Source organism: Oxyura jamaicensis, chromosome 19, assembly GCF_011077185.1.
Source record: "Oxyura jamaicensis isolate SHBP4307 breed ruddy duck chromosome 19, BPBGC_Ojam_1.0, whole genome shotgun sequence".
Classification (NCBI taxonomy): Eukaryota; Metazoa; Chordata; class Aves; order Anseriformes; family Anatidae; genus Oxyura; species Oxyura jamaicensis.
In genome coordinates this window covers 4,657,466-4,725,427 of record NC_048911.1, presented here as the reverse complement: position 1 = coordinate 4,725,427, position 67,962 = coordinate 4,657,466, and the positions used below count along the sequence as shown (strand labels likewise).

The following is a 67,962-nucleotide window of genomic DNA, read 5'->3' as shown; positions in this document are numbered from 1 at the left end:
CCAGCGGGTGAATTCACTGAGTGAGCTGGGTCCGTATACTACATTGGTTTGTACTGACTTGAGGAACTTCTTCTTGATGGACTTCACTTGCTCAGCTGTATACTTCTCAGGAAGCTGGTCACGGAAGAATTTTTCCCAGTGAGCAGTAACCTAGGCAGAAAGACAGGGTTTGTTCAACAAAATACTACAGGAAACCTGAGCAGAACAGCAAAACAGCCCTTGTGAAAACACCTAAGTAGTTACCAAGGCTGCGGCTCCGCTAGCTACATGATGGTACTGCTTCAATTTGATCGGTGTTCAGACCACAACTTCAGCTAGCAGGAAACACAGTCCCTCTGATCCAAGCTTGTGTGGCTAAGAAGCTACTGTCAACGTGAACCAACACCTGATATCATGCCTCTAGCTCCACAGCAAAGAGTCTGAAGAAGTCTCACACTGTGCTCTGCTGACAGGGAGTACCTGGCAGGTAACCATCTATAACAGGCAGAGGACAATGGGGAGTTTTCCTGTAGTTCATGAGCATGACCGGTATACACGCCACCGCCGCTTATAGATGAAGATATTGAGATTTAACAAAATGCAGCCTATGTTTATACACAGCAGCAGTAACTGGGCGGCCCGGTACAATTCAGTAACATCAGGAAAAGCTATCTGGGGCACAGCTACCAGCACAAATGAACAGCATGGGGGAGCATTTGGTGTCTCATTACTAACCATTCCAACAGCCAAGCATGCCCAGTTGCCTGGAGGATGAGAGGCTGAGCAGCCCTCACCAAGACCTTTTGAAGTGTAAGGTATTACACAGACGGCGCTTAGCACAGTAAGCCTTCACAGACTTCAGCATTTGATCTCTCCACCACTGCTACACAGAAGGAATTAACAAGATCAGCTAACTAGAATACAGACAGTAAGAGCTGAACTGCACAAAAAAACACCACACCTTTTTCAATAAAACAACGTGTGTGCTCAAGATCACAACATGCTTTGCAGGGAGAATCTGTCAAGAGCTGTGCACTTTGGTGCATGTAAGTGACAGTACAGCTCCAAACACGGAGAGTGGAAAAAGAAAGGACAAATCCTTGTTCCTGGTGCATGCTGGAAAACTCAGGATTATCCTGAGCCTGTCTCTCAGCTCCCCAGTTCTGGGGCCAGGACAGTAACATCAGTTAGATGGAGAGGTATATGCAGCCGTTACATCAGCACCAGGTTTCTCCCTTTTTTCGAATAGCATCTGAGTGACCTAGAAAACCGATGGCTCATATACAGACCGTGTCAGTCCTGCTCCTGTGTAACACTCCTGACAAATCCTCTTTGCTACACAAGAATTCTTTGGTTGTCAGTTCCTGCTGGTTTTGCAGCCCTGGTACACCAACAGAGTCAGCACAGCAGTGCTATGGAAACCCAGAATGAGGCCTCACACTGATTGAAGCTGAAGGCAGAAGGTGCCAACACAGAACAAGCAGATCAAATGCAAGCAGTGATCAGAGAAAGCAGTAACGAGGCATTTACAACACAGCCCATACTGTGGCACAGTATTTAGGTACTTCTCAGGTGTTCACAGATGCAGAAAACACCACACCTTACCTTGCTGGTGAGCTTACGACTATTGACACGCCTCACGTGATTAGCCAGTTTGGTTATATCCTTGCCGTTCAGTAGCCGAAGATTTTGCAAAAGAAACATCACTTTATAATCATCGTTGAGCTAGAAGGAGAAGACATTAGAGTCACAAAAACCATACGCATACTACTTGCTTCAGTTTTATGTCCGCTGTTCTTTATTAAAATACAGCCAAGAAGTAGCAGAATGTATTTACTCGTCAAAGGACATTTCATAAAATCTTCTCAGCATTTCCGACACCAATACCAACTTTTACTTGTAAATTCTACTGTAAGTTGGGATCTTCAGCAACAGAGACAAAAAGACTGCCTCTCCTTCTGCAGTACTGGACATCCAACACAAGGTGGTGGTGGTGAAACCAGGCTCTGTCCTGAGTGCAAGGCAGGGAGTTCTGTTCACAGCCTTTAACTCTGAGCATCTAATACAGAGGAAGGCCCGGCCTGAAGTAAATACCAGCAGGATTTTTTTCGGGTTAGGGGAGTTTTAGGCCAGAGCAGCCCCCCAGTCCTGCTCACCATACAGCTGCACGTATACTTCTGCCAGCGTGCAACAGCAAACAAGCACCTGGGGACACCAGAGGTGGCTGATGCCAGTTTAAAGCACGTGGAAAATTGCAGTTTCAGATGCCTAAACTGAGAGCCTCAGCTCTCCGTACAGTCAGTAAAGCCTCTTGGGACAAATCAGGAACCTCAATTACAGTAATCACCAAGTTTAACTCTTCATCACAGGACCAAATCTGCTGGACAAGCAGCACCACCAGGTGCACTAAAACTAACGTATAAGGAGTACATTTCTATACAGTCACTATTAAATTTTACACCACTGAAGCTCTACATGAGCATGAACAAAAGACATCCTGTCTGAAAAGCAAATCAAGGTGGGACTCTGGCACGGAGAACCAGGAGATTCAAGATTTTTCACCTCGGAGTAGTTTTGGACAAGTCACTTCTGCAGATTGGGAAATCGTGGCAGAAATTGGTTAAGGGGAGCAGAAAGACTGACTGCTTTCTAAGATGTCCTCACTTGCTGCCTAAGAATAATATAAAAGAACTAGGCATAACTGCCATTTATTGCCCCCTCTATTTAATAGCTTGTACGAATGGGAAGTAACTCACTGTCAAGTACACATTGTTCTCATAAGTAAGCTCCTCAAGCAGAGGGAACTGTTTCAGAGCAGTTACGTCTTCCAGCTGGTTGTTGTTGCAGTTTAGGACACGCAGATCAGGCAGGGTTAGACTGTTGGGAAATTTGTCCAGTAAATTATCGGAGAGATCTAGTTTCTGCAGATGCCTCAGACGGGAAAACAAACGTGGGTCTAAGTCTCCAGTCTTCAGCTGCAGCTTGGACAGGCTGAAAGAAAAAGAGAACATGAACTACCTGCATGTCACTGGAAAAACAAGGCCATGCCTTGCGGCACCTCTCAGCCTAGCACAGCTCACCAGGTAAATCTGACCAAATCTGCTTTTTCTTGCCCAAAGCATTCTGGACTGCAGGCATGCCTATATGGAAACGATGCTGTGTCTGAGCTAACAGACATGATCAGAGTCTGCTAAAGTTTTTGTGGGACAATCAACCTGCAATTCAGATAAATTTCCTATGGGTCACAGGGCTGATTACCAGCAGTGAATTACCAAAAATGTTCTTGTACATAGAAAAATTACTAAGTCTCTAACAATTTTGGTATTTTATTCCTTTGCAGTGTAAATTTAACAAAACAAGCTGTGACAATATAAGACACTTTTTCACTAGGCCATCAGTCTACATTCTCCCTAAAATGCTCTAGATTCATTATTTCCCTCTCTTACAGAAGGCACAGTGTCACAACCGGTGTAAGCACGACAAGACTGCAGGGATCCCAAAAAGGCTGGTCCTGTTCTCCCCTCCCTTCATGTTGACACTTGCACTCTCACATCTATATGGCAAATCAGGTCGGTTTGCTGATCTGCCTTAAAACTTTTCTGCATTACAAGTAAGCTCAGGGCATGCATAGAGTAGGTTCCCGAATCATTTAGGTAGTTTTTAAGAACAAAGTTCATCAAAAACGTGATTTTTCCATTTCTTTTGCAGCAAGTTTCGCTCCAAATAATTCCACAGGCAAGTATGCAAATCTACCTAAGAATATTTGTGAAGGGGGAAAAATATCCCTTCTCTATGAGAAAAAGAAAACTGCATATTGTAAGGAGGATCGTTTAGATCTGGTTAGACCATTGAGCTGAACTCCAAAGGGAACTTCCAGCACTGGCCACGGTCTCTTGAGAATGCAAGCCTGAGTTCCTTTAACAAACAGAATATCCATCTATAATGATTAGTTTTAAAAAAAGGCCCTCTACTTATATACAAGATATTAATAAAACAGGTAAATACATTTGGAAAGCAAGATCACATCTCATTCACTTGCCATCTCAGAAGCCTAACTAGCCAGCCAACTGACTAGCAGTTTTATAGAAAGAATGTGGCATAGATAAAATCTGCATGGTGAAAAGAGGTGGTAGTTGCCGAAGTTCCACCTGTGCTCACTGATCCTGCACTGAGAATGCCATCTCTAATTCTGTACTTTGAACTGGCCTCTCTTATTTCAGCAAAAATGCTTGAAAAAGGATCGCCCATGCTGAGTTCATCTGGAATTTTCCTGTCTGCACTTACTTTAGTGTCTCGATCTTTCGTAGTCTTGTAGATCTTGGAACCGCTCTTTCCAAAAGAAGTTCTGTAGTAATTTTTGACATTTTTATCTTCACCCCTCTGCTGCAATCACTACACAGCTGTAGGATCTCTTCTTGTAGCCTTCCTGGTAAAACAAACAGGGATGAGGCCAAGTCCTTTGCAACTGCCCCCGAAAGGAAGAAAAAAAGTTATGAGGTTAGCCGCTGCTTCTGAAGTAGCCTTTTTTCACGGTTGAAAGGAAAATACCAGGAATAGTTATAAACCCGGGCACGTACTCCCAATACGCTGACCCAACCCATCTCCAAAACATTGCTGCTAACCTCCCTTGGCTATTAAAGCGAAAGGCTTGCTGTAAATGAAAACTGCAGCATGGCGGGACTCAGGATTAGGGACACGCACCCCGGGTGTACCTCTCCTGTGCACCCAGGCTCTGGTCCAAGAACTCCCACATGCTTTCAAACAAACAGCAACAGTCAGAATAAATACACCTGTCGTGGGTTTCTTCCTCTGAAGGAAATGACACAGAGCACTCGCTGGCTGGACCAGGTGGATAGACTCTTGGCTGACAACCTCTGGATGCTCTACAACTTTGGTAAACCAGATTCGTTACCAGAAATGTAAATACCCACCCCTCAGTAACGTTGTTTCTTCACTAAGGAAATAGAAACAGCAGCATTCTGTACCTTATTGGTGATTACCAGACATTTTTATTGCAGATACATTCTATCCTAGATGTGCACACACACAGATACAGATATTGGGAATAGTAACAGTGACAAGGCCAAAGCAACTTCATAAAATTACTGGTTCATGGTTTACCACTATTTCTGATACAGATTTCAAGAGAGGGAAATAAAAGAGAAAAGAGCTCCAAGGCAGGCTCTCTGCTGTCTTTTTGTGTTAGTCTCAATGCTGCCTAGACGCCAGTCTGGTAAATCACGAGGGACACGTAAGCAGTCCTTAGGGTTGACTTTAGTACTGTAATGTGCCTGCAATGCCTGGACCATCATGGGTGATGTTTTGTTAATATCGGTAAATAATGACAACCCTTTATATATGGAACATTACATGGTTTTATATGGGAAAAAAAAAGAAAATCGAGCCTGAAAAAAGCATTTGAACAGCAGCTGCTCAATGGCTTGATCCTTCAAGCAACAGAGCTGTCAGTGAAAGCCAAACCCTTCCCTGCTGACCCAACAAACCCCACTAAGCTCGAATATCTGTAAGAAAACCTCGGCACCAATGACTGCGGGTGTCCTGGTCACCTTGTGCTTGGCTTCGCTGCCATCTCACGCAGACCCGCTGCCCGTGTCACCACGGGGGAGCCGCAGGGCACACGGTGACACGGTGCCAGGCTGCAGAAGGCACACGCCGGTGGGTGCCGGACGAGGGAAGCACCTGCCGCTGCCAGGCCCTTCTCGTCCCCACTGCCACACCTCGCTGAGGCCACGGTCCTGTGGCAGCACTGATTCGGGCCGGGCAAATGATGAGGCAAATAAAACAGGTTTAGCTTTGGCTCTGCAGCCGTGCGGGTGCCGGGGGGACGAGGGACCCTCGCTCGGTGCCCCAGCCACGAGAGGTGACCCTGGCATTGCCACCACTGCCATGCTGCGGCCTCGCCACCGCCATGTCGCTCTCCTGGGCCATGGCCTGGCATAATGCCCGCTGCCGGGGGGGCACCGCCGCCGGCCACCGCCGGGGACAGGCACGGGGGACACCGGGGGTGCCCGCAGGGTGCCTCTGCCCGAGCGGCTCCATCCAGACGCGGCCTGAGGTGACCCCGATGGGCACCGCCCGGGGCCGGCCCGGCGGCTGGGAGGCCAGGTGAGGCCGGGGCCGGCCCCACCGCTGGCCGGGCCTCGCGGTGACCCCTCGCCGCCCCGCTCGCCCCGAGCCCGGCCGCCGTGAGGGCCGGCACCGGCGCCGGCCTCGGCCCGAGGCGCCCCCGCGGGGCGTGCGATGGGCAGCGGCACTACAACTCCCAGCAGCCCCCGCGGCGCCTCCCGGCCTTGGAGCGCTGCACGGTGCCGCGGGGCCTGCTGGGAAACCGAGTCCGCTCCCCCCACCCCCATTCTCCAGCTTCCACCAGCCGGCAGCGCGGCCTGCACCGAGCCCTCGTGCCCCGCCTCGGCCCCGGCTCCGACCCCCTGCTCCCCGCCGCCCCCCTCACCTGCAAACGGGCCGGGCCGCGGGCGGGGAGGAGCGGGCGGAGGAGGAGAGCAGGAGGGCGGCGAGGGGCCGTATCCTGACGCGCAGCCCGCGGGCGGGGACGGGGACGATGATGGAGGAGGAGGAGGAGGAAGCGGCGGGCAGCGGCGGCGGCGCGGGGCCGGGCTGCGGCTGCAAGGGGATCCGCTCCTGCCTGCTCTGCGAGGGGCCCGCGCAGGCCGCTCCGCCCCCGCAGGTACCGGGGAGGGGGCGGCGGGGCGGGGCCGGCGGCGGGGCGGAGCGGGAGGGGCGGTATTGGGGCCGGGGGCGGCCTGCCCCGCTCCCCTCGGGACGACCCCCGCAAGGCCCGAGCCCCGCGGGGCTGCCCCCAGGCAGGGCCCAGCCGCGCCCCCCCCCCCCGCTCCGGCCCCGGGCAGCCCCCCGGAGCGGGACGAGCCCCCCGGGACAGGCCCCGGTGGAGCCGTGCCCGAGAACAAAAGGCAGCGCGGGGGTGGGTTATTCGGCCGCCCGGACTTCGCAACTTCCCTCGGTCAAGGTTTAGAGGTGCGACGAGCCCTGTCCCTCCGCGCAGGGCTGAGAAAAAAGGGTCTGTAAGCTCCTTAAACGTCTGGCAGCGAGGATCATCCGTGCTTCCCCGTCTTTGCGGGATAAAGACATTACCAGGAAAGAAAAGCAGCTTGGAGCAGGGTAGTAATGCTGGAGCTGTTAGCACATCCAGCCCAGGGAGGAGTTGTTCCCCAAAAGCAGCTGTGAAATCCCTCGTGGCTGCAAGAGCCTTGCACAGACAGGTTCCACACGCAGCAGCGCGGTTCCAGGGTAAACACCTTATCTTGATAAGTTTTCCCCTCCACTCATTTTTTAATCTCCACTGTTATTTCCCCAGGGAGAAGATAATTTCACTTACTGTCCAGCAACAGGTTTAGCTAAAGGAAATGAGCACTCAGAATTTGCTGGCTGGGCATTTCCATTTCCAGGGGTGTTTTTGACAGAGGAGTTCATTAGTGAAGAGGAAGAATCGGAGATGGTTGAACTGATGGACCGAGATGAATGGAAGCCATCACAGTCTGGCCGAAAGAAACAGGTTTGACTTCAGAAGCATATTTCCTTTTCCGGAGGGATCTAAGAACAAATCTGTTTTCATTCAAAACCCCAAACCACTCTCATATTTCATTACAAGCTCTTATCCATAAGCTTTTTCTGAAATCAGTTGCAAGAATTGTGTGTGATTAAGATCAGCTTCTTGCAGAAGTATAGGACAGTTACAATTGGTACTTCATGTCGCCTGTTCAGACAAAGTTCATGCAGTCTTTAAGTGAGAGAAGTAAGTTGTTGTTTTTGTTTGGTTGTTTTTTTTTTGTTTGTTTGTTTTTGTTTTGCTTTAGAGGTGAGAAATCTAATTCCACAGATTAATACAGCTTCAGTGAGTCATTCTGCAAACTGGTGACCAGGTCAGCAGACTAGATGAGAACAGAACTCAAAAGTCTTGACTATGAGCCCTCTAGGGATCACAGCCTCTCCAAAAAGACTTGTCCCAGATCTTCCCTCAACATTGTTTCTTTTTCCTCTCTTCTTTTCCAACAGGACTATGGACCCAAAGTGAACTTCAAGAAGCAGAGGTTGAAAGCTGGTAGCTTTACCGGTTTGCCAAGTTTTAGTAAGAAGACTGTGACACAAATGAGGGCTTGCTCTGTACTAGGTGATTTCTTACCTGTTGAACAATGTAATCTGGACTACAGGCCAGAAAGAGGTTCTGCCATCGACCCACATTTTGATGACTGGTGGCTTTGGGGAGAGCGTCTGGTTAGCTTAAACTTGCTCTCAAAAACCGTGCTCTCCATGTCTTGTGATTCAGAGGACAGCATCCAATTATTTCCCACTTTCAGTAAAGAAAATGGGGAATTAAGTCCCCCTGGATCTCTTACAGAGACGTCAGCCTGCAAAAGTTCAAGCAAGCAGGGAACCGACTACATTTTATCCCCAAGGCTTGTTCCAAGTAAAGAGGTGACCGTTGCCATTCACTTACCCAGAAGGTCCCTGGTGGTACTGTACGGTGACGCACGTTACAAGTGGAAACATGCGATTTACCGCAAGCATATAGAGCGCCGGCGAATCTGTGTCACGTTCAGGGAGCTGTCTGCGGAGTTCAGCGCTGGAGGAAGGCATGAGGAACTGGGTAAAGAACTGCTAGAAATAGCGCTTTTGTTTCAAGGAAGACCGGTGTGATCAGCAAGGGGAGGCTAGAATTGCGTCTCGTTAGGAAATTTGGTTTGAAAAATAAAGTACGGTATTTTTACAGTTCGATTTATTTCTGAGGTGTGCCCAAGGAACCAGGTACGTACCAAGATAAGCTCAATCAAATGGCAGTTTAACAAACACAAACAAGGTGGTGCAGGGAAGGGGTGGGCCATTTATTTCTGTGAAGACTGTCCTGAGCAATGGTAGCTCTTAGACAAAATGCATGCATCACATCACTCGGCATTTACAGTTAGCTGTATCCCTACAGCACAGGCATCTTCTCACCCACTCCAGGTAGTTCCTTTAGAGATGAGCTCTCGGGGGGGGCAGGTAAGCAAGCATCTCTCCACAGACAGTACAACACACTGAGAACTAATTAAAGTAATTATCCTTTGCTGAAGATTCCTGCTCTAACAGTGAGGATAAATCATAAATCCTGTGTGTGACCTATATCTTCTGGGACCAGAGAGCTGCATTTGCAGAGGGCCAGTGCTGACTCTTCTGCAGAGACAGCTTGGACAGAGTTCAGACCAGAGGCTTGCACAGACTGTGTTATTTTCTGATCATTTGTCATCTCTGAACCCTGCTGTCAGCTCTCAGTAGCAGGAGTCAGATTTTGAGAATAAGCTGGGCAACAGACTGCAACACCAGCAGCTATCATTTTTTTCCTTGGCACCTCCAGCAGTCAGATTTGAATCATACCTTGTACCTAAAGATTCAAGTAGTCATTTGTAGCAGAAACTGATTTGAGGCCATCTGTCTGTTCAGAACAAACTTCTGTGCTCTTGAAAATGAAGCTGTGCTGTGGAAGAAGCGTGATCCTTTAGCAAACACTGTTGTGTCATCGAAACCATTCAGCACAGTCACACCTACAGCAATAAAATGACATTTTACAATGCTGTCTGGTTTTGTCCAGTAAGAGGGACAGGTTTGTTACACAGCATTTCAGCATTCCTGTACGGACATATCCTGTCTTAGAAGTACTTCCCTGGCACAACGCACAGGTTCTTAACGTACCAGTAATGCATTCTCACTGTAGACTCTGCCCTCTGCCGCAGGCATTGCGCAGAAGGCAGCTCTTCAGCCCAACAGAACTATTTTACTAGAATTCAGTTTGGTGAATCAGGACGTTTTTTAACAGTTACATCTCTGCTGCTTCACCGCTGCAATGAGACAGCCTCAGTTTAGCCCAGTATTTAAACAGCTGTGGACAGGGCTACAGAATAATTGCAGGAGGCATCAGTGAGCACCACTCCCTGGGGCTGCCCTAAACCACAAACCTCTGTCCAGACCTGCTCACCTGGGCTCTCCAGCAGCAGTTCCAGCATGCCCTCTCTGACAAAAGGCCGTCACTGCAAGGAGACAGTCGTGCAACAGGCAGCCAAGCTCCACCAGAAGAAATAAATCTCAAAATCACAGTTCCTACCCTTTTTGTGGCAGGCTGGTGTGATCGGTCCTCTGCTGCTTGCACCCATGGGCTCCACAACATGCTGTCCCCTGGCCAGAGCCACAGCGTCCCAGCCTCAGGTCATCACTGCCACCGTGTCAGAGGACATTCAGCCAAGCAGGAAGACACGGCTGGCAGCCTGCTGGACCTCGGCACAAAGCCACGAGGAAACCCAGGGCAGCCTTTTGTAGGAAGAACAAGCTTTGAGACCGCATCCTGCCACCACCCTACCGCCTTTCAGTGCCAAGCCTCCGCATCAATCTGCTCTTCTCGTGGCAAAATGCGGCAATCAACTATTTCCATTAACGTCTGGCTCTTATTTCCAACGCTCGCTTTCACATTTCTATTGTGCTCCCAGCCCATTAAAATACTTTGTCTACACGTACCTGCTGTTTCATTCTGCCAGCAATGAAAGCAGATGATAGCTTCTGATGAATCAGTGTGCCACAATGAAAAGATAAACAACATTAGTTCATTTTGTGCTCTGCATTTGTTAGCCGAGATTTTCTGCCTCGTTCAAACTACGCAGAAAGCTGCCGTTCTTGCTAGAAAATTCCAGCTCTGCCTACTTGGTATCTTAAGTTTAAAACCTACACATAATTATCTTCTGAGCCAAAAACCGAGGGCTTTGTCTAGATGGTTTCTGAAGCCCAGCACTTAAGGCAGTGTCTCCTCAGTCATTGCTATGTCTACCTTTCAACATTTTTCACCCGATAAATTGTCTCTTGGGCATCATCTCAGAGAGATCATAAAGCAATTACAATCTCACTGGCTCCGTATTACTTCCTAAAACTTTATGCACGTTCTCTCCTGAAAAACCCAGAACTACAGCGTTGTAGAACATTAACGATTGATTTGGGTTATCAAGTATCACAGAAGTCTGCAAAGAGTATGAAGAGGTTTTAATCTTAATTAATCATCCGTTAAAAATAATTTAGTCCACTGTGCTAGTGTCATTAACATAAGGCAAACTTTAACACTCTTCTTAACCAAGATTAGCACTTGTAAAGCACATACCAGGAACCAGGCCCTCATTAAAAACAAGTGCATCAGTTTGGTATCTCCTTGTGTGTTTTAAAAGGAGACAGGTAATATCTGTGCAAGCTTTAAAAAAAAGTACAGCACAGATTAACCCAAAGAGGATGCTGGAGGACTTCAGCTGTCTTTTGAATTACAAAATCAGTCTGAAACCAGCAAGTAGTGTAAAACTTAGCATGTTTATCCAGTTTCACTCACGAACGGTAACCGAGGTACATCGTTGTTCTATATTAAACATTGCTCATGCGGAGATAAAACAAGGATAGGCCAACAAAAAGGTTCGTTCTCTCCTAGCACTTAACTGAGTCAACATCGCGCTCATCGTGGTCGAGGCAAGCTCCAAATCACACGCACGGGTGCTCACGGGAACTTTTCTAAATTCAGCCAGCAAGTAATTACTGGAGTAATTTCTGGTCTCTTCTGCGCCGCTTTCAGACACCCTGTGAGAAGATAATCAGAAAATAAGCATGCTGACCCACTTGTGCTGGGATGCGGATTTGAGGTTGCAGCTCTGGGGGAGGTTATTGAGGAAGCTGCACGAGTTGGAAGATAACGAAGCTATGAAAGGAGGGAATCCTGAAGGCTTTTTGTTTATTTAGGGAAGGGAAAGAAGAGGAGGGACAAGGTGAAATCCCACGTAAAGCCTTGGTAAGGCAAGAGGAGAGCACGTAGCGTGGGCAGCCAGTCCTGCAGCTGATCCCCAGGCGGAGTCCACCCCCCAGCCACCACTGGCCCCACGGCAAGCTGCCCTCGGCATCCTGGCACCAAGAACACAGGGGACAGTCCTCTGCTGCACCCACGCCGCCAGCCCTCTACGAACACTTCCAGGTACCTGAGTGCTCACCGCAGCGTGCTCCACCCCAGGCCTCTTGCGCAGCGTTGCCTCCATCGTCACGCGGATCATGCCCAGGCGATCAGATCCAACATCAGCCTCATCCCCTGCGGTGACGAGGCCTCCTGCTACCCCCCGAAACAAGGGACAGGCCGGCAGCACCGTGACACACGGGGAGCTCAGGGAGCAGGAGCTGTCACCAACCCCAGCCAAAGGGTGAACCCGGCTCTGCCCCGGGCACCCCCGGCTCCCTCATGCCCAGTCCTTACTCCTGCTGAGAGGAGGGAGGAGGCACCTCCAGGGCCCACACCTGCCTTGCCCGAACAAAATCACCCTCCCAGGGCACGGAGCCGCTCCAAGGCTGGAAGACCCCAAAAGCCACAGATGCCCCAGGAACGACAGGGACACAAGGGTCAAGGTGCCCGAGGCCGGGCACTGGCAGCAGACACGAGATGGGACACGATGCTGACAAAAAGGCATCACTGCGCTCAACTGCTGGGAATCCTGCTGCCGGCCACAGGGCAGAAGCAGGAGCAAGGATTTTCTGGCACCAAAGGATGGAAACTCCAGTCTGGACAAGTACAGTGCCCCCACTCCTTCGTGGATTAAGTTTCTGTTGCTTGCTGACACCACAGGCGATCCTACCGCAACACAAGTCTGGACCCAACAGCAGTGACCGTGTACAAATGTTAGAGGAAGAGGCAAGAGAAGCAAGCGCTCTTGTTGGGAAGGAAGAAGGAGAGGAGCTGCAGCACGAAGGGATGGGTTACCTGGAGAGATCCCAGACACCAAGGAGCAAAAATACTCCCATGGACGGGGAGAACTCGGTGCCTGGAGAGATACAAAAAGCAAAGCTGGGAGCAGAGCTGGCCAAGCACACAATTACGCTGATTTAAGTGTGTTCACCCACGGGAACCCATCTCAGACGCCCTGCTGGAGTAAGGCGATCCCTCTCCAGTCGCTGCTCGCTGCCTTGAGACTACTTTGAACCCAATCCCACCAAAGCCTCAACTAATTGTTCTACAACGTCCAAGCACAGTCTCTGCTGCATTTCTCCGTTTGCTGAAGTTTATTTGCAAAGAAATGGACGACTTGGCTGTTTCCAGACGAGCCGCGTTGCTGTCACAGCACCACGTACATGCTGTGAAATTTGAAGACTTTTTACTACAAAAAAATGGCACGATACTTTCCTCCACAACTAATTTCAAGCCCCGTGGGCTCCACAGTGCACAGAGCCCTATTCTTACTGACATTAAAGGAAAGCACAGAGTTCAGATAAGAAATTCATCCTATCTGGCCCGGCTCCGGCCTCACAATAGGAATTCTGTTGGAAGAAGAGCCTACGCGTGTAATACTTGGCAGAAAACAACTCCGATTTTGTTACGTAAACCTTTAATTTTTTATTTTGGTAAGAAGGGGAGGAAGAGAGGGCAGGCTCCTGGGGAGATGGTATGAATTTCATGACCACCCACTTCCTGGAGGACACGCCTCATTTTTTTGCATATGTGCATAAGCACAGGCCAGGCATTTCACACACAAACTATTTTCTTTGCTGCGCATCAGCCAATATGGTACACGCCAACCGCGGCAAGAACAACAGATGAAAGGCACAGACACAGTGCTAAGCAACTCGTTCAGCAATGCTCAAACTTGCATGTAAACAAGAGAAATTGGAGTTGGGTTCCCAAGGCCCTCGTCAGAGCGAAATACAGGGATAGTCTCACTGGGATTTGCGTGTACTCTCCACTCCGGGCAGCTGACATGTAATATGCTGCCATTAGATTTCTCAAATCCCAGTGGAATAAGGGACCATAGATAAATAGAACATTACCAACATCCGCAACCATTTCAGAAGCCTACACAGCCTGGGAGCCTAACTGCAACGTTTGAGTGCAGAGCAGGAAATCGGCAGAGGATCAGGGCTAAGGAAACGCGCTTATGCTTCTTGCAGCCCTGTGCCAGAAAGCCTCACTTGCCCTTAGAAGAGCTGATGATTGCAAAGCACTTCTCTCCACGAGGTTACCACAAATCGTAAAACAAGTTTTACAGTTTTCCCCCAAAAGGATGCGATAGTAATCACAAGCTTGCCCTGCTAAGCAAAACAGACGTGCAAGTGTCTTTTTCTCTGCTGCTGGAAAAGAGTCAGCTCAAGTGAAACGTGATTGATGGCTCTTCAATGGCACACAGATCTCCTGCCGGATCCAGCTCCAGACTCGCCTGCGCAGCTCCGGGTTCCCCCAGAGGAGCTGCCTGCTTTGGTAGAAGGAGAAGGAAGCATTCCTTTTGGACAGGTGAACGCACAGCTGGCAAACACTGATGAAAAACGCAGGACCGGGGCTTGTTCTCTACAGCAAGCCATGAGAAAGACTTTGCAACAGCACATAACTGAAGACAACGCAGGGACAGATTTCTACAGCTTGCTGTCACTCTTTACCTCCTCGAAACTTGCTTGTCTGGTCCTTCAAAATTTTGTCTCATTAAATTCCCCGTCACTGTTCTGTTTTAAGAACGTCCTTGTTAAAACTGAAACACCTGTAAGCCTTCCCTGGGCACTCCTGCTTCTTACTGGGAAAAAAAACTCTGATGATCTTGGCATTCATTCAATCTAGAGTGACAGGTGCTGCTGGAGAAATTATGACAGAACTCCTCAGCCCCCTGCAATTAGGGATTCGACCTCCCCAGACATAAAAACATAGTAAAGAAGAGCAAGAACAGAACATAAAAGCTAAGGCTGGTTTCTTCCTGGTTATGTACTTATGGAACGGCTTGCTTTAGAACCGAGGTGATGAACACTCGGTTTCTATTGTGCTTTCCTGGAGGTCCTCAGGTTGGAAGCAGATACCTTCATTAACCAGCACAGCTCTAGAAATAAACTGCCAATTAATTGCTGCTGCACTGACAGCCGGGGAGTTCTGACACGTAAGACAGGTTCCACACACACACACACACACACACACACACACACACAGCCTTCGTGGACAGCTGATGCAGTTTTACTTTTGACAAATGAACGTTGCGTTTGTAAAAAAAAAAAAAAAAAAAAAAAAAGAAAAAGAAAAAAAAGGAAAAAGGGAGCAGATTTTTGGCTACTTGTACCAATGCAGATCAAGACTTGACCTCAAACTCCACGGCAGTGTCTACGTAAGTACAGAAGTGTGTAGGACCAGAGACCCCAGCATCTGACACAGCACTAGAACCCACAGCTAAGTATGGCAGGCAATTAGCATTTACATAGTTAAGCCTCAGGACAATCCATCACTGGTGTGTCTCACCAACCAGCAGAACGGGTATGTTGCTCTCAGCCTCTGTCACACTACCTGCATGCCTCTGTCATGCCCGTCTAACTGCACTTTCAGTTTGTGGAGCTCCTCGATCTCCCGGTTGTGGCGCTCCGTTTTGTGCCGCACCAAGGAGCGGTAGAAGTGAATGGTGAAGACGACAAAAATCAGCCCCACGGGGACCATGATGATGGTGGAGACCAGCGCTGCCTGCCAACCCGCGTGGCCGCTGGGCTTCTGGATGGTGGTGGTTTCATTTTTCAGGATGGAGTCCACAGGCAGAAATTTTATCCAGCACAGAAGCACCACTTCTGCGAGGAAAAGGAGGATTCCCAGAACCGTGGAGAAGCCCCACGCCAGCTCGATGTAGGGATGCATGCGCTCGTGGGGGGATTCGCTGATGGAGTTCAGGTTGTGGATGTTGCTCACCGCTTCCACGTTGGGCAGAATGCAGGTGCTGATGAGAAGAGCGAAGAGATGGACTGCCACGAGCACCGTCGTGCAGGCACTGAAGGCGATCAGCAGCATCTGGGGGTACTTGTACTGCATCTCCAGCTGCACCTCCACCATGGCAACCTGGGGGGAAAAGGAAGAAAGAGCCTCTCGTCAACAGCTGCTGGTTTGCCTCTTTTCAAGGCCTTCATCCAGGAAAGCACCTTTATTCAGGAAGACCACGTAAGGTCAAGTGCACACTCGAGAGCTTTTCAGAGCAGCCTAAACGGGTCAGCCTGGTCCCCTTAACGATGCACGCACCGCCTGCAGCCCGGCCTGCCGTGAGGCTCACACACACATTGCCGTGCTGTACTTTTCCAAAATAACAGCTCTCTCCTTGCAACCGTGAGCCATACGAGCTGCCTCAAACCGAACACGCAACAGAAGGAACCCATTAGACGGGAAGCGTAGCTCGGAGGCAGCTGACAGCCTGCTAGCCCGCCCGCCCGCCACACTTTCTTCTTCCGCTCACCGCTAGCGGTTGCGGCGCAGGAAGTTTCAGCTTCACGAGTGTAAAAAGCAAAAAGCAAGCAGCCCGTCTGGCCCGCCGCCAGCAAGGTTACACCACCTCCCAAGGGAAGCACGCAAGCTACTTCATAGTTTAAGTTACTCCATGGTAAAAATAGCTGCCTTCTATTCTCAGAACGCGGCGCTCGTTTTTATTACAAACACGCCTAGATACAAGCCACTTACATCCCCAAATTTCTCCCCTGGGGTCTAATAACTTACTGATCCGTTCAGCAGAGGTGGACAGCTACAGGCGTACGGGCGCGCTAACAGCTCGGCTCTCGTTTCGGGAAAGCAGGCTCACACCACGCAGCAAGTCTCTGAGGCTGCTCATTCCAAAAGAACCTCAACTGCACCTTCAGTCGAGTGGCGTTCAACAACCAAACGCAGGAGAGCAGCGCCCTTCTGGCACCAGAACTGCAGTCCTGCTATGGGTCTGTAGCTGGTTTAGCACAGGGATTTGTTAAAATACTTCACCTGTCCGTGAAGCAAGCCAGCACGCGTACTGCTGCGTGGTGTCAGCCCCGACAGGGCTGCAGAAACCTTTCGCCAAGGGAAGCTACAAGCCAGTGGGCAACAACATCCAGTATTGCCCCCGATAACTCTCCAGCAGCACTTGGTGACTTGTACAGGTGCTCGTGCAGCCTGCAAAACCTCTGGTGATCCCAGGCAGCCTGCTGCTCCAGCACACCAGAGCTCACCGTGTGCGTTAGGGGAAGGAGGAGCTGACTTAGGACGCCTGCCCCAGCTCAGCACCTCTCAGAACCGCTACGGGGAGGGGAAGCTGGCACAAGCAGCTGGATTCCAGGGGGTAGGTGGAGTTTGCAGAACAGACACCACCACTTCATCCACACTTTGTATGAGCAGCCATTTCGGGCTCTGTAGCATGATCCGCACCATTCACTGTGGCATTACTTGTTAATTAGTGTTAATTTGATGTTATTAATGTTACTTATGCACTAAGGTCAGGCGTACGCTCACCCTCTCACTTTTGGTAGCACTGAGAAGGATTAAAGAGGGTGGAAGCAGCACCACATTGGCACGACTGCCGTCCTACCTGGGTTTATTTTGAAACCAGCAGCAGCCCGAAGGAGGGGACCATGGTCAAGCCTGAGCACCTCTGTTAGCACCAAGCCATAACATGTGTGTCTGGGGTAGAAGTGTCAGCCTCTACACGTCTGGATTTTATACCCACGCCAACTGCATGTGGTATTAGAGACACCAAAAATACAGCGACAGTTCTTGGATATTCCCAGCCATTTGTTCTGGTGACGAACGTGGGCATGGTATTGTATTTTTTAAGACTCCTGTCTGCAGATCTCGTCAAATAGTGGGGAAAATAACGCAGAACTGGCTTCACCACCTGCTGCGAGCAAGGTCCGTCCGAACCCAACGCACACCACCTTGCATACGCTCCCTTTGCGGTTCCCTGGGTATTTATTGGGATCAGACTTACCTCCTGCTGCACGGCTCCGTGCACTTCACTTGCACAGCGCTGTGCTCGTCGGTCACCCCGCGTCAGCCTGGAGAAGCTGCAGGTATTTTGTTTGTTACCGGGTGCTGGAACACCCGGAGACACAGCGGGCTGAATAGGAACTGTACACCTGCATGTTCAATTTAGAGCTTTATATTACAGCTGAAAGCCCAGCCGATGTCGACATATCAATTTCTGGTTGTTATCCTTCGCATGAGCAGCACTTTTCAGCTAATTGGATGTTTCCTCCCAGACTAACCTACTCCCTAGGGCTAGCTTCAGCTGCGCAACGTGATGAATTTTTAACACTGACTGATGGCTCACTAAGAGGTATTTCGCAGGAAAACATCAACAATCCAGAGAGGGCAGCAAGGCAGAAAAACAGATCATTTAACCCGAACGGGCACAGGAAAGGTGAGTGAGCTGTATCACCTCGCCCCATGCAGGCTGTCGTGTCATTGTCTGACCGGGATAAGAGAAGGAGGACAAGCTGACATAACCCATTTAAAAATCATTAAGTATGCTGCTTCGCCTGTAAAACTATTAACGTGTCACGTTTGATACAATTACGCTCTTCTGTGACAACAGCCCCTTTTACGCTAACCTCTGCCCAGCGGGCAAGGTACCGAGGGCCTGACTTTGCGAGGCACCGAGCACCGCGCTGAGCGGCCGCCTGTTCCAGCACGGGCTTCAGCAGGGCCATCCTCAGGCTTAAAATGAACTCCAAGCTCACAGGTTCGCTAAAGAAGCATGTGCTAGGAACGTTCTTAAGTTAGACGGTGGTTAAATTACATGCAATCGTGTGGGTGCTTTCCTTCAAGATCACCGCAGTCCAGATTGTCCACACAGAAGATGCTCATATTGAGAAATCTGGTCCAGCATAGATAATATCAGGCGAGAGGATGACAAATGGCTTCACACAACACACGTTACATTCACACAGATGGTTTGGCAGCCTGTAAAAACAATCGCTCCGGTCGATCTGTTGGATTTCCCCCCCCCTTTTCTAAATCAAATACATATCCTGGAGCAATTGGACAAGCATCGAGAAGACCGGCTAGCAGCAACAGCTCTTATTTCCATCAGGAAAACGATTAAGGAGACTTCCTAAGCTCCATTTGAACCCCCTTCACCTGCAGCCTCCCCGGGACGATGCCGGCAGCCATACGGCCCCCCTCCAGCCAGACCCGGCGCTGGGAGGCTCCCCGGTCCTCCTGGCCTGAGGTTTCCCTGCCAGAAATACCGCAGATAGCATCGCGCGGCGAGGAAGGCTCACATTATTCCGCAGCCTGTCCAGAAGGAGCTGGATCAAAGCCACCGCCTGTTGATTAAATACCCATCAGCTTGGAATAATTTCCAGCCAATATGGAACGGGCTGGAATCGCACACGCTGACAGGGAAGTAAATAAAGCGATAGCCAAGGCCTCCGTGACATTTGTTTACATAGTTAAGTGCACACAGGGCTTCAAGGAAACCATTCCACCCTGAATAACTACGCTGCTTTCATCATAGCCAAAGAGATGCTCTTATTAGAGTCTAAACATCCACATAGCACATGCCTAGCAAATTACCAGCGGAGAAATAACGAGGCAGCAATAGATACATCGCCTTTCGCTGGACGGCCCAATGCACTCAGCTAGGAAAAAGCTTGCTAATAGAAGAGAATTCCTTCCAGGAAATGTTTTGTTTTCTGAAAAACACAGGGTTTGGATTTACTTATGTTGAAGTGGCTGTCTCTAATTCCCCATCCTTATGCCTACTTGATAATTGGCCTTTAAGCTGCTAAGTGCCCGGCAGACAGCGCTCCCGGGCACCAGCTCTGGCATGCCCACCACGGCACGAGACTCCTCTAAAAACTGATCTGGGAACACGAAGTAAACGAGATAACCTTAGCAGGTAGCTAAGTGCCTCACAACCAGAAGTCAAACGGTTAACTTTGTGTGCTGAGCCCTTCCAGCAGCCCTCTGTTTTCAGACAGGGCCCAGCCCTGCGGAGCGGCGCTCCAGCCCCTGCAGCATCCAGGCACAGCCATCTGCTCACGCAGCCGAGCCACCTCGATGCATTGGGGTTCACAAGACTACAAAACACCCCTGCCCTGCGGTCTGCCCCCACTTACCTCCCTGCTCACGCTCCTCCAACTTCGCTTTGGGTGACCGACTTTGTCATCCGAAAGGGAACTCACCATCGCAATGCTCCGGGGGTGGAAGAGCAGGCGTGGGAGCAGCTTAAAGCCAACAAACAAACGAACCCAGCTACCGGGACCGTTCCCAAAACCTGCCTGCCCCCCTGCAGCTCGCGTGCCGCAGGCTGTCGCATCGTCACGTCCCGCTCTCCCACGCGCTGCCCTCTGCGTGGGTGCACGCAGCGCGCAGACCTCAGCAGCCAGCCCTGAGTTTCCTGAGCTGAAAGCCTCCCCAAAGCAGGCTTCAGCCCGCGCTGCTGCTAAGGAAAAACCCGAGGGGAGGTAAAGAGGCTGCTGGCATCACAGTGTGACAGCGCTCTGCTAATCCCACTGCTCAGTCCCGAAAACCAGACCGTCTCTGGGTTATTTGTACGCTCCCTGACACGGTTTTGACCTATGCAAATAGCTTCCAGATAAGACCCGAGCGCCGCACAGAGCAAAGAAAGGACTGGGGATTATTCCCGATAGGCAGCACTGACAAAAATACACCGGGTTTGGCTCCCGGCAGGCTGCACAGCCCTCTCTGACGCCATGCCGGAGGCTGCGGGGCCTCTCACAACACGATCTCTCTGTTCACGCTATGCAAATTCCTCCCTGGCAGGCTGTGACCCAACCTCCACCTTATTTTAGGCACCGTGACCTGCAGAAAGCACATACAGAAAATAAGATAACGCTGAGGGGCTGAGGAGCTCCCGGACCAGACCAGGTGCAACCTCACGTGAAGGCAGCCAGCATCACCTGGCCTCGGGGCCAAAGGAGAGCCCAGCTCCCGTGCTGCTCAGCAGCACCAGGGCAATGCTCAGGATTGTCTGCAGGAAGGAGACCATTTTTTTTTAAAGGTCTGGTTTGGGAGTGCGTGGGCGGATCATTAGGCAGCTCATGTATGCACGCTGCCTCGAGAGAGCCAGCCTCAAACTTTCCAACAGCCAAACCGAAGCCCACAGGCAGATGCCTCCTGCCTCCTCAGAGAACAACAGCACGGCCTGCTTCTTGGCAGGGAGAACACACGGCCGATTAACGGGGGATTTTACACAACCAGAGCTTCCACGATCCGGACAGCGTGCCCACAAAACAAACGTACCATCGCAAATCCAGAGAGCAGCGCAGAGGTTCTGCTGGAAGCTTTCAGCTTGGCTCGGCTCAGGTACAGCTTCCTCCACGACAGGGCCTGGACCGAGTGGTGGTTTGATGTCACCAGCTCCAGGTAGCTGCGGCGCACCCAGTCCCGATAATCCATGCCTTTGGTGCCAGGTTCAGAGCAGCAAGCGGGAGTGGAAGGGTCCACCGGCACGTTTAATTCAGAACTCATCATGAGAGAAGCGCTGAGGAGAAACAAAAGTCATGTTCAAAAGGAGGCAGCAGAGAAAGGACAAGCATCAGCCACTGGAAAAGCGGTCTGAACAAGGCTATCCTCGGTCAGCAGACAAACGGTGGAGCAAACTGCATCGCGCTTACAATGCGCCACACAGGAAAATGACCATCTGTATGCAAAAAGTGACCATGAGAACCAGGCAAGACCGCACAAGTAAGCTTGGGACTTGCTCCAGCAGGGGGTCAGGAAGGTCGCACAGAGCCCAGCTTTTTATGTCAAAGCTGCCATCTCAACTTTCCCCTTTAATTCCTCCTCGCTAATTTGTTTTCCATAACAAATGAGGTTCCCCATCTTATCCTTTCGTTGTAACGACAGTCTAATTTCCCACTGCATCATCTCCGAGTGAGTCTTGTTGGAGTACCAAGGTAACTCCAGCTGTCCAGGGACTCACTTTTGGCTTTTTCTTTGGAAATCAGGTTTTCCCATTAAACCACTGCTCGGTTCACACGGGCACAGGACGGGAAACAGGCACAGGCCTGAACGCCGTGCGTGGTTAACAAGTGATTCTCCCAAGCTCCCGCAGTGGGAAGTTAAGTTCCCCAAACTATTCACACTCCGCTCATCATCCACATCTGGCCGAGAATCCTATTCCTTTACTTCCACTGGTAGCTCTTAGCACATGGAGAGGAAAAGACGATTCCAGGAAGAAAAGCGGGCTGCCTTCCAGGCGGTGTGAGCGCCTTCAGATTCCAGAGATTACACCGAGACACGTGAAGGGCCGGCAATGCTGCTCAGGTGGCTAAGGCCACAGCTGCTGGCAGAAACAAGCGCTAGGTCCCAGCAATGCCCGCCACAACTTACCCACGCCGCTGCCTGGCTCACTATCTCCGCGTCATCTGCAGATACGAAGCAGGCTTCACGCTTTGAGCGAGGACTTCCCAGCTCTGAGAAACGCCTGAAAACAGCTAACTCGGTCGTCTGAAGAACGGAAACCTCGATCGCCTGATTAATCCTCACACCCTGGGGTCTGCCGTGACCGCGGTGGCAGATAGCAACACCGAGTCACAGCACGTGAGACATCGCTGGCTATAAATACCGACAGCTCCTGGAAGGAGGAGATGGGTGCCCAGAATCACACACGGCGTGGCACTAATTAGTCCCAGCACCACACCTCTAGGTCACAAGCACCTTGCTGCGAGCCTGAGAGGAGCCCCAGCCCTGCCCGCATCCCCCCTGCTCCACCCAGCCCTCAGCAAACGAGGGCCACATGGAGACAGCTAATAAATCAATGTTTGCTGCGAGATTTGAGGAAGCAGCAAAGATAAGAGGGCACCAACTGCCCACAGCTCTGAATGGCGTGACTGGAAAGGAACAAAGCTGTCCCAGGCACTGTAACTGAGATTAGGCTGCAGCAGAACACAAAGGAGCGCAAGACGTAAGATTGTCCGTCCCCCTTGAGAGTTGCATTTCTGTGAACCTTCAGATTTCAGCTCCTCGGGCATCGTAAGGATGGCAGCAAGAGCACAAGGCTGCTCTTTTTGACAAGGCCGGAATTATGGCCCCGGAGTAGTCCTGGATGGCTCTTGAAAAGCTCAGGAGCAAAGAGCTTGCACGTTATAGAACAGAAAAAAAGCAAAGGAACTCGCAGAACATACTAACGGAGAGAAACCTCCCTGCTTGGCCCCTTTCCAGAAAAGACAAGAATCACCTACTTATGGCAGAAAACCCCCCTCACTCCCAGCCCCCTGAGACGAGCAGAAACATCCTGCGAGCAGCAAAAGTATGAAGCTGTTTCCTGTGATGACATCCTGTGTGAATTCTGCAACGTATAGCGCGGGGCGAGTCTGTTGGCTTTGCCTCCAGCTGGGATGCTGACAGCCTCTACCCTGACGCTGATTTTCCACGAAATGCACAGGAATTTAGTATGTTGGAAACTTCAACCCGGGACAAATTCCATTAAAAAGAAAAAAAAAAAAAATCCAGAGGTTACAGAGGGAGAGCGCGAGCACCCAATCACATCCGCGTCTTCCCTTAGAAAAACAAACTGGAAATACCACGAGGGTGAATTTTGACTTTGGAGCAGCTCAAGAGCTGTTCCCAAATAAGTAAACAACTGGGGAACAAAACCCCTCAGCGTGAGCTGAGCCCACGGGGGCGGCGGCAGGGCTGCAGACTCACCTTGCTGGCTGTGGGCATGGAGGGGCCGGGCGGCGAGACCCAAGGAGAGCAGCTCCACGCACAGCGCCCTCAGCTCCTCACAGCACCTTCACCGCCGTGGGGCTTTATCCTGGCGGCACTGCCCAGCCGGTAGCTGCATGGGGGGAGAGTTGTCAGGAAATAAAGCTCCTGCCTCGGTTAGCTGGATGGGGGGAGAGTTATCGGGGAAATATCGTGCTCCTGCCTCAGGGAGCTGGACAGGGGGAGGATTATCGTGGATGTATCGTGGTCCTGCCTCAGTTAACTGGACGGGGGGAGAGTTATCAGGAAATATCATGCTCCTGCCTCAGTTATCTGCACGGGGGGGAGGGTTATCAGTAAAATGTTGTGCTCCTGCCTCAGTTATCTGCATGGGAGGAGAGTTATTGGGGAAATATTGAGCTCCTGCCTCGGTTAGCTGCAGCAGGGGGATGAGTTATCAGGCTCCTGCCCCAGTTAGCTGCTCTGGGGGGACAGTTACCAGGAAATAGCACGCTCCCGCCGCAGTTAGCTGCACGGGGGATGAGGTACCGGGGAAACACCGCGCCCCTGCCTCACCGGGGGCAGAGCTACCGCAGAAATACCTCGCGCCCGCGGCGGTTGGGGCAACTTTACCGGCACCCCCACCCCCAGACCATCACCTCCCGAGACTGCGGAGCCCCCCCAAATGCCCGGAACCCCCCCGGGGAGGCTTCAGCCGAGCAGCCCGGGCCGAGCCCCGGTAACCCCCCCGGTACCTCCCAGTCAGAAGGGGGCCCCCCGGCTCCCCGCCCAGTCCCGAGCCCCCCCGTTGAGGCCGCAGCCCCCCCCGCAGCAGCCCCCACCCCCCCCGCAGCCCGCCCCAGCTCACCGCGGAGCCCCGGGAGCGGAGCCGCCGCCGCCGCCGCGCTGCCAAGGCAACGCCGGGCCCCCGCCACGTGACCCGCAGGAAATGGGAGGGGGCGGTAGGGGGCCCCGCCCCGCGGCACGTGACCCGCGCCTGATTGGGCCGGGAGGTGGGGTGGGGGGCGGGGCCGTCGGGAGGCCACGCCTAACTCAGGGAGAGCCACGCCCGCCTCCTCGACAGCTCCGCCCACATCACCGGGAGCCACGCCCGTTTTCCTATAACCACGCCCCCTCTGGTGGAAGCCCCGCCCCTCGGTCCCTCTCCGGCCCCGCGCCGCCCGCAGCGGCCCCGCCGGGGAGGGAGCCCCGAGCCCCGGGGGCCGGGCGCGGCCCACGCCGGTCCCTGCGCAGTTCGCAGCCGTCCTCGCGTCCCTGCACGGGGCGTCCTCCCCTGGGCTCCACCGGCTGCCGTTATCTGCCCGCCTCCCTCCATGCACTCAGCAGGAAATCCTGCACGAAGCCACCGCAGGGCACGGGTGGGACAGGCGGATGGGAAGGAGGAAGGAGTTCCTGCTCTGGGAGCGAGATAAAGGGCTCCAAGGCAGCGCGGTGTCAGCCTCATCACACAGCGATCCCTCCTTCCTGAGCTCAGTCCTGCATCTCTGCTCGGTTACTGCACCAACACTGCTCTCTCTCAGGTCTGGTGCTTGTACGAAGGCATGCAGAAATGGAACAGCAGCAAATCCAGCCCCAGGAGATGCCTCTCCTTGCTCTGATGGAGAGTGACTCCTTTAGAAAAGAATCCAGGGCGAGAGTTTAACTGAAGCAGGTCACGCTCCTGGGCTGTTTAAAACCCTCACGTTATTACTGCTTTTTCAGTGCTATATTTGGGACAGGAAGCAATTGTAAAACTGTTCCTCCTTTTACTACACTTCCTTGTTTCTGCTCCATGGACAATGCTCTCCCCGTTCGGAGGTCACACAGCATTTGCACGTTGCCTTAATGAAGAAACATCCTTCGAGCCGCTCAGTCGGATGTGTTTTTGTATTCTGGAAGACACGACACCAACAACCACAACACGGCATAGCAGTTTTCAGAATTCACAGCAACACGCAGCGCATACAGATCCTACTGCTAAATTCAGCCACGCCAGCAGAGAAGACCGTAAGGCAGCTTCCACCTTCAGCAACACATTCTTTGCTTTTTATGGATTTCACATGCAAACTAAGCAATCCTCGTAAAATGTAGTGGATGAATAATTCAGCACGGGTACCGTGACATCCTGAGGAGCTGGGATAAGGCCATACAACCTGAATTCATTTTGTTTACCAAGACCAGCTCAAGTCCATCTTCTTCCCAGCTGAGAGAAGTGTGTCCTCACGCAGCACATCTGCTCTTCTTAATGCAAAACAGCCCTTATTTGTTCAGCTCAAAAGCCTGACAAGCTCAGAGGCAGAACAGTCTGTTTATTTGCGAGACTCTCACTTCCTCTCTGTCCACAAAAGCCAAGAAACATCACAATGTTTTTACGGCTCGTCCTATGACACAGATGTATCAACAGGGCTTACCTACCCGAAGGGGGATTCAAGTGAAACACTCCTTGCAACTCATCTCTCTCCACAGAGCAAATGACAACTGTAGAACATCCATTCTGTAGCTTAAGCATTAGAGAATGAAACTGCCACAACTTACGCTGAAGCCCCTGCCTCTACAGAGATTTAACACAAATATTTCCATGCAGAACCCAGGGTGCTGGCGGGGAAATACGTCTTGCAGCTCAGAACTTATGCAGCTCTGAAGTCCCTGGGGAGGTACGAGGGACCTAAACACAAACGTCACTTGCACTTGATCACATCTGCTTCCCCGCTGCCAGTAACACCACCGAGAAGCCAACTCATAAAGCCAGCTCAGACAAAATGCCTGATTTCTGGCAGCACTGTTCAAAGACTAAATCCAGCAAGAGAATCTCCCTTTTCATTGTTTTCACTTTAAATAAGTTGGCATTAACAAGAGCTCGAGAAGTGGCACCGCATTCTGGATGCCGAGGTCCTGGGATGAGCACGTCTGAAAGACAGCAGACACTTCTAGCTCAAGATACACCGAAAAGACAACAACCTAAATCACAAACAAAACCACCACTGCGTACGCTTTTCGTTTAGGGATCAACAAGTAAAGATGTATGCGAATATTATGATTCTTACCAGGGAACCCGAAGTTCAAAGCAGAAAGCTCAAGCAGAGGGAAAGCCAGGCGTCACTACGTGAGGTTTAATACAAGCAAAACTATTCCATTCCAAGCCTTTCTGCCACAGGATTTGGAAGCTTTACGCACAGTCTTTTGGAAAACTTTGACTTGTTCCAAGCAAAAAGCAAATGAAATGCAGCTAACACTTCTTGCTATATTTTCACATGTGCCACATAACTAGGTCTTTTTGTCCCTTCCTGCAACACTGCAAGCACCTCTTCATTTTACTGATATCCTCTTCAAATAAAAGCAGACAGAGCAATCCGACACATCCCTTTTATTAATTTAAAAAACATGGAAGAAAAGTAATAGGGAAATTTTAGCAATAAAAAAGGGATCCTGCTTAAAAATCTATACAACTTGTCTAGCAACATAAACTGATTTCTTTGGGTTAGAGATGACCCCATACAAACCCCCAAATTCAGAACGCTCACAGTGCAAGACAGTCTGGCTACAGACCACTTTTCTATTTCAGGTTAAACTCTGCCCTTAGATTCAGGTATCTGATTGCTACCAGCTTTGACAGAAGTAGATTACGCAGTCCTCACAGTAATATCTTCCTTAAATAGTAATGGATATGTTTTAGCTTTCAGAAAAACACTCTGGGCCATGTCAGAACGAACTCCAGGGTCACAGAGACTTACAGCTGACTCTTGAGAGCAAACAGAGCAGACTGCACAGCAGTTATACAAGCAGTTAAGGAAAAAAATCTCTCTTATTTGGCATTTCTCTATCAATATCTCTTGGGCCTGCGACGTGAAGGTCATTCACCGTTAAGCAGATAGAACGTACGCCAATGGGTTCCGCTTGGCCGAGATGAAAGGCTTCATGCTCCTGGGTATAAAGCAATGAACAGTGTTTCCAGCTCTCCATGAGAAGCCTCATCCTCTTCCCATCACAAAACTTGGCTCTTCGGCATCATCTTCCTTCTCTTCCTCCTCCTTGCTATCCTCTTCATCATCCTCGCTGCTGACTCGCTCTTGAGATTGATCAGATTCTAAAAACAAACCGCATGAATTGGTAACATATTCCCATGCGCCTTCCTAGTTAAATATTTCACAATAAAATAGTCTCAGGTGCTCAGCGAACAGCTATTAGATCACACTAATTAGTCTGAATGGGTAACACGTCCCGTGTGCCTTCCACGTTAAGCATCTCACAACAAAGTAGTCCCAGATACTAACGAAACGTGTTAGGCATTAGTAATTCTGCTGAGTGATGTAGAGCCCCGAATATCAGATTCTCCCTCGGAGAAATATTCCCTCGCCTGCACCACTCAAGCTGCATTACCACTGTGCCAAGACATCATTAAACAACTCCACCTCCTATTGAACGTTATTTCAATCAGAGGTAGTCAGCTGCTGCAGTGATAGGTTATCTCCTTCCCAATCTCACCTCTGCATGTCGGCATGAACTTTCAAGTATCGCAGAGTATTGTCAGAATGCAAACACCGGGAAGCCGCCGGCCAGGCTCTGCATATTTCAGTGCCTGTCCAATTTTACAGAAACTCCACAGGGTGCCAAGACCTTTTACGGACTGCTCAGTTTATTAACAAATACAGGAACCCTTTAAGGTAGGTGCCAGATTAACTAGGATCACAGAAAACTCACGATGCCTGCTAAAAGGCCAGAAGAGAAAGCAGCTACTAGAAATTAAATAATGGGTATGGAAACGGCATGAAGTGTGACCCGGATCTAACAGCCTTCTGTTCCCAGTAGCTCTTGCACTGGTTCTCAGGCCAAGTCACACTCGGCTCAGGTTTACACTTAGCGTTTAGGATTAGTTGTCTGATGCCACCACGTGGTGAAGTTCGATATTGACGTTTTAGATTAGGTGACCATGAAATTTAGTGCCAACCTTCATTCTAAAGTTTTTTACTCAGTAAAGATGAAAGATGGCAACTCAGAACTTTTATGTATTCATTCATTAAAAAAAAAGGACGAACGCTTGCCCACCAGGCCCAACAAATACATTTCCATTACTTACGAAAGAACTCTCAGATCTCAACCCAAGGCAAACAAAACTAGAAAAAGACAAGCCTGTTCTCAGCAGCCTAAAGTGAGTGCCTTCTAGCTCCACTGATTTATTTTTTAAATAGAGAAACAAAACTGCAAAAAGCTAAGAACTGCTCTAAAGACAGGAGTTTGAATCCTGGCTCCCAGATGACTTGTTTGTGCCAAACAAAAACATTCCAGCCCAACAACTTGCACACGGCAGTCCCAAACCACCGTGCCAGTCCCTGCCCAGCTCTCCTCTCTCTCTGCCACGCTCTGCACGGATGGACAATTCTGTTCTGCTAAGCCTCACACTTAAATTCTCCTCCCAGTCACAGTTCATGACCAAGCAGCTTTTAAAAATAAAACAAAAGCACTCTGCTACACTCACTTGCTGTCACGAGTCTAATTTACCTGCTGATTAATTTACCCTCCCATGTTTACATGGAAGGCTGGCAATGGTTCAGCTGAAATAGATCCAACTTCGAAAAGCAAAGCAGAAATAAGGCAGAACTGTCAGACAAGTTAATGTTCCAGCAGAATTTACTGGGAGCTGTGTTCACTCCAAGACTTACTGCGGAGGCAGTGCGCTAATCCATAAAGCACAACTATTTGAAAAAGTAAGATATAATATACTCACTGAAAGGAAGCAGTGAGCATTCAAAAATTTGAACAAACATTTATACTGGCGTTGCTGAAGGTTCATTTCCAAGACTACGGCAGAACAGCAGCAGTCTGATTTTTCATGTTTATTTCTATGTGAAATGAAATAGTCGTGTACAACAGATGACACCACGGTGTCTCAATTTCTTGCACACAAAAGCATAACGTAGTTTCTTGGTGTTGAAATTGTGCATTTTTCCCCATTTTCTCTTATGCATTTAAAAATATTTCAAAAGAACAGCCCTGAACAATACCGCCTCTTTTAGTGCATGTCCTGAATTTGCAGTTTGTCAGAATAGCTGGGGTAAAAGACCCACAATCAATGAAATCAGACTCCAGCATTTGTTGTCCAAAATTTTCCCTAACGAGGGGAAAATATTCATAAATAGAGACGTTATTTGTAATATTAAATCTCAACCTAGAGGGTTTTCAAAGAGTACTTTTGAAATATTAACAAAAATATCAAGCTTGAGACTCAGCCTTCCTACTAATCTATCAAGAATGTTTGTGACGGGGTGGAATAAGGCTTCGATTGGGGAACAGAACCGAGACCTGAGAAAAGAAAACAAACTCTTACTGACCTTTTTCCTGTTTCTTTTGTTCAAGTTTATTTTTCTTAGCTTGCAGTTTCTTCTCTTTCAACTTCTGGCTGAAAAGCAATGAAAAAAAGACTCATGAAAATTTAATATTGTAAAGCTCCTGCACATTGTAATCATATACTGATTAAGGACTTATTACAGACATCTTGGAAAAAGACTTCAGAGAAGTTCAATTTAACTTTGGCCTCAACTAAAAATTCAGTCAGAGCGAAGGTAGACATAAGATCAACAGAAACATTGCTTTGTTGGTTTTAGTTCTATGGATTTTTTTTTTTGAAGTCTATTCCCTGATGCCACTACAGCCGAAACCGTATGATACACAAGAAGATCCAAGAACACAAGAAAGAAGAAAAAAATGAAGACGCCCCTGTATTTTAGCTACCTAACCTAATAAAAACACAGAAAATGGCATCAAAACCCCAGACTGCTAGAATTCAACAACGAAAAAGAAACAGTAATATATGCTTTAACTGAAAAAACAAACAAACAAACAAAAGAACATGCTTTGATCTTCACCTTTGGCTATACTTCATCATTACATTGGGCCCTGGAAGTAACACGGGGGTTAAGAGGGAATTTCGGTTCTGTTTGCCTAGCCAAGGCAACCAGGCAGTCTGATGGAAGACACCGGGCAGAGCAATTTTGGATTCACGTTCCCCTCACAACACAGTAAGTGGATTCTCTCTAGAGAATGTGAACTCGGGACAGAAGAGAAAGGTTGGTGAGATTAAGTTAGGGGGGCTCCTACAGGGCACAGTTGCTTGATACCTACACCATTAGACTACTCTGCGGAAGAAGGGAGAAAGGAGGTGTTTAAGTGTTTAGGCAGCATTTGCTGTTTGAACAGTTGTTCTCCTTCTCAGCCAGGGAAAAGGCAGCAGGCCAGATCTGACTTGCCGGCCATCTGTTGGACCACACAACATCTAAAGTGAGATGGCACCAATGTTGGTGTTGTGAACATTTGTGCTAATGTGCCAGTGAGTCACTTTGCACAGGCCTTTCGGCAGCAGCTCTTAGCTACAGGATGCAAAATGCTCGTTCCCAAAGAGACAAAAGAGAAGGTGCTGAGGGTCAGACCCTCTGAAAGAGGCAAGCCATGGTATCCGGCTATTTATGCAAGGTGTGATGACACAGACTGAAATTTTTTATATCACTGCATTAGCAACTCCCAGGCCATTTATCGACAGCACCGATCTTGTAACTGGTTTACTTTGTCTAAAACTTCAGAGAAGGAAGGATTTCATATTTCTTATTTTTTCAGTCTAACTTAATAGACTTAACCTGCCAGACTTATCTCCGAGGTAGGTAGAAGCAGCTACTGATTTTTCCAACACTGCACTCATAGACAGCCGTTTCCGTATTCGCTGACTGAACTGGGCTAGTCACACGGTGTACAGAGGACAGCAGCATGCCCCATCGCGCTCTGCTACTCCAAACCCAAATAAGCACCCATTAAGCTGCACCCATTTTTGCACTTAAGCTGCTTGATGTCAGCTGTTACAGACATTTAGTTAAGCCAGACGTACATACAGACCTCTTCTGACATCGTTAAAACAAATACGCAGTACGGCGTGTTGCAGTCAACACAAGTGTCAGCAAAAGCTGCTCAACCAGTCAAAGTGATCCTGCTAGCTGTGGCACTGAAAATAAACCATGCCAGCAAAGCCTGTCAAGTTTACAATTGCCTTTAGAAACCAAACAATGACATCTACAAAATTAATTTCCACAGCCAGACTTCTTGGCTGACAGATGTAGAAATGGAGTGAGAGTATTTATCCGAAGTACGTAGCTACAGATGAGGCACAGGGCATGAGGTTTTCCATGTCAAGCCTCCTGGGAACAATCTGCCCTTACCGCTTCCTTCTGCGTTTTGCTGTTTGTTCTTCTGCAATCATCTTATTCCTCTCCAGTTTCTTCTGGAATTCCTCATCTAGTCTTTGCTGTAATTGATCACATGTTATACTTCGGTCACAACCTAAATTAAAATACTTCTTTTCAAAATCACGTCCTTTTAGGGAGAAGTCTGTTCGCAAAATACAGAAGGGAGCTTTGCCAGCTTTTATCTGGCTTTCTCTTTATACAAAAGCCGTAATCCTAGGGAAGACTTCTGTACAGACAGCATTTTTAACCTGCAGCCTGAGCCAACCAATGAAGGCTCCAGAGGGAGGAATCCTCACCAAAACAGATGAGCAACACTGGGCTTTTGCCCTAAAGAACGTGCCAAAAAACCCAAGAGGATAATTTGAGACAAACATTAACATATGAATCAAAGGACTCATCTTGGCCAACAGAGAGTATAATCTCTTTGGAGGAAGTGATCCTCTACCTGACCAAGACTTAAAAGAAAGCCTGATTCTGTGCCCATGTACTTGCTTTGATGCTGTCTGTGCAAGACAGTGAAATTAGGGATTTGCTTTTGTTCTTAGAGACATTTTTAACAGTTTTTTGAACATTTTCAATCTAACACAAGAACACAAACATTCATATGCTGTTTTACTGTGTGCTAGGACCCCCACTGAACAGAGAGAAGATGGAGCAAGTCTGACACAAAACACCAAATGTTGCAATGCTGACAAAAACACCACATATCACATATTCCTGCACTGTTTTGCATTGATGATGGTTTAGAACTTAATTGTTTGCACATGATTTTAAAAGAAAAAAATGCAATGAACACCAAATAGTCATGGGAAAAATATTATAAAGAGTGTCCTGCTGACCTTCTCAGCCATGGCATCCATGAAATCTTGCCTCTGGTACTCTCGGCGACGAAGATGCCGGTACACATGAAACTCCCCACTGCCAGCTCCAGCACTGGAGCCTACAATAAAAAAAGTTCAGTCTGCTAGAAGATAAAATATACCAGATGTTCACATATGACTATGGTTAGATGCTGAGGGGCAGAACATACGGAAGACAGATACCACTGACAGTTTTTGTCTGTTTCTTCATGAACAAAATCCCTATAACTCTCTTCTTGGCACCAACCTGCATGTTATAAGCCTCACAGGAGCTTTCAACATTGCACTCCATTCTATCTCTCTGTCTCCCAAGCTATTTCTTAATGCAAAGCACACAAAAACATGCTCAAAAGAAGACATCTAGTAACTCAAACATGGCAGCTGGGACTGCAGTAGGGGCACTCCTGATACCAACAGAATCCCAGCATGTCAAGTGCTCCCAGAAAAACAAAACAGTCCAACAGCACACAGCAAAGCTATTTTGAAAAGCCATGAGAGAATTACAGTAAGTACAACAGTTTATTCTAAAGTGTATAAAACCTTTAGTCTTAGATCAATTATTCTGAAATATGAACAAGGCAGACTCTGGAAAGGATAATTAATAAGGACAAAAGTTCCAAAGAAAGAGATAACTTCTATATGCAGATAGAACTTACATCACAAACACAAAATCGAATCCCTCCAGATAAAAGTGAAGTGTACACAGAATACCTGTGCCGTGTTATTTGCACAGCTGTTAGCTCCCTTCCTGACCACAGTCACATCCACCGCACATGTCTAATTCTCACTGCCGGAGATTCAGACTCAAAGCAATCAAAAGAGGGACTTCATAATTAGAAGTTTTCAGAGCACTCTCACATCTCTGGGAAAGACAGATTCATGTATGCTTTGTCGTCAGTACAGCAACAGACCATTTCTTTACACACAGCCCATGTGCTGGAGTGCCACAGGTGTTGTTCACTTTGTGTTTTGATAACCAGCAGTAAAGCAAAACCCAAGAATCAAACACAATTTGAAAAAGCAACTTGAAGAGCACATTTTATATCTCTTGTCTCCAGCAACATGAGCAACAACAAAAAATCACCTCTGGCCTTTTCTGTTAAACAGTTTCTAAGCTTAACGTGGATGATCCTACAGTTATCTGAAGGATAGCATCTTTACCCATCACATCTCTAACAAACTCCGGGGGAGGTCGTGGTGCCCACTCATTCAGTTTCTCGGGAATTGGTACGGTCTTTTCCTGCAAGAACAAACCAAGCAGTCATCAGTATCTTCTAGGAGCAAAGTCTACAATTTTAACACGTTGTTGGAAGGGTGGTACATTCACGACAACAGCCTCTTCCACCAGCTGACGGACCCCAGAAGGAGCACAGAAGCAGGCGGAAAATGAGAATCGGAAGGTATCCTCCCTTTCCATCAAGTTCAGGCCTGCGGGTCAACAAACCCTGGGAGGATTTAGGAGCGTCTGTGCTTCTTTTTAGCATGGAAAGTAGAATAAAAAAGGCAGCACCTTTACTCTTTTGGGAACTGATTACACTACCGGGAGCCTGGGAAGAGCTGACAGGCGTTTGTGCACCTTCCCTGCCAGAACTACAGAGGACGGGGAGGGAAAAGCCGGGGCACAAGGTCAGTGGAAGAACTCCACGCTGCCTCCTCATCCATCACCCAGGCAGGGAGGGCGAGACCCCGTCCCCCAACACCTCACCTCAGGACAGGGACCCTCCGCTACGGGCACCGGGGTCGCGTTTCCCCCCCCCAGCGCCCACGAAAACTGGCGGTGACCGAGCCCCCTTCCCCCTCCCGGAGACCAGGGCTCCCCTCACCGGGTTCCTCATGAGCCTCTCGAGGCGGAGGCGCTGCTCGTCGGCGGCGCTGCGCGGGATGACGAGCGGCTGCGGCTCCTTGCGGGGCCTGGGCGGCCGCGGAGCCGAGGGCGCCGCCATTTTGCCGTCCCTCCGCGCCCCGCCCGCCTCCAGCCGTCACCGAGCGCGACCGCGCCGGGGCTGCGGCGCCGCCATGGCGGGCGCGGCCGGGAAAATGGCGGCGGGGCTGAGCCCTGCTGCGTCCTTCAGTTATGTTTGCGTCCCTCAGCCCGTCTCCGTGGGGCCTTGGAAAAGGAGAGGGAAGGGCTACGGCTTGCCCGAGCCGGTCCTCAGCCTCCCGGCAGCCGGTTGTTTGCTGCTGGGGAGGAAACACGTGCTGTATGAGGGACCCCCCCACACACACCTCAGGGGCTCCCGGGCATGGTGAGGGCTGTGAGGAGGAGGCAGCCGGGGCTCCCGGCCCGGGTGCAGCCTTGTTGGGGGCTTCCCTGAACCGCTGCTGTGTTTCCCAGAGCCCAGCCTTAACCACTAAGCTGGCTTCCCCCAAAGCAGTGTTTGCTTGGGCTCTTGCTGCCTTTGCTGCCCCCAGCAGTTTACAGGCTGCAGCTGTGCCGAGTTGAGGCTGACCCCATGAGGCTGACCCCGTGGGACGTGTTAGCATCCCCAAAATCTGTCACGCCGAGCTCTGGGCTCAGGCCCCAACAGCAGAGCCCAAGAGCAGGGAATTCAGAGTATTTCACACAGGCACCCTGGCCCCAGCCAAATCCCTGCCCCGTGACAGTGTAAGCGATACAGGACTTCCTGGTGCCTCCCTGGAGGGCTGCCGGCACCATCTGCTCGTGTCACTTTGGTAATTAACAGGCCTTGCCCGCTGGCAGCCATGAGCAGCAGCATGATTCCCCATGGCACGGACTCACGGGGCAGTGAGGTGGGCAGGTATCGGGGAGGGATGCTGCGCTGTCTACGTTTATATTAACATTTGGGCTTTGCAGGATCAGTGCTTCGTCCAGCTGAGGACTCATACACCCAGAGCCACGCTTGCCCGAAGGGGCTGGAGGAAGAGGAGCCAGAGCTGGCTGTGATACAAGCTTCCTCTGCAAGCCAAATTGCTTGTCGAGCTGCTATGGCCATACAGAAATGGCATGGCATGTGCTCGGGCTGTGCGTGCGTCAGAGAATTAGCTAGTAAAGGTCAGCTGCAGTGGAACAGGAGCATAAGGCTTTGTGTAGTTTATGGAGATAAGCCGGAGCAGGGAGGCTGGGCTCTGCATTTCAGACAGCTTCGTGCTGTGCATGTGGAGAGGGGGACAGAAAAAGGAACGCGAAGTTGGGAACGGCCCTGTCTGAGATTTATGGGTCATTTGTATTGACCTGAATTTATTAAGCCCCCATGCTATTCCCTCTTCCATGAAGAAAACTGGAGCTGCTCCTCAGGTTCAGTCCTCTCTCTGTTTACAAAAGACTTTTCAACCTCTGCTGAGGTTGCTATGGAAATCGCTCTAGTTTATGTCTCGTGTTTGTCTTACCAACCTGATTTGTAAAAGAATGGTGTGAATTTAGGGTTGGCTAGGTTCCCAGCTGGCGCACTGGCCCTGTAAGACATCCCTGCAGTCACTGCCCTGGCTGGAGCAATGCAAACAGCTTCCCCCATGCTGTCTCCCAGCTTGTGATCTCCTGTTCCCAAAGCTCTCCCATCACAGGTCATTCTTGGTGTGCCAGGATAGAAGTTATCACCAGCCCATGCTCAGCCTCCATCAGGACACGGCAGTTCTATCCACAGAGGCTGGGGCAGATACATGCCTCTGTCCCTTCTCAGTCACTGCAGAACGTGTTTTAGAAGCTGATCTGCTGCCAATCCATTAAGTTTCCTCTGCTGAGCCCTGAACACAACACAGGCCCATTTCACTCAGTAGCCCATAAGGTGTCACCCTGTTTCTTCCTCCTTTGTGCCATGGCCACCTCTCCCAAACCACAGCTTCTGAACGCGGGGGTGTGAGCAATGAGCTGTCAGGCCACAGTGCCGTCGTGCCAGTCCCCGCTGGAGAACGGTGGAGCAGTGATGATGACCACGGACACTGCTACAGCCCGAGGGCTGCGGGGAGCAGCTGGGCAGCTCAGTTCTCTTGCCCAAGGTGTGTCTTCTGCTGGCAGCAACTCACAGCCCTGGGGAATGACAGGCAGCTGCCTGTCATCCGACAGAGCCCACGCAAACAGCGTGGGCAGAGAGACCTGGGAGCATCTCCCTGTCAAACTACGTGCCTAGGGAATTAGTGCAGACCCTTGACATCTTATGCACCTGTTACTTTACTCAGGTCAAAAGCAAAATGGGAAGTATTTCATCACATCATTAAAAAATAGCCCATGAACTCAGTGCTGGGCTGGGATCTGGGCAGAGCAGGGGACTTGCACGTGAGCAGTTCAGTGCAAACCAACCACCTGAACTCCCTGATCTGTATCAAAGAAGCTCCTTTGTGTTCCAAAGCAAAGGCATTCTGAGGCATTTTTCTTAACTAAAGGGATCCTTCTGGAAGCACGCTAAGCCTTTGCACAATAAAAAGCCCTGCACATCAGGCAGGCAGGAACCCCCACTGACAGTTTAAACACCCAAGAAACGTGGAAGGGTGCATGCTGCAAGTCCCTCACATCTTTGTCTTCTTCACAGTATCGGCCAGCACGTAGCATGCCACCATCCAGCCCGGCCCATGCGCTGCGGCCACTTTGCTGTTTCACTGCTAGATCTCCCCCTTCAACATAGCGGGCAACCCAATGAAAGGAAAGAAAAGCACGTTTTCCAGCAAAACTAATGCCATAATTAGTCAATTTGCTAATATGCTGAGGTGTGAACAGCTTATGGCGAGGCAGGAGGAGCAGCTGTCCCGCAGGCACAGCCCTCGCTGCCTGCCTTGCGGGCAACGCAGGAGAAGGGCTGTCATCTCCCCAGCTGGCCGGGTCCTGATGGATGAGGCACCCAGGGCTGGTTAACTGGCTCTGGAGAATTTGGGGAGGGAATGTTTTTGTGAATGGGTCACGATGCAACGGTGACCTGATTACGGCACCGAGCAGCTCCCTCCACCCCCAAAAGCCATGTGTTCGCTGCGTCTGGAAGCCGTGTCTGTCACGCTGCTTAGCTGTGACAGCGCAGTCTGGGACAACGTACCGGTTTTCCCAGGGGATCCTCAGCAGAAGAGAGCACGCTAGAAAGACATACAATGGCAGAGCATGAGGCACTGCCTCCCGGGAGAGACGGTGGCAAAGGAGGGGGGAAAAAAACATGCTATGGGGACCTCGGCTGCTAGGAGATGCTAGCGCTGGCTTTGGAGGAGGCACATCTTCGCTCCCCTGGGCTCCCGCTTCACTTTTATCTGCTCTGCTCCAGGGCTGGAGGCGGTTCAACTTGCACCAGCGACAAACCAGACAAAGAAAACGACAGACTGGGAGGAGAGGAAACCCAGCCCTGCACAGCCTGGACACGTCCTCCACCTCCCTCTGCTCAGCCTTGATAAAAAATCCCCCCCCTCCTCCCTCCTCGCTGTGCTAGACCGGCTCCGTCGGGCAGCCTGAGCCCAGCCACAACCGCCTCAAGACAGCAACAAGGTCTACACACATGCGACATGACAGCATCCTCTCTCTTTATATAGCACACCCAGCAAAGCCCCGAGCTCATGTCCATGTGCTGTCCTTTTTGCAAGCGGTTTTATTTTAAAACCGGAACGCAGCTTCTCCCTTCGTTTAACAAGTCCCCTTGTCTTTTTTCTTTTTTTAAATAAAATTAATTTATTCTACAGAACAGTAAACTCTTCCAGACTCTTCCCTATTTACAAATTAACATTTTTGCTTGCAGATCATTGCTCCCCCCCACCCCGTTCCTATCCCGTGACACAGAAGATGAAAAATCAGCCAACGTGTGAAGGGCTCTAAGGCAGTGCTCCCATCCGCAGCCACCTCAGACCTCGGGGAAGAACAAGAGCGATGATGTCTGTGCTGCATCCGGAGGTTCCCCCTCGCTCACCGTGTGTGTGAAAGAAGCAGGTCCACGTTAAACCCGAGAGCCTCTGGCCTCTCCCTGCCTGGGCTGGGTTTAGCTGTGCTGAGGAAGGAGAAATACCCCGGCACAGCGAACGGCTCCTACTGCCCGAGCTGCTGGAGGTGGCTGCTGGTGTGGCAGGGCTGAAGGGCTATGAGCTTGGGGAGAAGGGGGAGCTGGCTGCAGGAAGATCTCTCAGCCCTCAGCCCACACACCTATCAGCCAGAAAGGCAGCTCCCGCACCGCTGGAGGAGGCAAGGAGCCTTGGAGACACCGCCCCTGCCCTGGTGAAGGGGGAGAAAGTGACTCCGGAGCTGGGGACACACTTTGCTAGCTCAGGAAAGAAGGCACCTTAAAAAAAAAAAAAAAAAAGAAACAAAAACACAAACCACAAAACTGACCCAAACCAAAACCAGATGCCAAAGCTACTCTCCAGGCAAATTCAATGGTTTCTGAACTAGGCTGTGGCTTGGCTCCTACCCTACGCAAAGCACACAGTCCTACCAAGCAGCCTGGCCCCGGTGGTTTTCAGCTCTGCGCTCTCTCCCAGGTCTCAGCGGTGTAGGAGGGAGCTCCAGTTTCTGCTAGAGAAGCACGTGCCTGCGCTGGGGGCTGCTCAAAAACCACACTGCTGCTAACAGGCAGAGACAGCGCCCGGTCCTTGCCGGCAGTCGTGCTGCCACACACACAGGCAGGGTCAGGGTGGCATTTCAAGGAAATGCTGGCTGCCCGTGCTGGCTGCCCAACCCAGCCCCTCCGATTCACTTGTTTCCCTACCTGGCAGCAGCCCCATTCCTTTCAGTCTTTCTGGGCATTTCAATTTCTATAAGAAAAAATGAAAATAGAAATCTTCAATAGCATCTACTGAAGGTCTGTAGTGTTCTCGCTCCCGGGGAGTCCAGGTGAGCTCTCGTGGAGGTGAGACTGCCTGGCCTCTGCCTGAACCCCCCGAGACATCCCCGCTGACTAACAGCCGAGGCAAGGGGGATGTTGTTGTGTTTTTCAAGGTTTGCCTTGAGCACTGGAAATGATTGCCTAGCTGCAGCAGAAAGGAGGCAGCAGGCTGAGCTGATGCCCTTGCAGGCAGCCAAGGTTTCAAAAGCCAAGGAAGAGAGGGAGGAAGAAAGGGGTTATTCAGGGAGTCTCCAGCTACAAGGAGAGAAAGGACAAAGGAACAGAAGTGGCAGGACAGCAGGAAAAACCTTCCTCCAATGAGACCTTCGGCTGTGAAAAATGCCTTCTCCTGGCAGAGCAAATGAAACGCATGCCCCTGGGATGCGCACAGATGGGCACGTGCGAGATCAGCCCCTGGGGGGCACCTGCCGTCCCCACAATCATCCCAAAACGCCCGAGCCCCATGCTGACTCGGTCCCAGGAGAGCTCTTGGTCCGGAGGGAAAGGGAAAACGCTGCAAGCTCCGAAATGGCACTGATGCTTTCAGCCTCCCAAACCCCCCAGCGCCACCCCAGCCTCGGGGCTGGGACTGGCCGGGACATCGCCCGCCGCTCACACGGCTCCGGAAAGCGGCAGCGAGCAAGAAGGAGGTTCTGGCCACGGTGCTGGTGGTGGCAGGAGGTGGCGGTGGTGGCAGCGAGGCTGGTGTGGTGGCGAGGTGTGGGTGACCTGTGCCCCCCTGCCATCCTGCCCTCGGGGGGCTCAGTAGAAGGAATATTGGTTCTCCACTGCCCGGGTCCGGCTGCGGGCACCGTCGGCATCGTGGTAGTCCTCGGCGCCGGCGGCTGGGGGCTCTGGCCGGCGCTCGGCGCTGTCGCTGCGGCTCCGGGGGCCCAGGGCACCCTCCAGGCGGTGGTAGGGTGCGGGGACAGGGACGGCGGGGGCCGTGGCCACCCCCTCGGTGGGTGGTGGGGCCGGCGGGGCGGCGGGCGCTGTGCTGCAGAAGTAGTGCGGGGGTGGCAGGTCGGCTCGGCAGCCCGGTGGCTGCGGCACGAGGGCTGGCGGGGGGCCGGCATCTGCAAGGGAGATGGGAGCTTGATTCCTCGGAGGCTGGCTCCTTCCTGTGCCCACCCTATCCTTCACCCTGTGCCCACCGACCCTCCTCGCCCACTTTCTGCATGCCCCAGCAAGGCACACAGCCTCTGATCCTCTCCTGCTCCACACCAAAGGACACACAGGCCACCCCAACGTGGCTTGCTGTGGTTCTCCTCCCATCCAAGATGGGATAACGCCCGTCCTGGTGCATCTCCAGAGCCACACGCACCCTTCTTCACAGACCAGCATGGGACCAACCCTCCAACACGGGCACACCGTTGTCAGTGGGGAAAACCCGTTCCATTTTGGGTTGGTGCAAGGTCCCAGCCCAAATCCACCCCACCAGCCCTCCTGGCACGGCCCCGGGACCTACCGGGCAGCGGGCTCTGGGCCACCACGTAGCTGCGGAGCGTGATGTCGGCCGCGCCGCCTGACTCGAGCGGGATGGGGTGCGTGTGGAAGTGGCGCAGCATGTCGAAGATGGTCTGGAACCAGAGGTGCTGCACGTGGCACTGCCCGCTCTCGTTCAGCGATAGGCGGAGGTGCTGCGAGGGCAGGGGCAGGGGGTGAGCCGGGAGGTGGCCAGGCAGCCCCAGCCTCCTTCACGCTCACGAGGAGCCCCCTCCACCAGCCGAGGATTGCTCGCGAAGCAGGCGGCACCCACCTTCGCTTTCCCCTGGAAGTTGAAGGTCAGCACGTACTCCCCGGGCCGTGTCTCGCTCTGCCGGATGACGAACAAGCCGTGGCTCCTGGCACCGCCGAGCAGCACCAGCTGAGCCGCCTTGATCCGCGAGAGAGTCCCATGGAACCAGGGGAAGTCGGAGAGGTTGACCTCTGCCTCCGCCTCGCTGTCCTCCCCTGGCCGCAAGCATTGTTGGATTTTAGGGAACACCCAAAAAAAATTGCCCTCTCCCAACCCCGTGCACCCCAAGGGCGAGGCGATGGGGCTGCATCCTGCACCCCCGCCCTGCCCACCTACCTGTGCCGGTGGTGGGGGGCGATTCCAGTGTCTGCAGGAAGCTCTCCAGCGGGACGTGGGCCAGCAGCTCCCCCAGGGAGTCCCTGCCCCTGCTGTGGGGCGCGGACACGGAGGTGGCAGCAGCGTTGTGAGCACCAGGTAGGGCGCATCTGTCTGGTGGCCTGTGCACATCTGGAAGGCAACGTTGGTGTCTTCAACAAGGGTGGGCATATCCCCGCAGCGGGGCAAGAGCAAAGACCTGAGCACTCGCTTCAGGCTCCCTGCCTTTGTCCCCGGCAGGATCCAGACCCCCAAAAGCAGAGCTGGCACCAGGAGACCCCCCCGCCCTCCCCAGCGGAATTTCTCACCGTCAGCCAGAAACTCGCAGCTGCAGGAGGACGCCCTGCCCGGCAGGCAGGCTCCCTGCGCGCAGGAGGCCAGCTCGATGTCGTCCCCGCTGTCCCTGGGGGGAGAGGACGGAGCAGGTGATCACACGCAGACACGCACAGCATCACCCCTCGCAGGCAGCAGGGGCTTTATTATCCAACCAGCACCACCCCAGTGAAATGCCAGCTCTGGCCCAAGCCTGCAGAGAACATCCCGCTGCTCACCGCTTCCTCCCGGAGCACCGAGGCACCTGCAGCACTCGGAGGGAGAGCAGCCAGCAGAGCCACGGTGTGCCAGGAGCAGGCACGGTGAGCACCAAGGCCTGCTTCAAGCATCACCATCAAAACAAGGTGACTTTTTGGGGTGAGAAACTGGCATGTGGGTACGAGCCCTTGAAAAGCCCTCGCTACCTGGGTCGTGCTGGTTGGTCCCAGCTGCAGAGCTGTGCTGCAATCCCATCGGCTTGGACTCGTCTCGTACTGTGACTTCCAGAGCTTTTGCTCACATGCTTTGCACGCAAGCCATACGCACGCTCCCATCACCGACTTCCACCCAGAGGCAGTTTCGCTTTCACCCCCACCCTGAAAGGGGCCGTTCAATCTGACCCCCGGGAGCTGCACCCCAAAAACCAGAAGGTCCTGCAGACCAGAGGGGCATCCACCCCGGTGCAGCCCACGCAGCTCACATCCCCAGCTGCCCCCCTGCCAATGCACTTCAGCATCCTTCTTGCACAAACTCCCTGCTTGCTCACAGCCTATTTTTAGCCGGGCCGCCGGCGAGAGCCTGGAGCCTCTCGTGGCACTCGGGTGCTCTTGCTTAACAGCGGCCACGTGCGTGCAGACAGCCAGGAAGCGGCTGCGTTAGCGGTAACGGCTCACGAGGGAGCTGCTGAATTATTTAGTGGCCAGTAAGTGAATCAGCCACTGGGAGTCATTCAACTGCAGCCACTTAGAAAAAAAAAAAAAAAAAAAAAAGAAGGGGGGAAGGAAACCAAAACCAACAGAGCTCTGCAGAAAACCCGTCACCAGGGCGCTTACGCAGAGGTTTCAGCGCGGATCCTTGGCAGGAGGACTGAGCACCGCGTGCAGGAGCTGAATGAAAATTCATTCTTGGCATGGAGCACGTGTGTCAGTGTATTAAGCAGCTCATTATTATTTGCTGTAGAGTTCATTATTATTTGCTCTACGGTCGGTCGTGTCCGGAGGCCAGCACGGGGCTGTGCTGGGTGCTAGGCAAACACCGAACGCCGCGAGGCTGCCGGAGGCAGAGCGAGGGGCTGGAGAACCAGCACTGTAACACCCATTTTGAGAAAAAACAGCCCTTCCTCAACTGCCAGGCCATTTTTTTCCTGCCTCACCTCCTTCAGCAGCCCAGCCTCGGTGTTGCTTCGTCAATTATGTATTAAAAAAGCAGCAGGAGGGCACGGTGCATCCTGACTGAGACACAGCCCTGTGGACAGCCTCTCCCCGGGGGAAGGTGGCACAGGGGGGCAGCAGGGAGCCTCCCCGAGTCCCTGTCCCAGTTTTGCTCGAGGCTTTCACCTCTGCGAGCTTGGGCATCCCCCCCTTTTGCCGAAATCGTGCCAAGAAGGGTAGCGGTGAGGTGTGCCCGGGGGCTGCGGGAGAGCGTGCCAGCAGACCACTGAATATAGCATGGGTGCTGGACTGGAAAAAAAGCATGGGAAATAGCTCCGAGATGGTACGAAAGCTTTGGAGGGTGGGTGTAAGGAGCATCCCCGGATCACCTGCCTTGGCTAGTTGAGGTGATTGGAGCAGGAAGGGGTTAGCAAGCGGCCGGCGCGCTGCAAGGCTGCACCTCTGACACACAACGGCTGCTAACTTTGCCTCCAGATTTCTGCCAAAACGAGTCAGACTTTCTGTAATAAGCTGAGCAGCAACAATTGCATCAGCTGGGGTCTCTTCCACCCTAGTGGTCTGCAAGGGCTGACCACCAGTCCCAAAGGCATGCCCTCTGCCCTCTCTGGGCTGCTCAGAGGAGCTTTTCACTTGCTGGAACAAGATGAGTTTCCTTTAAACAAGCACATTATAGCAGAGACCTCCTGGAGGCACTGGGACCCCTGGACCTGAGGGACACAGATGTGAAGGGCAGCAGTGCAGGAACCTTGCCCAGGTCATGCCCTGACCGACTGAAGAGGATGGAGGCTGTGGTTTGGAGGGGAAACCCGACCATGCCCCATGAGCCTTACCCGGGGTCGATGCAGTCCTGGATATCTGCCACCCAGGAGTGCTTCTGCAGGGAATCGATGGTCTCCAGGATGTACTCGGCACCGTTCTCCACCTGGAGGCGAGACAGGACAGCGTCAGGCCACGTCCGGGGTCCTGCCACCCGTCTGCTGCCCCCCACGATAGCTGCATGTTCCCATCCCAGCACAGGGGTGTTGAGAGGTGACCCCAGGGATGCTTTGATGTGCCTGGGGGTGATCCCTGACCAAAACTGAGGCTCAGAGGAAAACAAATCACCTGTTTTTCAGCAAATGCTGAAAACAAGGTTTTTACAGCCTGTGTGGTGAAACCTGGGTGTAAGCACCTGGCTGGCAGCACCAGGGCTGCATGGCACCATGCACCAGCACAGCTGAGGGCAGACAGCATTCCCTCAACTGCAGCATCCCCCAGAAACCAGCTCTGCACAGGTGGCATGTCAGAGGCCGTGCTGCCCTCTCCCACTGCCCTGAAATCCTACCAGACCCCTAAAACCAGGAGTTTAAACCTCTCCTCGTTTTCTTTGCCTGCTGGTCCATGAGGTTTCAAATTTATGACTGCATCAGAGAGAAAGAAACAGACCCCCCACAGCCCTTTAACAGGAAAAAAAAATAAATAATAAAACCAGGATGCAAAACCTGCAAGCCCAAAGGAGCTGGGCTGCTCCGGGGCTGGGGAGGACGGAGCACTTGGAGCACCCGGAGGGGTGCTGCCTGCCTCCAGCCGTTTCCCCCCACCATCCCTCCCGGACCCCTTCTACAGCGTGTCCCCGAGGCAGCCCTGACTCCGGGAGGGTATGGCGTTGCCAGCCGAGACAGCCTTTGAGCAAATTAAATTAATTGCATACAACTGAATCACTGTCCTGAAAATAAACAGGGCGTGCAGGAGCAGCGCCCGGTGCCGCGGCGAGCAGCGATCGGCTCTCGTGCCACGCAGCGGGTACAGGGGAGCAGCAGAGCCCCCCCGTTTTATTTAACCAGGCTTTCGGAGGGGAAGGCACGGAGCTGGCTTGGGAGACCACGGTGCTCCTTCACGCAGAACAAAGCACGTGCAGGGCTCGGGTATTTTGCAAGCACCCGCTTGTGCAATGGAAAAAATGCGTGTGCCGGGTGTCTGACGCGTGGCGAGGACACGCCGACTGTCAGTTTTTAGGTGATTTGGCAGGACTGATTCCCACACAGCCTCTGTGCAAAAAGCAGGGGCTTTTCCACCCACAGAGACCTGCCAGAGCATGGCACGTTGCCTGGGAAGGTCAAGATGTGGCTCCACACCAGCCCCATAGGGAGGAAAATCCCCACCTTGCCCACCTAATCCGTACCCTGGCATTGAGGGGTGCTCCACCCCTCTGTGAATCCAGCCTGCAAGGGAGGAATGCAAAAGAGCAGCGGGAACATGGTCCCATGAGAAGGGCCAGGGCAGAAAGTGAGCTACAAGCAATCGAGGATGTCAGGAACAGGGGAAAAGCTCCCTGTGTCCATAGCTGTGAGAGGGAGGGCGGATCAGCGGGGCAGCAGATGATGCTGAGCAAGCCCCCGGGGGTAATGAGGTGCCTGGTGCCACGCCTCATTAAAGGGATCGATTGCAATCAATTAACCCCGCGGCAGGGTAAGCGCTCGGGCCAGAACGGGGCAGGAGCAGGTTAGAGGGTACCTGGTAAATGCAATGGTTTCGGGCTGGGGGTAACTACAGAAAAGGCTGAAGCAAGGGTAGAGCTGTGGCAGTAGGGTGGAAGGGCAGCACACCCGGCCCCAAAGCCCTCCTCAAAGCACCTAGAGCCCCCCATCGCCAAAACCCTGCCAGTGGGGACCTGCAAAGCCCCAGTGGGGCCACGGTGATCTGGTTGCGCTCTGCCACAGCCCCAGAGCGAGGGATGGGAGCAGCGATCGGTGCCACCTCGGCTTCAGCAGCGCGCCTGGTGCTACCGTACGTAACACTGCAGCACGCAGGGCAGGGGAACGGGGTTGAGATGAGACTTGTAAAGGGACCTGGAAGCCAGCTGCTGCTGGCTAATGGTCCGCATCGAGGAGTTGCTGAGCTCCTTGGCATCAGGGATGCTGTCCCATGCGTGCTGTCGTTCAGCAGTGAGGACAAAAGCAAGGAGAGGATGCCTGATCCATTCACGGCTGACACCGCGTTGCAAGCGTTTTGGGGGATGAGGCAAGAATTCAAATGAACTTCTCGAGGCTGAGAAATAGGCTTTGAAGGAAAACGCCCAGGCCAGGCTCCACCTCAAGGGCATGGTGAGCTCCAGGCCCGCGCTGACACCATGGGCACCTTGCCTGAGGAACCGCAACTGTGGAGAGGTTCTGCAAAAAGCACAGCGGGGTTACGGCAGCTCACAAGCTGCCTGTGAGTCAGCATCATCGTTAGGGTATGAAGACAGTGACTGGATGTACTTGGGCTGGATAAAGAGGAAGAAGAAAGGAGAAGCAATCCTTCCCACCCACTCCTGGCCACGGCACCGCCTTCACTTCGGGACACGCTCGCTCTGGAGCCCAAAAGGAACGTGGGGAGGAGCACGGGCTGCTCAGTCCGGAGAGGAAAAGACGTGTGAGGTTGGTTTTCAAGCACAGAAGACAACAGCCATGGTGGACACAGACCGCAGCCAAGGCTGAGGTTAACAGCAAGAAGCCCGCGAGCACCGGGGCGAGGTGGGCTGCGAGGTGCAGGGGCTCTCACAACACCAGGCTGAAGACAAAGAGCAGCTGTAATCACAGCAGTTTCCCCCCTCTGCGTTCACAGTTCTCTCAGCTGGTGAGCAGGGTCACCCAGCCGTGAAGCCTGGCCTCTCCGCTCTGCCTTTGCCACGTGCTTTCAGGCAGAAGCACCGGGGAGATAGGTGGCTTTTAGCAGGGGTGGGACACGGAGCCCCTCCAAACGTTGCTGTTACGCAGCTCTGACGAAGAGTGCAAGACCATTAGTGTGAGCAGGGAGGCACAGCCTCATCAGACAGGGAGAAACATCACCACCACCACCGTCAGGGCATCGGCACAGCGTGCCCTGAGCCAGAGCCTGCAGCACACAGCGGGAAGGTCCCTGCTGCCACCCAGCCCCACAGGAACTTCCCAGCGCTCCTGCTTGAGCCCAGGATTTGCCACTAAAGGTTGCTGGGAGCATGACCTTAATTAATTGGATTGTATGGAAAACACTTTCTTCGAGATCTCTAGCTGGAGACAGACTTTGTCTCTCCGCTTGTAACCCTTGCAAATTGTCTCTAGACACTAATTTAACCTTGTCCTGGTGACAAGGAGATGCAAAACCCCACGGTGAAAGCCAGGCAACCAGCCCGATCCCCAGCTACCCGGGCATCAGGTGGACGTTGCATCATTCTGGGAGCCCCAAAGGGAAGCACAGCCAGAGGAGGGGAGGCAGGGACCCCGTGGGGAGCATCAGCACTGTTGGTGCTTCAGCTCCAAATCCAAGGCAACGTCCCCAGGGTCGGAGCATCCCTGCAGCAGGGCTGGATTGCACTGCTGCCACCCTGCCCTCACCTTCAGGACGAAGGTGTTGTCCTTGTCGGGCATCTCCAGAGGCATGGTGGTCCGCACCTCGATGATGGCTGACAGCGGGATGCTCACCTTGGGCTTGGAAGCCTAGGAAAAGAGAAAATAAAGAGAAGTCGATAAATAAATTAAAAATAAATAAATAAATAAAAAGTCGCTCAATCTAATCAAACTGTCCCGGGGGACAGCACGGTGTGGCTCTCAGCAAGGCAGGATCGCGGCTCAGCCGCACGGTTATTACGGGGGGTGGAAAAAAAAAAAAGCATTGATTTCCCTCTTGTGCCTGCTAACTCCAAGCACTTTTAATTAAACCAAGAGAAGGCCCGGTGGAAGATGGGGAGGTTAGCGCATTTATCTGCCAAACCTTCCTTGTTCCAGCTCTGCCAAGCCCACTTATTTCTCTCCTTTTACACCTTCCCCTACCTGAGGGCCATGCAGCAACGCGGACGGGCGACCCGTTTACCCAGCCCAGGAGTTACAGTGCGGCAGCCAGAGCTGTGCAGGGAATTTTAATTACATTAAAATAAAGGAAAAAAAAAAAAAAAAAAAAAAAGAATTTCCCCCGGCACCCGCCGGAGCCTCTGTGTGGGGGCAGGACCCGCTGCCTCCCACTTGAAGTCTCTGCAGAGCACCAGATTCCCCAGATATTTGCTTAAATTACAGCAAACCAGCCCAAAGGAGTACAGGGAGATGCTCCCAGGGCCGGTCCCCTCCGGGATGCTTAGCATCGTGGCTCCAGGGTTTGGAGCACTCAGACGAGGCTGGTGATGTGCACCAGGCTGCAGGTTACCAATGATGGGTTCATGATGGGTTCAGTGGCTTTTTTTTTTTTTTCAGTTAGGGGAAAAAATAAAAAAGATAATAATCCAAGCATGAGAACAGAAACTGTCCTTTCCCCTCTGGGACGTTTCATTTCCACCAGCCCAGCCCCCTGCGCTGCCTCTGCAGGCATCCTGGACTGCACATGGCTCAGCCCTGCTGAAGTTTTCCATCTTTTTTCTACCATAGAAGGTGAGAAAAGGGGATGCAGCTGCTGAAGAAAGGAAAAAAAAACCACAGTGTTAATTCATCAGTGAACCAGAGGAGGGTCTGCTCCAGGAGGGTCTTCCTGCAGCAGCTTGGGGTGCCCATGGGCAGCATTATTAATGGCTGTGGGGACATTCTGGGGACATCTCCCTACATCTATTTTCCCCTCAAAACCTCAGGATGCTTAAAACGACTGCTGCATGTCAGCACAAACATCTAACTTGGCTTATCGCTTCCTGTCGAAGCAGCGGTTAAGAAGAAGAGCTCGCTAAGGAGATTTGAAAACACGACCGTAGTTTTTGTAGGGCCTACGCAAAACCAAAGCTGGGAGCTCCCAAAGCAAAAAGCAGTTTTCTTCCAGCTGTGCCAGCTCGATGCCACGTTTGCAGCTGGAACACACCAGATGGAATACAAGATGGGATGAGGGGAGATGAAACGCAAACCAAAGACAGAGAGGTGTAATTACAACAGAAGAGCAGACTATTTCCATAAAAGTTGTCATGAAATCATTTGGAAATTGATTTTTTTTTTAGAGCCAAATGAAGATGCACTAAAAAAAAATCCCTCTAGGAGCATTCTCCTAAACATTTTAAGAGCAGAAATTGTTCCATTTTAACCTGAGTTTAGTACCACCTCGACGCAGCGCTGCAGCCCACGCTCTCTGAGGGCTTCCCAAATTTTGGGAATTCCATTGGCTGAGGAAGTCCCCAAGCCCACGGACATGCACTGTGCACAGCAGCTCAGAGCCTTTCTGAAGGGATACACTTGAGTTCAAACTCAGTTTATATTTTATCAGGAGAGGTGTGAAGCTTAGGAAAGCAGGAAAAAAAAAAGGCACAGACCAATACCAACAGTGCCATGGTTCATTTTGTCCTCAGAAAAATAGAAGGTGCTTTTTAAAAATATGAACTCTCCTGCCATCCCTGTGGCTCCTGTATGGATCATACCAGAGTCGTCAGGGGTGCAGAGATCGAGCTCATCGGGCTCCCAGCCGCTCCCAGCAGAGCTGCAGCCCTGTGCAAGGGCTTCTGCTGGCCCAGCTTCGCTGCAAGGGACCCAAACACAAGCAGAAAAGTCCTGGAGAAAATCTTGCAAATGAGGTTTTTCTTCCCCAAGCGTTTAAGTAACCTGAGATTTCTGTTCTAAACTGTGCAACTAGTAAAACCTCTGGGAATGGCCTTATTATTTGCCCCGTGCTTGTCAAAGATGAGCACGCACAGCGCAGATGAGGCGCAGTCAGTGCAGGTGGGGGTTTGGCAGCACAATGCACCTTCTGCTCCTTCCAGGAGGAACAGGGGTCCTGCAGCGAGGAGGGACTGAAGGTGGACCCCATGCATGCCCTCTGCATTTCTTGAGAGAACTGCTCTCCTCTCTGCCCCAGGAAAAGAGGGGCAATATTACCCTGTACCTGGTGCAAAGGGGATGATGCTCTCTAGGAGGGGTGTGCCACAGTGAAAAGTAGCTCCTCTTTCTGAGGCTTTCACTGGTATTACAGACGCAGAAAAGAGACAGGCAAGGAAAAGCGACAGCGTGGGTACTGGTACTGATAACAAGCAGCGTTCCCCTGCACAGCCGGGCAAATAGCTGGGGCTGTCGGTGAGGAGCGCTGTAAAGCCCACGGGCAGCGGTGGTGCTCCAGCCCCAGGGCTTCTGCCCCCACCACCAGAAAGCTGTGCTGGATGCAACATTATTCCCCGTGAATTATTAATTTGAAACTAACGAGTGCCGCGACCAAGCGTGGGGTTGCTTGGTGACACAAGGAGCACTCTGTAATGTGCTCGGAAGAGAAAAATCTCCTGGTGTCCTGGACGTATTTCATCTCAGTGTGGCAATGAGCTTCTGCACTACGATCACCAATATCTGGGGCTGAGGGACAGGCACGGCCTCCAGCATCTCCCCTGAGGGCTGTGGGCTGAGAGCTGGTGAGCAGTTTGTGGATGGGACTCGACCGCCTTGCCCCACGCACCCACACCTCAGCCTCCCGGCACCAAACCTCCCGCTGGAGCAGAGCTGGATTCCATCCCAGCTCTGCAGTGGAAATTAAAAGTAACAACGCAAAGCCCAGCTGCTTGAATTTCACCCCAGTGCTCACCAGGACGGCAGGGGAGACGAGCCAGGACTTACCTTCGGAGGGACGTAGAACTCGAGCAGGAACCTCTCCCCCTCCACCTTCACCGCCTTGCGGAGCAGAAGGCGGCACTTCTGCCACTGCGAGCTCCCCACACAGTTCGTGTCGTCGGCCACCATGTAGCGCAGCGTCCCCTCCCGCTGGATGTCCACCAGCTCCACCTTGGAGGACTGAGCCTTGGAGAGCCGCAGTTTGTGTGTCCACTTCTCCCGCGGGTCACCGGGCTCCTTGCCCCCGGCTGCCCACGGCTCCCTCTCGGCCCTCCTGCCGCCCGGCGCGGCCTCGGCACCCGGCTCCGGAGAAGACCTGCGGTGCCACATCTCCTTCATGCCGTCCACCACGCACAAGCTCATGTTCCTCAAGGAGAAGCCCTTCTTGAACTTGGGCTTGGCGGCGGCATGGACGGAGACATCCTCCGAGCTGCGGGACTGGCCGTAGGAGGACACCTTGCGCGCCTGGGCCTGCTGCGCCGGGCTGAGGTAGCGGCCGGCGCCCAGCGGGGCCTCCATGCTGTCCAGGGACTCGGTGGAGGTCTCCTCCTTCCGCTGGGCCACCTCACGCCCGTAGGGCACGTGGCAGTTCTGCAGCCCCACGAAGGGCACGATGTTGTACTTGGTGGGCGAGTCAGAGACGAAGACCCGGCTGACCTCCAGGCTGAAGATATCCAAGAAGTTGGCAGCGAAGTGGTGCGAGAAGGAGGCCTCGGCGCCGGGGGTGTCGTAGTGGGGGTTCTCCCTCAGGAACTGGCAGAACTTCTGGGCGAAGTCGACGGCGGCCGCCTGGGCGTGCAGCTCGCAGAACTCGCGCCAGTCGGGGAGCGGGGAGGAGGGCTCCTGGCACAGGGCATCGCCGTTCATGGCTGCCCCATTCCACCTGCCGGCGGGCTGCGGGGCAAGGGGACAGGGTGAGCTCGGTGGTCCGTGATCCCGGCCGCCAACGCTGCCAGAGCGGGTCCGCAGCCCTGGCACAAAGTGGGATGCGAAGGGAAACACAGTGGGAAAGCATTTTTGTGCCGTTTCCCCTCCCTCCGCCTCGCTGGAAAAAAAACTTGGCCCTGGCAGCAGCCATAAATCGTACTTATTTTACGATTATGACCGTGCAAAAGTGTTATCGATTTCTCATAAAACCACTAAGGAGTCCCTGACCGGAGCAGCCCGGGGGGATTCGCCTCCAGGACTGACGCTGCCACACGCGTGGCCTGGGCACCGCGGGCCCGTAGCAGCACATCCTCTGCCACGGTCCCCAGCAGCCGCTCCAGCTCTGTCCACATTTCTACCCACAGAAGAAATTTGGCACATGAGGTTTGCTGAGCACCTCAGTCCGGTCACATCCTTGTCAGACGAAGGCGAGCAGGGGCCCTGCGCCCTCCCCACTGCCCATCAGACCCCATGGCTTTAATGGATAACCCCAGAGACCAGGGAGCTGGTAAGGTAAAGGGGAAAAAAGCCAAAGCAGCAGACCCAGGAGCCACCAGGAGCTGCAGGGAGGTGAAGACCAGACCTCATGCCCACAGGAGAGGTACCTGACCTCACCCAGCCTCTGCAGGACTCACACGTCTCTTGTCTTTTTGCTTACGATGCATTTCCCAAACCTCTGCCTAATTTTGTGAGGCTTGGACCCCCTGCCAGGGGAGGTTCCTGCAGTGCTCGCATCTAAAATGTCATTTCCCAGCACTGAGACTGCTTGTGCCTGCCGGTGACAGCGAGCCTTGCCCCATGACTTACTCAACCACCGCTCAGCCGCATGCCACCCGTGTGTCCAGAGAAGCATCCTTTTCCCCTCGAGGGCAGTTTCACCTCAACAGCACGAAGGGAATGCTCTGCTCTGGACCCCTGCCCGCTGCAGCCCCTCCTGCCTGGCACTCACCGGCCTGGGGACATGGCAGGGCTTCTGGAAAAACAGGACAGCCCCCTCATTTGGCTGCTCTCCGCTCACAAAATCTTTTGCTGGTGAGCGATTTCTGCTGCTAATAAATCAGGCACAGTAACTAACCATCAGCTTGCACAGCCAATACTTCATTACCGGTCAGGTAAACTGCCCCAGAAGAGAGAAAGTTAAAAATATATGTGTGCATTTATATATTTTTTTTAATCCCTCTTTGGCTCACCAGCCCTGAAGCAGGGGATCCCAGTGCTTGGCTGGACCCGGAGCTCCCCAAAGGGTTTTCGCAGGAAACCACCACAGCCAAGGGAGGCCCAGGCAGCGGAGTAACCAGAACAACACAACAAGACAGACCCAATTCCCTTGTTAAACACAGGCAATAAAAGCCCTCAGTGAGAAGGGAAACCCCAAGCTGCTGGCAAGAGCCAGCTGCGGGGGAGCTTGGCTTCCCAGCCGTCTCATAAGGGCCTCACAGCTTTCCCTGGGTGCTTCTCTGCCCTGCGCTGAGCTGGCCCCGCTCACCGCAACCCAGCCCGGAGCAGGGAAAGCCCCGTCCCCACAGTTTACAACGAGGCTGAATTTCCCCAAGAGACAGCGGGAAAGCAGCAGAAAATGTGAAGCTGTTTGTTACCAGGCCAGCAAATGCAATTCTCACTTACCCATCCATCACCCGGCAGAGAATTTAAAGGCTCGGCTCCCGGCAGCAGCTACGGCCCTTCAGCTTTACCATCCACAGCCACAGCTCCCCGAGCACAAAGCAAGGGATGGGGAATATTCAGGCTTGGGGAGGTGGAAGGGGGTCTCCTGCTACTGACCCAAGTGGGAATAGCTGGCACCACCAAGAGCAATGGAAGGGCAAAAAGGTGCAAAGGGCAGCAAGGGGCTCAGGAAGGAAGAGAAATTCCCATGCCAATTGGTGATGCCCCTGACTTCATCCCACCTGTCAGAAGGGAGCAGTTTTACCCCACGGACCAAGCCCCAGGGCTTTGCTGGTGTTCTCCCACCACGCACAGGAGGGAAAATGCTTCCCCCCATTGCCCCCTCCAGGAAGGATGGAGCAGGAGGGACAGGCAGGACAGAGCAGGACCCGCCTGCCCACAAACGAGTGATGGGAAGCCAAGATGCAACAGAGAGATTAAAGGGGGGGGGGGGGGGTGGAAAGAAAAAGAAGACACTTCAAAAAAGATAAACCCCAAACAAAAAGCCTGGCCACCCAGCCGCTGCAGCAAGCCTCAAGCTGGGAGACACGCGCACAGAGGCATCACAGCATCTTCCTTTCATCTGCACGGGGATGACAGACTCTAAAAGGCCAATTTATAAAAATGAAGCCTAGAGGAGAGATGTCTGGCAGGTCCGAAGGAGGAGGGGGGGGGGGAAGTTGGTGGCCCTGCGTGGTGTCTCTATCACCCCCCACATGCAGTGGGTCTGTGAGTCCCCCATGGAGACCCCACTGGTGAGGCTGGGAGCAGCGGGGGGCTCAGGGAGGCCCCGTGGGACCACAGCAACATCCCCCCCCCCCCCTTCCCCAGCACGTACGCCTTCACCTGATTCCTGCGGGAAGCAGGCTCCCAATTATCTCTGCAGCTTTACCTTTAATCTTGGTGCCTCCGCTCCCCTCTATGCCAACAGCACTGCCCCACTTCTCGAAATAACTCCTCGTGCCACAGACAGCATCCCCGGGCAGGGCGGTGGAAGTCGAGATGAAAATAAGCAGCAAACCCACGACTGCTTTTTGGCCAGCAGGGGCAATTCACTCCCAGCCCGGCTCACCAAGAGTTGCAGCGTGCGGCCAGGCACCTCGGAAGGAGGCAGAGCCCTTCGGTGGGGGATGTCTGCCTGCTCAGGAGTCACAGTCTCGCTTCCCTGGCTTGGGTTACACAGCAGGACAGGCACAGAAATATGGAAATGAGGAGGTTTGTCCCCAGAGAGAAGCTGCGTGGCCACAGAGAGGCAGCCAAGACATCAGCACCCTCGGGCTCCTCCTAACACCTAACACTGGCTGGTCCCCAAACGCCTCCCCGGGCAGAACCGTGCCCTGCTGCTGCTGCTGTCGCTTGGGAAAACAATTCAAGGTTTTAGAAGGAGGGGAAAGAAATAAATACGGATTTCTGGGGCCTGGCCAAGTGGAAGCCCAGGTTGCAATCGCAGGTGCGAGCCAGCTGCTGGCAGCGATGCTACGCCAATCCCTCCCGATAAACTGCGCCGATGGCCCCTGCGCAGTGGGGACGAGTGTCGGCGAACACAAGCCCAAAGATCTGAAAGTCGAAGTGAGCTCCTGACCTCAAGAAGAAATGAAATTTCAGCCGTCAGCAGAAGTGCAAGAGACCATGGAAAAAAAAAAAAAAAGTCTCCGGTGCAGTGGGAGTCAGGGAGTGACAACAAAGCCACCAGGATTTGCTGAACCAGAGGAGCGGGGAGGAACTAACATCTAATGAGGTGTTAATAACCCGAACGCACAACACTGGTCATGGGATAGCCAGAGCAGCCAGCCCAGCACTTGCTCCAAGGGCTTTATTTAAGGAAACAGCCCTAATAAAGAGATGTTTCCCTTCCGCCCCGCGGAGCGCAGCCAGGCTGGGGCCACGGGAGGAAAACCTGCGTCCAGCTGAGCTTGCAGGAGGCAGATTTGTACCCCCCCCCCCCCTTTATTTTTTTGAAGGATAAACACCCTTCAGTACGAAGGGGACGACCAGCAGTCCTCCACTTCCCTGGGGGTTTCCAGCATGGAAATAAAAAATAAAAATAGTAATAATGAAAGCCCGCATGCCTGCATCTCCGCCTGCACAGGAGCGCTCCCAGGGGCACAGGCACGCAGATCCGCGCTGATGGAAGCGTGGGGAGGATGGAGCATCCTGCAGGGAGAGGCACACATGTGGTGGTGGTCCTGGGTCCTCGCTCCCAGGGAAGGATGGGGCCGGCAGGGTCCCGCTGCTCGGCTTCCAGCGCGATCGATGCCAATCAGACCCCGGGACGCGAGGAAACCCGGGCACCTGCTCGCCCCAGAAGAGAGGCTGACCTCAGCCGTCCCCACGTGTTCGGGCAGGGGAGATCCCCGGGTCACGAGCGGGTGCTGGAGCAATGTGACACCCCGCAGGGCCCCCCCGGTGAAGGTGACGCTCCTGGCACGGCAGGCAGGACATGCCTGGCAGCCCGCAGGGAGCCTGGAGCCTGCCTGCATGGCCCTGGGGTGCTGCAGAAAGCGACTAAAAGCCAACGAAACAACAACAAAAAAACACAACAGGGGCTGTTATGGGGGGTGGCAGGGTGCTTCGAGCACATTTAGGACATCAATAGGAGGAAAAACAAACGCAGCACCTTTGCATTTACCATTCAAGCCCAGCAGAAAGGGGGATGCAGCAGGCACAGAGATGGGGACCCACACCTGCAGCTGGCACCTGAAGGCTGAGGAGACCAAGCCACCTCCTCCTGGTGGCTTCCTCTGCCACCACAAGGGTCCCAGCCCTCCAGGCTGAGAATTCAGTGCCCTAACTACGTGCAGAGGCTGATTTGAGGGACAGAAAGCCGTAGGAAAGTAACTAAATACATAAAATAGTGGTGGGATGGGAGCAGGTCATCTCTTCGTGCTCTTTATGGCTCCGCGTACTATTTATACTCCACAGCCCTTTAATCAGACTGGCTGTTGGAACTGGAGAGAAATGGAAACAATCTTTGTTCCTCTCATTTACTGTCCATCCCACTGAAATATTAATTGAGCAGCATTCTGGCCTCAAGTCTAATGGTCAAGCCACCCTCCTCAATTCACTCCCCCATTAAATGCACATGTTGACTCGCTGCCCAGACCCACCGGAGGGCCCTCCTGCCAGCCGGAGAGGCTCGTCCGGCGTGCAAAGCCTTCCTGGGTCTTCTGCTGCACCAAGCAGGGGCTGCTCCAGCTGAGACACCAGCACGGGAAGCAGCTGTGAATCCCCTAACAAAGCTTTCCTCTGCAAACGAAGCACCGCAGCTCGCGGGCTCCAGGGCTTTAGGGGGCTGCCAAACTCGTGGCTCACCCCAGGCAGCCTCATGGGCCCGGTCTGTCCCCAAAAGGAATGGGCATGTTGTCCCCTTCCCGTGCACCGACCAGGTGTTGATGACCATTTCTCAGGGTAGAAAGGAAGGTGGCTTCTCATCTCAGCATCCAGAGGAACAAAATCCTGACGGATTACAGGACAGCGCTCCACTGCTGTGCGGGGTGGGAGCCACCACAGCCCCGAGGGAGGGCTTCTTCAGAAAGAGACATCTTCGGAAGAGAAAGCGGACTTTGGGCCAGAAGTGACCCCTTCTTCCCTCAAAACTCCCCAGCACGCGTTGAGGAGGATGTGACACTGACACCCTGCGTACTGCCCGTAGGTCGCGGCCGTCCCCAAACCCGCCGCGTTCTCCACTTCCCACTACTCTGACCGACTTCACCTTGCAGGGCCATTTCCCTGCTTCCCAAACCCTGCCCCGCCGTGCAACCCCTGCACTGACAGCTGCTGGAAAATAAAGACGAGTTAGCAGAAAAGATCCAGTGGATCTTAGCCGATCTCCTCCCTGTGCTTCCAGGTAGGTCCCTGGGGTGTGGGGCCAGAGCATCGTCCGTGACGCTTAGCGCACCGTGGTGGGGGACCTGGGGGTCCCCAGGGCACAGCGACGGGATGCTCTGCCCTAGCAGAGGCTTGGGAAGCCAACCAAACCACCCCTTTGTTGCCCCAAACCAAGGGCGGGCTATTTCTTGTGAAAATAATAGAGCTTTTGGTGAAGAAGGTAAGGAGCTGCCGTCCTTTCCCTCTCGTTGGGTGCCACCTCACCTGGCCAGGGCTCCGACCTGGGAGCTTTCTGCAGAAAATTAACCAGTCCAAAGTCTATTTTTAGCCACCACAATAGCAGAGCCTCCCGCGAGGAGCGTCAGAAGCCCTGTCCCCAACCAAGCAAGCTCAGATTTCCCTCGCTAAGCCTAGATTTCCTTCCGCCCCTCAGCCCACAACAAAACCTTCCCCTTCTCGCCTTCCCACCCTGGTCAAAGCGAATTCGTGCGGCCACCTCTGGGGCTGGCGCTCGCAGCGGGGTGCGACACAGGCGTTACACATTAACCACCGACACAGCGGCTGTCACAGGGCCTGGGGCACGAAGGGCAGAGCCGTGCTGGACACACGTATGAGATGATGGTTGGGTCGGCCACCACGGCTCGCTCAACATCCCTGACGTACCTGAAATGGAGGGGGTTTAAAGGAAAGGCCCTGCTGTACAAAACCAGCTGTAGCTCCCCTAACTAGCGCAAACTGCTTGGAGAAAAACCAACCAAATAAAAAATAACCCTCTTGCCCTACAGATCACTATGCCACTAAGGGGCTCCTGGGGTGGTTTTGGGGCACACGCTGCACAGATCCGTGGTGCAGGGCACCCAGCAGAGCACGCCTGAGGTGGCACAGCCCTGCCCACATCAGGACCCCCCCTTCCCTTCAGGGACAGGGAGGAAAAACCCCAAGATTGTTTTTCAATTACGGCTCATAACAAACACGGGATAAAGTTACACAGGCCCGTATTAAATTTTCTCATTATCTTTTTTACTTTGCGGATATAATTCCCCACACGCAGCCCTGGCTCGTACCCACCTGCCGGCGGCGTTCAACGCTGCCTAATGGTGTCTGAGCCGGGGAAACTCAACTCTGCCCCGCTACCGGAGCCCCTGCCTCACTGCTGAGCGTAGGGCAAAACTCCTTGTACAAGCTCCAGTGGGCCCCAAATGCCCCTCAACCAGATGATGCCCAGACACCACATCGCAGCTGGGATCTCTGGCTGGGGGTTCAGCCCCCAAAAGCCCTTTTTTACCCCCCGCTTTGCTATGCAGGGATGTTCCCAGGCACGCAGCGCGGTGGGCACAGGCTCACAGGAGGGGTTCCCACTGCAGAGGGGCCGTTTCCCACCCAGCCTGTGCCTGATGCTTCTGCCTCCCTTCCTCCCTGGTGCTCCTGGCCCTGTTTGCAGCCCCACTCCTGCCCCACAGCCTCGTGTGGGGCTCAGGGGGCTTCGGGCTGGAGGAGAGCAGGGGAGGCAGCGTAGCCCCAGGGAGCCCCAAAAAGCCTGATTCAGCAAGAGCAGCAGATGTGCAACCATCATCGGGTTTCTCAGCCCACCCTGGGGAAGAGGAAGAAGAGGAGGAGGAAGGGCTCTAACCAGCAACATCCTCAGGGAGCACAGACGGTGATTTACCTCGGAAGAGGGACAGCTGAGACAAGAATTGGGCAAGGCCACCCTGCCACGAGGGTGCATGAGGTGCGTTCCCACCAGCCCGGGAGAGGAAGGAACAGTCCCGATGGCGAAGACGAGCAGACAGAAGGGGTAACAGGAGGTGAGCAGCCCCCCTGCACCTACCAAGGACCCCGTGCTCGAGGCAGACAGCACCCAAATCCTGAAAGACTTCCCTGGAGCAGGGCAGGCTCTATCCTACAGCCCCCAGCACACATTCACCCCGACGGCACAGCTCACAGCACTCAGTGAGACATCAGTGGGCAAAACCACCCTGATTTCAAACATGCACCAATGGCCTGGAGCACCTCCGTGAGGTTTCTGCAACTTTTTTCTTTTTTCTTTTAGAAATAAGTTCTCCAATGGCCACCCTGGGGTGCGCCGCAGCATTACGGCACCACCGAGGGATGCAGGGGGGCAGAGCTGGGAGCATTCCCAGTCCCACCCGAGCACATCTCCTGGCCACGTAGCTACCCGCACGCACCAACGCGGTGGCCGAGGGCCCCGGCCCTTGGGGGCAGCCCGGGTGATTTAGGAGCACGGCCCCAAAACACCCGGCACTGCAACGGCACTCCTCCTCCGCCCCCCTCCCAACAGGGCGAAGCAAATAATCATCCCAATAATAATAATAACAACCGCCACGGCGGGGAGGTCTGAGCAATCCGCTCGGTGTGGGCAGCAGGCAGCTGCTGGCTTCCCATGGATTTAGGGCAGGGTTTGGGGGGAGCCGAGAGGTTTTACCTCCTCTCCCGGTGCAGTTCAGGGGGTCCCCGAGGTGCCAGCAGCGGGGCTCTCCCAGGGCAGGCTCATCGCTCAAAGCACCCAGCTCCCACGGCGCAGCGAGGGACCGGAGCAGCCCGGAGGGACCTGGAAGGCAAAGTTTGAAGAAGTCAAACCCCGAAGGGGGTGCTCAGCACCTCCCCGGGGGTCACCCCAAAACCACGGGGCTGTTGCACATGAGCCCGAGCGGCCGCTTCGGCGGGAGCAGGGGGCTGCAGGGGAAGCCCCTCGCCAAGCCGAGGCCTCAGCACGGTGCTGAGGAGCTCCTGGGGGGCTGCGGTGGGGGGGCAGCTCGGTGGGGCCGTGCCCTTGGGCAGGGGCTGCCCCGGGGGGGCCGCAGGTGCCCTCAGAGCATCCATCCAGGCAGCACGCACACCGCGGGCAGAATAATAACCATTAATAAATAAATAAATAAATAAAAATAGACCGTCCTTAGGGGGTCGTGCGCCTTGGGTCGTGCCCAGGACCCTGCGTCCCCCCCCGGCAGCCCCCCCAGCCGGCAACTTTCGCCCTCCCGGAGAGCCCCCAGCCCGGCTCCCCCCGCCGCAGGACCCCGCACCCCGAAGGGACCCGGGGAAGGGAGGGGGATAAATGGGGGGGGGGGGGGATCCCTCCGGGGGGTGCGCCCCGAAATGGTGATGGAGAAGGGAGGCGGGGGGGGGAACCAAGAAAGCGGCGCCGCCCCCGCCGCCCCACGCAGCCGCGGATCCGGTACCGGAGGGATGCGCTCACCCGGCCCGGCTCGGCTCGGCCCCGGCCCGGCTCCCGGCCCGGCTCCCGGTGCAGCCCCGGCTCCCGGCTCGGCTCCGGCGGGGCCAGCGCTGCCCGGCCCCCCCCCGCCCCGCCCGGCCCCGCCGCCCCCCCCCCCGCTCCTCCCCCCGCTTTAAAGGGCCCCCCCCGGCCCCCCCCCCCCCGGGGAACCCCCCCCCAAACAGCGGGGGGCCTGCCGGGGGGGGATGGTCCCGGGGTCTGGGGGGGCACCCGGTGTCCTGCGGGGCAGCACCCCACATCCCAAAGGACGCCCCGTATCAGACAGGGCACCCTATGTTAGAGAGGGCACCCCATATCCCGCAGGGCACCCCACGTCCCACACGGCACCCTACATCCCACAGGGCACCCCACGTCCCTCCCCACATCCCGTAGGGCACCCCACATCACCCAGGGCACCCTACATCCCACAGGGCACCCCACATTCCACATGGCACTGTACATCCCACAGGGCACCTCATGTCCCAGAGGGTACCCCACGTCCCGCAGGGCACCCCACATCCCTCAGGGCACCCCACATCCTGCATGACACCCTACACCTTTGGGGGGGGGGGGGTTGGAACTAGATGATTTTTGAGGTCCCTTCCAACCCAAGCCATTCTCTGATCCCGCACAGCACCCCACATCCTGCAGGGTACCCCATGTCCCGGAGGACACACCATGTCCCACAAGGCACCCCCACATCCCACCCTCCACCCCAGAGGACACCCCACATCCCACAAGGCACCCCACAATCTGCATGACACCCCATGTCCTTCAGAGCACCCCGTATCCCCCAGGGCACCCCACATCCCACCCCACATCCCGCAGGGCACCCCACATCCCACAGCACAACCCCAACCCCGCATCCTGCTGGATCCCCCCCTTGACACCCCCAAACCTCCCCCAAAGCCCCCCCGGCCCTGGCAGGACACCTCCGTGGGCCAACAAGGGGCAGCATCTGTGCCCCCCGTGCCACCCCAAGCTCTTTTTCCCCCCGCTTATGAGGGGGATTCGGGGTGACACCAGCCCCCCAGCAGCGGGCCCAGCCCTGGGCTTTGCCAGGCGGCGCCGTGCCGGCCGGATTCGGCTCCAGGTCAAGGTTTGCAGGCCAAGCCCCTGGCGTTCGCTTTCGCTGCCCTGCTGACATATTTATAGGGCCCATCGCCGAGCGCCGGCCCTGCCAAGGGGGTCAGGACACAGTCATAATCCGCCTCTCAGCGCGGGGGGACCGAAGCCCGGGGAGGTTTAAGTGATTTAGTCAGGGGTCACATTACGGCGGGGGCCTCCGGGCCTCCCCGGCGGGGCGGATAAGGATGACTCACCAAAAAAATATAAAAAGGATTTGCAGGAGGAACAAATCCCTTCTACTTCTGCAAAGCACCTGTAGGATTAAGACAATGCCGGTTATGCAAGGGGCAGGGAGGGGGGTGCTTTGTTATTGTTATTGCTCGCCTTTACCACGCCGCCTTGCCGTCCCCTCACCCTGCAAGGGGAAACCCGGTGAGATCTGGGAGCCCGGGGGATGCCGACCACGGAGGGAGGCAGGCTGTAGGGCCGCGGCTGCGTCTCCTGCTCTGGGTTTCAGGCAGCGACGGCAAACGTGGGGCAAAGGGGATTTGCAAAAGCACGGCCAGGGCACGGGCCTGCGACTTCTCTCCTTGGTTTCATCATTGCTGGCTCTGCGACGATTTTGGGCGAATGCCCACCCTTCTGCTTCAGGGAGTCGCGTTTTCCTCCCCGGGTGCTGTGAGGGTCCCACGGGAGCCCTCAGCCCTTCCCCAGCCCAGGCTGCTCGGGGGCGGCCACGTTCGCGCATCTCTGGCAGCCCTGCGTGGTTTCCTTCACCACCCCCCTTCCCCGGCCTCTCCTCCAAAAAGCCTCTCTCCCATTCATATACATTTTTAAAGAAAATACGCAATCAATAGTCTCTTAGGCTGAAATTTCATTAAGGGTTTCATTGCACTCGGCATCGATCGCCAGCAGCGCGGCGAGCGGCGCGCCGTGGGACTGGCAGCCCTGACAGAAGCAGCCCGGTGATGCCCCGTGGACCATCCGGGGCATCTCCATCTCCAGGGATGGAGAACCGTGGTTTCTTGAAAGCTGATGTTCCCCTGAGCCTCATCCTTCGGGTGCCTTCTCCTGGCACCCAGTTTGGGCACCTTGTGTCCCCCGGTGTGCGCTCCCAGGCTGGGGCACGCCTCTGGGACCCTGCTCTTAGCCCCCCTTGGACTTCAACCAGAAAAACAGAAAGCCCGACCTGCCTGCTTTTATCAGACGTGGCTCAAGAGCAGACATGCGCTATTTTAACACCTAAACCACCTGCCCTCAAGGGGGGAGAGCCATTGTGTCCTACGCAGCTGCGGGGCGCGGAAAGCACCACGCTTTCTGCCAGCCCACGGGCTCAGCGCATCGGCGGGGCGCAAGGCCCCCAGCTCGGGTACATGTTCCCCACCAGCCTGGCTTCATTTTGGGTGTGATCCCGTATTTACAAGTACGTGGACAAGGCTGGAAACCTCTCCTTGCTTTCAGTACAGCACTGTGGAGCCTGGCAGGGCTACAATTAAACAGACAATCAGGCCTCAGAGCGGGGGCATGCACATTTTGCAGAGTCGCTGGTCCATCACTTGAAAAACCGAGTGAAAAACCCAAACCCTCCAAAGGACCTGAGGGCTAATTTTAGGTCTGCGCCTTGCCTGAAGAGATTTAAAAGAATTGCTGGGGTGAAAGTTTAACCTCGCCCGCGACTTTTCTCAGCAATCCCCGAGGAGCTGTGGCCGCTGCACGGAGCATCCCACCCAGGCTTCCTGCCCCTCCATGGTGCGCGTTTCTCCGGGGCACTGCGATGCTTGGTGGGTTTTATCACCAAAAAGCTGCCACCAGGCTGCTTTGGAAGCTGTTTCGTGGCTTGGGCACGGCCCCAAACCCCGGTGGGTGGGAGCTGCCGGCCCCGTGGCTCTCTGCAGGAAGGTGACGGGCTGTCACAGCTGCGGGTCGGCCAGCAAAGGTCTGCGCCGAGACATCAGCGAGGGGCTCGCTGCACGACGGTGTCACTGGGACGGGAGGGAAGGGGAAAGGAACCTGGAGAAGTAGCTGTTTGTTTTCCTAGATGTTGGTGCAGGAGAAACTGCTTTAAAATGTCCTCTGGTGTGTTAGGGAAGGCGAACAGCCGGCAGCAGCCCGGCCCTGGGGCTGGAGGAGCCTCTCCCTGGGGTCACTTTGACGTGAAGTCCTTGACATGCAGGCTCGTGTCTCCTCCCCAGGAGGGAGGAAAGCCCCTTGGTTTCAGCACAAAGCCCATTCCCAAGCATCTCCTTCCCCCAGTTCCCATCACATCCACTCCTCTGTGCTCCCAGCACCCGTGCAGGATCGCACCCGGCAGCCTCTCGGGTCTGGCAGTCACATCCCGGCGGGGAGGAGAGCGGCCCCCGAGCGCACGGTGGGAAGGGGCCTGGCCCCAGCGCTGCGTCCTGCTGCTGGCAGCAGGGCTGGGGGCACAGCTGGGGTGTCCTGCTCGGTGCCAGAGGACACGATCCAGGGCTTGAGGGTTTCCCATCCTAAATCATTGAATTCTGCCCCATCCTGGTGGCTGCAGGAGGGAGAAATCCCCACAGGAGCAGGGCGCAGTTTGTGCGCAGCCGCCCAGGGGCCCTAGCGAGCAGGTTCTGGAGAGGGATGCGCCTTCGTTGTGTCCTAAGCAGGTTCGTGAGGGAGCTGGGGGCTGCGGGGGCTTGCAGAGGAGCACCAGTTCTGCCCTTCCTCCTGCCGATGCAAATGAAAAGCAAGGCTTTTTCTGCTCTGAAACTTCCCCGCTGCAGCCAGCAGCAGGTGGGGAGCTCGCCAAGCGTGCAGGCGCCCGCAGGCAGCCGGCAGCGCCGGTGCTCGTGTCAGGGGGACAGAGTGTGTCCACACCTGGGGCTGCAGAGATGAAACTACAGCAAAAGAAAAACCCTCAGACCCCACTGTGATCGCTCCTGTCTCCTCTCACCCAGCTCTGCTGCCTCTGCAAGTCCCTGCTCCTCTCCTGGCCCCTGCTGGGTGCCCCGGTCCGTCCCAGGAGCCCTCCACCCCTCTTCCAGGCCGGGGGAGCCTGGAGCGATGTTAGAGCAGTTAGCTGCCCTCTCATTTCTCCTAAATGGCCTTTTTCTTTGTGTTGTTCTGTTCTGGCCATGCTTGAAAGATGTTTCCGGAGGCTGCGTTTTGCCAGCGCAGGTCACGGTGTAGGAAGCTGGCACCTCCACCGGCACACCGGAGGAGAAGCCTCAAAAAGCTTCCCCCACAATCTCCACGTGCCCGGAGGGCTCCCTCCCCTCTCCGTCAGCCCCCAGCCACCTCCTGCAATTACATCCGTTTGGTGATCGCTGCTCAGGGATGCTCAGGACCCAAATTCTCCAGGCCTGGGTGTTGGAGATGTTCACCCTGAGGCCCACAGCCCCATCAGGCTCTGTCTGGGGCTGAATCCTGCTGTCCTGCTCCCCTGGGTGCTGCAGGGCCAGCTCTCCAGGCTCTCGCTTATCCCGGCTTTCCCTCCTGCCTTACACCAAACACCTCCGGATTTCAGGCACGGGAGAAACCTTCTGGGGACGTCAGCACCACGGTGGTTCACGCGGGTCCACCCTGGAGCCTTTCCTGCGCTCAGCATCTTTCCCGAACCTATATAACCACCAGGAGGGTACCAAAACCCACACCACCCCTCCCTTTCTTTCCCTAAAAGGCCCTCACGGGTGCACCCCCTGACACCCCCATGCCTGGGGACCCTCAGGATCCCGTCCCGCAGCGTCACCCTGCAGCATCGCCCTCCCCACGCGCAGCAGCAGCAGCAGCGCTGAGTAGGCTCAGCCGTGGCCCAGTACTATCAGGAGGGGTTTCCATAGCGACAGACACCCGAAAGCCCCAGATCCTGGCTGTTCCTGCAAGGATTTGGGGAGGGGACGACGTGCCGAGGGGGCACAAGGTGCTGCTGCCAGCTGCGTCCCCCCCCTCTGGCCCCGTGGCCTCGGGTGCCCGTCGTGGCTGGGACGTCCCCAGCTGCTGCAGCCACCCCCTGCTGCGGCCCAGGGGGGGGTTCCCCGCCACCCCCGTACCCTCCCCAGCTATTTTTGGCTGTTCCCCAGCCGGCCGTGGGCACCAGGGGGGTTACCGGGGGCAGGAGGAAGCGGCGATGCCGCAGCGATGCCTTTGGGGGAGCAGAGCTGCGCTCGCAGCTGCTGTTTTTGGTTTTCTCACCTGTGTCGTGTTACGGCGCTGAGCTGGCGGTGGTGGCATCTGTGCAATGGGGACAAAGCTCCACGCCATGGGGACAAAGCCCTGTGTGATGGGAACAAAGCTCCACGCAACGGGAACAAAGCACTTATGCAACAGTGACAAGGCACCGATGCAAGGAGGAGAGAAATCCACGCAATGGGGACAAAGCTTCATGCAGCGGGGGCAAAGCACCACAAAGAGGGGACAAAATGCTAATGCAATGGGGACAAAGCTCCATTAAATGGGGACAAGGTGCTGAGAGTGGCTCAGTGCAATGTGGCACTGCCCATCCCCTTGCACGTGCCGTGTCTGAGCCCCCGCCGGACACCCCAGCAGCATTGGGTGCCCCCCTTGGGATCCCTTTGGGCCCAGCCCCAAAACCTGGCACATTTTGGCCAAACCGAGGGATGAGGTGGCAGGGTGGGAGCATCAGCAGCAAGTGTCCCCTGTGTCCCTCCTGCCCCATGTCCTAGCCCTGGCACAATCCCTCGCCCTGTCATCACTGTGCCGTGCCAGGAGCTGGCACATGCTCTGCCTTGCCAAGTGGCTTACAGTGAGCCAGGGTACCCCTGTGCGAGTGCCTTTCAAGGGGGTTTATTCCTGGGGAAAAACCTCAGGGCAGGCAGCCTGGGCACAGCTGTGGCCCACCCCGTGTCACCACAGCTGGGTGCTGAGTTGGGCTGGTAGCACTGGAGAAGATCTCAATCTGCCCCCAAAACTGCAGGCGTTCCTGTGGTGCCAGCCTGGTGCTTTGCTCCGTGCTTAAACGAACCCCCTGCCCTGCAAACCACCACCTTGTTCTGCTTGTACCACGAGCCCTGGGGGGGCAGTGGGGGCCCTGAACGTCCCCGTGCCACCCCGGTGTCCCCACGTGCCTGTCCGCCTGCTGCGCCTCGCTCGCTTTGCCTCCTCCTGCCTTCAAGCGAGCAGGCTCGGGGGGGGGGTTGAGCTAAATATTTTTCCGCTTCCTCTCTGTGCTGGAAAAGCCCGCGTGGCCCAGGCCCATCTCCAGGGAGCCTCTGTCAATAAGGCAGCGGGGGGGGGGGGGGGGGTGGGGGCCCCCCCATATGCTGCGCCACCCGTCGGCCCCGGCTTGCCGTCGGATGGCTAACGCCGCAGGAAGCGATCAACCCGGGACTGCCACCTCCCAGCCTCCGCTCGCCCCCTGCTCGCCCCAAACCCCGGGCGTTAGCTCCCACGCAGGCAGGGTTTGGGGGCTCCCGTGGTGTTTGAGTCCTCCGAGATCGGGGCTCTGCGTGCAGAACGCCGGGACGATTCGGGGGGTGTTTGGGATGCTGGCTGGGTGCAACGAGGCACGGCCACATGGGATTTGGGAGCACTCGAGCTCCGCTGTTGTTTTGCAGACAAATGAGCTGTACCTGGCTCATCTGCCGCCCCAGCTGCTCCAGCAACTTGGGAAGAAACGAGAGGGGCGATGGCTGGTGGATCACAAAGCCACCGTGCTCACCCCACAAGGCCGCACGCCCTTGGCCAGGACTCCTGCTGACCCCTTGGAGAAAGGCGCTCAAATGGGGAGCACCGAGTGGTGGAGGTCCACCCCGCTCCCCCGCCGGGTTACAGCGAATTATCAGAGCCGTCCTTCCAAAAATAAACACAAATCGATCCCTGTGGCCAGGCTGCACACGGACGTTTAACCCCTTTGTGCCTTGATTCCCCTTTTTCCAGCAGCACCCATGCGCAGCCCCGCTGCCCATGGGCTCCGCAAACCCCGACCCCGCGGTGTCGTCGGGAGCCTGCCGCATTCACCGGGTACAGCCTGAACTTAAAATAACCTGGAATAACAGGCACGCCGCTCCCGGCGCTGGCTCTGCGTGTGTTTGTGTTTGTGAAGTGCCTTTCCTGTCTGCGTGGGAGTCTCGCTCGCATCCTGTGCGCCCGGCAGCGCCTGGCCTTCATTCAGCGCTGCTGAAACGCTATTGATCTTGCTTTTCCATTTGCAGAGCACGGGCAAACACGTCTGCAGCCTGCGCGCTCGTGGCTATGGAGACCCATCGCGCTCGTGAAGCGGCACGGCGGGGCGAGGCGCCCGGCCGAGGACCTTTACAAAACCCGTGCTTTGTGTTTTTTTTTTTTTTTTCTTTTCCCCATTTTTAATAGCACAGCACCGGCTGCTGCAGCGCATCGCCGTGCAAACACCGCTGCCTCGCGCCGCACCTCCTGAGCCTGCAGCGTGGGCTCTGCGGGGCCGGTGCAGGATCAGGCCCCCGAAGCTCTCCCCGCCCGGGGCAGCCGGGGTGCTGCGGCCGTGATCCAGACAGATCCGCTCCATCCTGACAGCGGTGTCTCTCTCTCTCTCCGTCTCCTCTGCCTGGGGCGAAACCTGAACTTGTGACCCAGATGCGAGCAGGCTGCTGTCTCATCACCAGCCAGGCTCCCCCTTCCACTGCCACGCAGACCTCCAGCTCCCCCCGAAATTCAGCCTGGGTCTCCGAGGCTGGGTGAACGCTTCGCAGGTTAAACGGGTATAAAAAGCACGGGTTTTCCTTTAATTATTT

At 54.2% G+C, this 67,962-nt stretch overlaps 5 protein-coding genes across 8 annotated transcripts in view; 1 reads left to right on the top strand and 4 right to left on the bottom strand.

Moving 5' to 3' along the window:
• LRWD1 (leucine rich repeats and WD repeat domain containing 1) overlaps positions 1 to 6,472 on the bottom strand; it is a 15,594-nt gene extending 9,122 nt beyond the window's left edge. Inside the window, exons 1-5 of one of the 2 annotated variants that reach the window (XM_035343045.1) lie at positions 6,452 to 6,472; positions 4,264 to 4,405; positions 2,736 to 2,970; positions 1,585 to 1,704; positions 1 to 150 (exon numbers count right to left, since the gene is read on the bottom strand). The exon at positions 1 to 150 is cut by the window's left edge and continues 3 nt beyond it. In XM_035343045.1, coding sequence (XP_035198936.1) covers positions 1 to 150; positions 1,585 to 1,704; positions 2,736 to 2,970; positions 4,264 to 4,343 — 585 coding nt within the window. In that variant the 5' untranslated portion in view covers positions 4,344 to 4,405; positions 6,452 to 6,472. Of the gene's footprint in view, positions 151 to 1,584; positions 1,705 to 2,735; positions 2,971 to 4,263; positions 4,406 to 4,680; positions 4,906 to 6,451 lie in introns of those variants that run through there. The other variant, XM_035343044.1, reaches the window with a different exon arrangement.
• Positions 4,286 to 9,581, top strand: ALKBH4 (alkB homolog 4, lysine demethylase). Its single transcript, XM_035343047.1, has 4 exons — positions 4,286 to 4,408; positions 6,482 to 6,685; positions 7,334 to 7,531; positions 8,032 to 9,581. The coding sequence occupies exons 2-4, from the start codon at positions 6,560 to 6,562 to the stop codon at positions 8,671 to 8,673; spliced, it is 966 nt and encodes a 321-aa protein (XP_035198938.1). The 5' UTR covers positions 4,286 to 4,408; positions 6,482 to 6,559; the 3' UTR covers positions 8,674 to 9,581.
• Positions 9,582 to 13,377: 3,796 nt separating this feature from the next.
• Positions 13,378 to 24,419, bottom strand: ORAI2 (ORAI calcium release-activated calcium modulator 2). Of its 3 annotated transcripts, none has more exons than XM_035343041.1 (3): positions 24,294 to 24,419; positions 21,017 to 21,257; positions 13,378 to 15,856 (listed from the first exon to the last, which is right to left on the bottom strand). In XM_035343041.1, exons 2-3 carry the CDS (start codon positions 21,245 to 21,247, stop codon positions 15,311 to 15,313), a joined length of 777 nt encoding a protein of 258 aa, XP_035198932.1. In that variant the 5' UTR covers positions 21,248 to 21,257; positions 24,294 to 24,419; the 3' UTR covers positions 13,378 to 15,310. The 3 variants fall into 3 exon arrangements, with proteins under 3 accessions (XP_035198932.1, XP_035198931.1, XP_035198930.1); XM_035343040.1 differs by lacking the exon at positions 24,294 to 24,419 and adding an exon at positions 23,426 to 23,584; XM_035343039.1 differs by lacking the exon at positions 24,294 to 24,419 and adding an exon at positions 22,983 to 23,344.
• A 2,352-nt stretch (positions 24,420 to 26,771) lies between these two features.
• On the bottom strand, positions 26,772 to 34,541 carry PRKRIP1 (PRKR interacting protein 1). Its single transcript, XM_035343237.1, has 6 exons — positions 34,334 to 34,541; positions 33,672 to 33,750; positions 32,490 to 32,590; positions 31,624 to 31,709; positions 29,752 to 29,819; positions 26,772 to 27,509 (listed from the first exon to the last, which is right to left on the bottom strand). Exons 1-6 carry the CDS (start codon positions 34,451 to 34,453, stop codon positions 27,394 to 27,396), a joined length of 570 nt encoding a protein of 189 aa, XP_035199128.1. The 5' UTR covers positions 34,454 to 34,541; the 3' UTR covers positions 26,772 to 27,393.
• A 4,813-nt stretch (positions 34,542 to 39,354) lies between these two features.
• SH2B2 (SH2B adaptor protein 2) lies at positions 39,355 to 60,290 on the bottom strand. The gene is made up of 10 exons (XM_035343235.1): positions 60,188 to 60,290; positions 59,417 to 59,542; positions 50,563 to 51,450; positions 47,401 to 47,502; positions 43,897 to 43,988; positions 41,672 to 41,766; positions 41,325 to 41,495; positions 41,010 to 41,203; positions 40,719 to 40,890; positions 39,355 to 40,326 (listed from the first exon to the last, which is right to left on the bottom strand). The coding sequence occupies exons 3-10, from the start codon at positions 51,421 to 51,423 to the stop codon at positions 40,013 to 40,015; spliced, it is 2,001 nt and encodes a 666-aa protein (XP_035199126.1). The 5' UTR covers positions 51,424 to 51,450; positions 59,417 to 59,542; positions 60,188 to 60,290; the 3' UTR covers positions 39,355 to 40,012.
• Between the last annotated feature and the right edge of the window lie 7,672 nt (positions 60,291 to 67,962).

Bases quoted from the DNA above. Each gene is read 5' to 3' on its own strand.
- ALKBH4 (XM_035343047.1), top strand. From the start codon at position 6,560: ATGATGGAGGAGGAGGAGGAGGAAGCGGCGGGCAGCGGCGGCGGCGCG. The intron at 6,686-7,333 runs GTACCGGGGAGG...TTATTTCCCCAG, and splicing joins AGGCCGCTCCGCCCCCGCAG to GGAGAAGATAATTTCACTTA. The intron at 7,532-8,031 runs GTTTGACTTCAG...CTTTTCCAACAG, and splicing joins AGTCTGGCCGAAAGAAACAG to GACTATGGACCCAAAGTGAA.
- PRKRIP1 (XM_035343237.1), bottom strand. From the start codon at position 34,453: ATGGCGGCGCCCTCGGCTCCGCGGCCGCCCAGGCCCCGCAAGGAGCCG. The intron at 33,751-34,333 runs GTGAGGGGAGCC...TTGTTCTTGCAG, and splicing joins AGAGGCTCATGAGGAACCCG to GAAAAGACCGTACCAATTCC. The intron at 27,510-29,751 runs GTCAGTAAGAGT...GTTTGTTTTTAG, and splicing joins ACAAAAGAAACAGGAAAAAG to AATCTGATCAATCTCAAGAG.
- ORAI2 (XM_035343039.1), bottom strand. From the start codon at position 23,011: ATGTTTCTGCTCGTCTCAGGGGGCTGGGA. The intron at 21,258-22,982 runs GTGAGGGGGGTT...GTTTCTCCTCAG, and splicing joins CTCGTCTCAGGGGGCTGGGA to CGCTTCTCTCATGATGAGTT. The intron at 15,857-21,016 runs GTACGTTTGTTT...TTTTCCCCCCAG, and splicing joins TGCTCTCTGGATTTGCGATG to GTTGCCATGGTGGAGGTGCA.
- SH2B2 (XM_035343235.1), bottom strand. From the start codon at position 51,423: ATGAACGGCGATGCCCTGTGCCAGGAGCCCTCCTCCCCGCTCCCCGAC. The intron at 41,767-43,896 runs GTAAGGCTCATG...CTCTCCCCCCAG, and splicing joins CAGGACTGCATCGACCCCGG to GGACAGCGGGGACGACATCG. The intron at 41,204-41,324 runs GTAGGTGGGCAG...GCTTGCGGCCAG, and splicing joins GCCCCCCACCACCGGCACAG to GGGAGGACAGCGAGGCGGAG.